Genomic DNA, 72,089 nt, shown 5'->3' with positions numbered 1-72,089 from the left:
CTGGAAATAAATGTTTTTATCCCAATATGCCTTAACACTACGTATTTACAATATACAGGTTGTGTATCTAAACTAAAATATTTACAGAGTATACATCTCAAGGTTGTTATTTAGAGAATAAACGTAAGTACTGTGAATTCATATGATTACAACTAGTTCCTAAAGACCTACACTTTCAGAACTGTACATAACATAGTAAAGTACATGTACTGGGTGTTCATATGGCTGCTACATTAAATTACACCTGTGGAAATGTATGTGAAATTATTGTGACATTATATAAGATGTTACATTATTATTACATTATTACATTATTACATTATTTTAGTAATACTAAAATTGTATTGCAAAGGTAAATATCTGAATTCAAAAATTGAATGTCTCATTTATTACTAAAGTGAAAGGAACGTGTGTTGTTTTTATGTTTTCGGAATTTTCATTTCCAAAACGAGCCATTTTTTAATTTAAAAAAAACGCGTGAAATGCGATTAAATTATGAGACGTTTAAGAAGAAAAAAAATATGTCGTGCACCACAAAACAATATCTACCTGTCAAGTCAACTTTATTTTGGCGAAATAAGTTTCAAAATGAAACATGTCAAATTTTTAAAATAAATTTTGGTTGTAAAATTTTCTTACCGAATCCCCCACGTCCTTGAATTAATATCCGGAAATTTTTCCTCAATCACGCATTTTTCTAGATAATTTTCAAAAAATGCTTTCCTTCGGAAAAATTTCCGGGAATAATTCAAGCTCTAGGGAGATTATTATTAAGGGAAAATACCGAGTCTAATTTTGTAAAGAATATCGGGAGCGACCGTACAAAGTGATCCTTACCTTCCTTTCAGACTAAGAGACAAAAGGGAAATTATATAATGGGATTAGGTAGAAAATAAGGTATTGAAACCATACGACAGTTTGTAAATGGGATTATTAGAGTCAATAGATCTTTCCTACTTTTTTGTGCATTATTAAAATGTGCGTAATGACGTTAGAAATCATTTCTAAAATTGTTTTAACAATTAATAAAACAAGCTGATATATGGGCATTACAAGGGGTAATAAAATATCATATTTTCATAAAGATGGCAACAAACATCGTTTGAAACTATTTATTTTTGTCACGGTTTTAGTTTCTTTGTTTGTTGGGTATTTTGCGGTCTGTAAAAATTTTTTTACACAAATTTTTACGCCAGAAAGTGTTATTTTTTCTCACAATGAGAAAGGCAGACAAAGAAAAATGAAAATGTATGCATACCTACTAAAAAAACTAAAAATCGGTGTAAGTGAACGCAACAAAGGTATATTTTCACTCGATATTGAGCATTTTTATAATTTTACTCATTTGTGATAATATTTTAACTAAAACTGAGAATTTTTACTTAAATAAATAAATAAATTCTCCAGATAAACTCGTGTCCTCATTATGACTGTGACCCCACCCCATTCTATGGTTGTCGTGCGTTGTCTTTGTCTATTTCCATCGTCCCCATTAGGTCATCTCGTGACGTGGTGTATGGCGTGTAGTGCTGTGTTTAAATGTAGTGGTTTGATTACAATAATTAAAAATAATAATATATTGAGTTTCGATTTATATTTGGTTAAATAAACGGATAGTTAGATTGTTACCTATATCTACTTACATATCTGTAACGTACAAAATAGGCAATCTATTCGTCCGATCAGTTAATCAATTCCATTAATAGAGACCTAAATTATTGTCACTAAAACAGATCTGTGTAGAAACCATTGTGGCAGCTTAGTACTTTAAGACTTTAATGCAATGATATTTAAATTAAAATTTACAGATAATATAATCCAAGTCCGAGTAAATAAATTACTCAATAATAGTTCAATTTAGTGGAAAATTTTACATACTCAGAATAGAGTCAAAAATCATTCACTTGATAGTTAGCGAAAACTCGGATTTGAGTAAAATTCATTCACATCTGTCGCAATAGTCTGTTGCATATATATGTGTATATACAAGATGTCCCAGAATATGTGGGCACTGTCTCAGATTTATAAAGGGACAAAATAACGTGACAAGTTCCTATAAAAATTCCCCTCCCCTCCCCCCTACAAAGTTACAGCCTCTAAAGGATGCCCCCTGAAAAATAAAAGTGGCATTATTTTTAGATAGGCACAGAAAAAATGTAAATTACATCTGTTTGTTTCCCTTTACGGATTTTTGTGCCTTTGTCGTAAAGGGTGTATAAAAAATTGATATTATTGTGTTACAGCTAGTCCGTTTCTGGCAAGCCAAATAAGCCAATTGTTTTCAAGGGTCAATTTTTAAGTAGTTTTATCTGCTGTCTATCGTATTAAAAAATAATTAAATTACACAAAGTATTTTAATAATTATTATTTAAAAAATATCGATTTTCAGGGGCGTCCTTTAAAGGATTGTATCTTCGTAGGGGGGGCTCTACGGAAAATTTTTATAGGAACTTGTCATGTTATTTTAACGTCCCCTGTATAAATCCATGTCCATATATTCTGGGACATTCTGTATAAGGTTATTTGGAAATATTAATAACAAAGAAATAGCTACAAAAGCAATTTTTTGGAATTTGAACATTATTATCTTTGAGAATATTGTTACCTATTCTCCTTATTTTTTCTGATAAGGTAAGGAATATATGGAATTTTTATTATGTACTTAATGTAATTTGACTTTGTTGAAAAACAGAATTTGTTTTACTTCCAACATTCCTCTAAAAAAGTCGTTAGCAGGATTCCCAGGTTGTTTATTATTCTAAAGTACATTTTTTAGAATCAAATAAAAAATAAACAAAAAAAATTATATTATAAAGTTTATAATTGGGCAAAAATAGTTTAATAAAAGCAACTCTTAACTGGTATTTTTAGCTTAAGGGTTCATTTTACCAATATTTAAATTTTTTCATCGGTGATAAACTTGCCAAAAAAATGGCAACTAATTTTACAAAATCATGTCCGTTTGTGGTCTAATTACAGACTTATCTTTGCATAAAACGTCTTTCCACCGAAATATATGGGTAAATAAATATAAAGTTAAATTAAACCATCTGCTACATTTAGAATAATACCAGCAAAGCTTCTGAATTGCGCATAGCTTAGGTTGAGAGTTTACCGAGATCTACATGGCTGTAATTGATTTTGCATAAAGTTTAAATAAAAATTAATCATTATTCCAAGTTCCTTTTGTTTTTTTACAAAACATATTTTCCTTTTGTTGAATACACACATCTGTAAACAAATTTAGATCACGTCTTGGTATCCCAATGAAACAAGAAACTTATGAAAATTCTGTGATGATTATACAGAAGCCAATTAAAATCTTTTCGAGTGCTGTACGTGTAATTATTATGAAGCTACGAAACGAGTCTTTCCTAATTGAAATTTAACCAGGCTACATCTTTCTTACAACTTTATTAGCATCCCACAATTTTTAATATCAATTAACTGCCAATACAGGTACCACATAACGAGATACTTGTTCTTTCAGACATTCCATAGCTAATTTGAATTACTGAATAACAACTGAAACACTGCTACTTATACCGTAAATGATGACGAATGTGTTTCGGATGTACAAATATACAAACAAATATATAGGGTATGTACAAATAAGTGTTACAAATGATATGTGCTTTTCGAATGAGTATCACGAATGCGCAACAATTGGTGCATGGCGAAACAGAAAAATATTCGAGTACATACGGTCTGCAGCCGCAATGTTTTGTCTACATTTACTGTACATCGATAGCATATTTTTGATATAAGTAATATGCATATATTTTTATTAACTTATTTTAAAGATCAACTTGTATTACTCCTGTAATTAATCTAACAGCAATAATTTTAATTAATCACAATTTTCTTTTGTGTTAATTTATCCTCTTTATTTACTTATTTGATTATAAATATTTTGATATTAGTGTTATTTATACTTTTTTCTTGTGTCATTAACTTGACTACTAATTTTATAATTTAATTACATTTAGGATATTTAATTATTAAAATATAAAACAAATATTTATTAAGGGACACAGGTTAGGTCCTTGGGGTACTTCTAAAGTTATAGAAGGCATATTTATTATTATTGTTTTGTAAAAAAGACGGATAAAATGTAATGCCTCAGATAAACACCGTTATAAAATAAAAACCATCATTTTATAGAGGATGAACTTTATTTTTATTTAGCGAAGGTATTTCCAGATCTGGATAGACTTCTTTTTTCGTCCAAGGTACGATAAATTTTATATTCTCCGCGAGGCTGGCTAAAAGTCGCAGAATACGTTTTCATTAAATTAGATTTAATAGAAGTAACTTAAAACTGTTGGTGCAGAAAAATCACAATGGAAACCTTTCACTGGCTCTCCCCGATTTTCTACGGAAAGCGGATTGGGAGCGATTTAGTCGTCCCTCGCCGGCGCCATGTGCGTATCTCGGGGAGACCTGGGGATGCCACAGCAATAATAACTTATAAAAAGGAACGAAGAAAGTTTTCATAAAATATATACCTACCCACTTACTTAGAGAAACTATAGGGAGGTGTATAGGAAATGGCGATTTAGTAAAGAATATTCATTAAAGATAATACACTCAACAAAAAAATTAAGGGAGCAGAAAATTTTTTTTCACTAATATTTGAAAGGCTGTCACTTCGTGAATAATGGTTGTAATGGAGAAAAAAATGAATAATGGTTGTAATGGAGAAAAAAATAAGCATCTGAAGCTTAAAGATTCTAGTTTTCAAATCTTGAGATGAAAAAAATGCAAGGCAAAAAGTTTATTAAAAATTTCTCGGGCCGTTTACGAATTGTAGGTTTATTTCACCAAATTATCTTAATTTTAGCCGTAGAATACATCATTGTATTTTCTGCCTGTACATAAAGAACGCACAGTATATAATCGATAATGATTTCAGAATAAAGGATTTCTTTTTTTATTTGAAACCTAATGCTACTGTCAAATTAAATTGTCCAATACATGGTTAAGTTAACTGAGCGAGGTTTTTTCAGCGGTATATGTAAATTGCCCCCTACGCCACTGTTAATTGAGTCTGTTATTACTGCCCAATCCTAATGGTGGAAGTCATTGTCAATGCTGAAAGTGCTTTTTAATTTGTCCCTGTAAAAATAATTTAATCTTCTCCCTGTTTGTAGCAATCAGCATTTATACAGACTAAAATGGTACACTGAGAGAAAACTCTTACTTGAACTAATAGAAAGCTTTAATTTCTTGAAATTATATAAGTATTCACTTTTTTCCAAAATTTTTAAATATTCCTAAAATTAAATATAGTCGACGGAACATGTAGAGGAGAACAGCATCAACCAGAACTGTGCATGCATTGTGTGAGGTATGAATGTTCATTATAATGAATGAAATGGATAACAAATTTGTAACATTCAATATTCAAAACTGTAGCAAATTTATTCAAAACCACAACAGTAACGCATCTTTTCATTAAATTACGTGTTATTAAAATGGGAAGTGCAAGCCTGTAATACGCGGTCTAGTATCTGGCTTAACTTCGGTGGATGCGAGGCGTATTTATCCAAATTAACAACACCTAAATAAAGATAAACGTTTACGCCAACATCTCTTTGTTGAGCAATGGGTTTATGCATTGCCAAGGTATTACGCTGGGTAAAAATCACTAGTTCCACAAAGCGTCCAATCATTGTAATCCGTTTCTGCTTGCGTTGCGCGAATTTGGAACAAAGTGTTCGCAGTTTAGTAGAATGGGATAATTTATTTAAATTAAGGTCGCAAAGCGTACATTTAACAAATCGTCATACACTACACCAAGCTTAAACTCTTTGAACAATAGTGTAACACATAATGAAAATTTAATTGTAAATAAAAACGCCAGTTCCAAATACGAATCAAATTAAAACCGAGCAATTTTGTGTCGGTCGATAGCCGCACGGTTTAAGGCGTCAGTACTTAAATCGTATGCAAATTCTGTCCGGGTTCGATTCCCGCGCCCGGTAGACCGTAGATTAGCTATACTTGTATGGAGGATTGGCACTCTCTGTGCAGGTATGGTAGGGTGGAAGAATGTTGGTTTAGGTCAATGTGAGAGATTGACACCGGTTGGCATTTGACCACCCCCCTAATTAATGAGGTTTTCCAGGTTTCCCTCATTCCTGCACTGAATGGTGGTTAGGGCCTACCAACATAAGTCGTTCCTGGGCGCAAATACGGCTTGCCTAATAATAATATGCCGCCTCCTCTCCCGCACAAGTCTCCGATTATGGGCTAATTCTCGTAGTTAGAATGAGGAGTAGAGGTATTATTATTATTATTAATTTCATGAGCTTCTGCTTAAAGTCTTTGCATACATTTTCTCATTATTGCGTTCCCCTCCGTCTTTTATGCACTCAAATGGCTTTAAAAAAACAGAAAAGATCCTTTATAGTAGAAAGGAGTCTTAGGAAAACAATAGTTATTTACACCATAAAGGAGGTACGTATTATTTATCAGTCGAGGACAATTTTGCGCCCGAGCGGAGCGAGGGCTGGCAATAGCGTGCGAGACTGGTAAATTATACTTAACTGCTGCGTGATGTATAACATTTTATCTGCTCATACAGTTCTTTATGGTTCATGAAATAAAGATTAGCTTTTATTTTTTGACATAATTGTCTGATTCAATTCATTTTGACATTATTCGAAATCGTGCAAAGTCGCCTTGGTTTTGTCGTCTCTAAAAGTGTTTATAAACAAAGCTACATAAGAGTTGAAATTTTGTTGGTTTTAAATTATTATTTCTAAATGAGTGATTTACAATTAGAAAGTACAGCAAATGCTGCCTGCGAATTTTTATTGACCGAGAAGTTGAAAGTTGAAAAATACTGGTGTTTCTGAAATGTCACTGCTAGCATATTTGATAGAGAAGTCAAAAACTGTAAAGTCACCGGCGAGCGAGTTTGTGGAGTGAATACTCAGTCAACTATTTTCATAGGAGAACATGGATATATCAAAATACCCCAAGCTGAGAGCATTTTTAAAACGTAAGAATGACGGCTATAGGTACATCTAAAAAGTCAAACGTTTTTACAACAGAACAAGTCAACGATTTTCTCGTTTAGACAATCGATAACACATATTTGCTAATGGACGTAGTGAGGGTCTTAGGCATTGCAGGAGCATGCCGTTCTGATGAGTTATGCAAACTTACTTTGGACAACGTCAATTTAAAAAATTTCGATGATATTCCAGATTCTAAAAATGGTATGTCACGTACGTTTACAATTACTTTTCGTCTGGGTTCTGTTTGTCACCTAGAAATTCTCAAGAAATATATCAAGATTATATTGGAAATTAAAACAGAAGTTTCACGTTTTTATGCACTATCAAGCAACTAGATGTTATAACCAACCAGTCGGCAAGAATACCCTTTCCAAGATTCCTAATACGATTGCACAGTTTTTGAAACTAGAACATCCTGAAACATATACAGGCCATTCATTCCGAAGAACATCGGCGACGTTACGGGCTAATGTGTTAGCAATCAATCAAGAGACATGGTGGGTGGAAATCAGCTACAATTGCAGAAAGTTATGTTGCTGACAGTTTAAGTAATCTTTTTAATCATTTAAAATATCGAAAAACTAACTCGGTGTCCCTCTAGATTTTCGTTCGAAGATTCCAGCAAACCAAACCTCACCCTTCTAGGAGGAGAAATAAAAATGTTACGGGCTGTTCGCCAATTTAAAAAAAAGCATCTAGCCTGTTTTATAGGTGAACGAAAAATCTATTTGATTATCGGAAAACATGATTCAGAAGATGAGCGAATTCATGATAACAGTTCTTACAAATATAAAAACATTAGCCTTGCTTCGAACGTATATTCTCCCAAACCACATGAAATTATATATTCATTTCTTTACTACAGTTAGCTCTTGTTGGTTTAATATTTTAACATTCTATTATATTGTAATTTTAAACTTTCCGCGGCCAATTGGGAATGGAGACGTTAATTGTAGAAGCCGCTCTACAATTTAATTAGTGGTGGCAGCATATGTGGACGATTAAAAGTTTTACTAAATCCGAAGGTATCTGGAGATGGGTTTTTAGAAAATTAGTTCTTGAGATTGTTACACGCTAATTCCTTCACCATTCCCTACGGTTCGGTAATTAGAATCTAGTGCAGTTCGCTCGGTCTAATTGGGCCGTGCTTACGCCCAATTTAACGCCTCTGATGTTGCTTTTAGAAGACGCAGTTGGAAACCGATAATAGTAATCATTTGTTGACGGAAAAATGAATCTGCTTATACAATTATAATTAGGAAAAATTATCTGCACAGAAAGTGTGCTTTTAACATGTCTAACATTCCGCCGTTCTTTTAAATCGTTACATTTCCTTAAATACATCATCGTTTTCTAAAAATAGGTATTTAAAACAGGATCACCGTTCGTGAAAATAACAAATACGTCAAGCCGTAAGCGATTCTAAATGTGTCGCAACACAGTAGTATTAATACTAGGTAAGTAGGAACACAAAAAATAAAAGTTATGACTACGTTGAAAACACATCACTATGTGCTTTTCTAAGATTTCTGGAGTAAACTTTGGAAGTCGATCGTTTTGTTCTAACTTGTGCTAGGAAAATTACCACTTAATTTTAAATAGACTCTAAAGACGACCAATTTTTGAAAATGTACTTATTATTTTTGCTTAGTTTCTTGTAACTTGCATCTTTGGATGGTGCAGAATAGCATATTATTAGATTCCCGAAAAATAATCACTAATAAAAATTGTGTAAGTTACAGGTTCCAAACATCCGCTTTTTTAAGCTTAAAATAATACTCAGGCTTTAGTTTTCTAATTATTATGTTAATGGCTTTGATTAGTTTCCATGTGGATAGCGATTCCCAAAATGTACATGTGATTGGACCGATTTAAAGAAGTAGGTACCTTCATAAATATGTATTTGTAATTTAGCGTTAAGAAATATTTACTTTGTAAATATTAAATTTATAAAATACTTACTTAAATAGGATAATAGTCCAGGAAACCAAGAATTTCCCCTTTAAATTCTTTCGGATAGAGACTTGAAACTTGGACTGTAAGTAGAAAATGGCTCAAGAAACAAAAGTTATATAGTGCCGATGAGCGCTTTTGCCCAGGGGGTAAAAAATAATATATTTCAAATAACCCCAGAAATCGACAAAGCAATCAATTTTAAGCAAAAACATCTTATCAACATTTTTCGATAAGTCAGTATTTTCTGAGTGATTGAAAATCTATATTTTTCATAAAAAAGAGACGTTCTTCAGTAGTTTTTCTCGAAGAACTCGGAAAATAGACATTCTGTGAAAAAAAAACATCACGAAGAAAATAAAGCTGATAGAAAAAGAAACAGATTGAGTATATTTTCTTTTTCATCTAAGTAGGTGCAAAAGGTGCTGAGATACGCCTGGTTGAAGATAATTTCATGTCCGCCAAAAACTAAATTCAAAGCTTTTAACAGAAAATAACTAAAAAGATATATATTTTTCAAGAAAAATGCACAGAATATTTTTAAAGTACTTTAAAAAATCTTTAAAATGATTTTGAGTTTAAGTCATTGGCATAAAAATTAAAAGAGTTGTGATCAAAATAAAACTGTTAATTCGCTTTTTCGGAAAAAAAAATCAGTACAAAAATTGATGAATTTTTCACGAGATTTATAATTAAAGGTAATCGTTCTACAATTTACATTTTTTATGTGCTAACAATATATTATACAAGTTTAAGCGGTTTAAAATGCATATTTTTGAAAATATTACCTATGTTTTGATAGAAATTTTTGTTTCTAATTAAAAAAACATTTTTGAAAATAACTTCAAGAGTACAAAAGTTTTTTTTACAGAATATTTTGTTTTTTTTATTTGTGTAGAAAAAAGTTAACAGAGATGTCACTCCTAGAAGTTTTCAGTTGAGGGCAAAGGTTATGTTTTTCAAACTCTTTAACTTCATAAATATCAAAAATAACGCTTTAAAAAATATTCAATATTACAGTACTTTTAGCTGTCGAAATTTTCCGTAAAACCGTTTTTGGATCGTCTTAATAGCTTTAAAATTAATCATTAAAAAACAACGGTAACTTCGCTTCAATTTTCGGAGTATATCAATACTTTGGTTATCCACAACTTTGGAGCATTCATACATAATAAAATAATATGTATACATTTGAAAATTTGAAATTCTGCATGAAAAAGATATTGAAAAATAATTATTTTGAATATTGTATAAAATAAAGTAAATCGCGAGAAAGGGAGTTATTACGAAAGAAAAAAAATATTTTGCATTTTTTATTGGATTATTGTATCATAAACAGGTAAAAGAATTTAATTTATCCTGTTTGTACTATCAAATCATTTCAAACTGTTAAAAACTATTTTTTTTAATATTTGGTTATTAGGGGTAGTTTTTTAAGGGTTGAAATATTGTAATAAATTATTTATAATACCATAAACTATTGAAATCTTTCTATCTATAATATATGCGCTATAAAAATATTTTAAGAGTCAAAGAAACTACTAACTTTATATTTTTATCATTAAGGGTCGTTTTTAAGGGTTGAAACTTTATAAAAATAACGTAAATTATAACCCACAATATAAAACAATATTTATTCTATATATTAAGATATGATTTTAGTCTATATGTATACCCCCTATTTTTATATTTATTCAGTTTTTTTGCATAAGGAGTGGTTTTCATCCCCTAAAAATAAGAAGCGCATATCAAGCATATATAACTCTTCATCTACAGGGAGAAATAAGCTTAATTCCAAATTTTCATAAAAATTGGATGTATTCGAAAGTATTCGGAGGTTTTACCCTATTTTTCTCTTCGTTCCCTGGACTATCAGTGCAATTAAACAGTGAGTTGAAAAACAGTGAGATGAAGAACAAAATCAATAATCAATAAAAAAACAAAAGAAGACAACAAGAACAGAAGAAAAATCAAGAAATATTTCTAATAACAGCTTCACATGTCATACTGGAAACTAGAAATGTTTACAGGGTGCCTGAAATTTCGGGGATCAGCTTGTTCGTTCTTGCATCCTACAGAGGTAGGGTTGAGATTTAAAATTTCAACAAAAATTTTCATCTAAGTGTCGTCACTGCAGAACAAATTAATAATTAAATAAAAAATTAAAATATCCGTTTGCGAGAGAATCAGCTTCGAAATTGGGGCTTATTCTTTAGCGGTTCTTTAATGTAGATTATTCGAAGATATCATATTAATCTTGTATTTTTACAAAAGTTTGTACACGAATTGAAAAGGGACAGTTTTGGCGCTGGCAAAATACATTCTTCACATAAAATTAATAATACACCATGAATTTTTTAATTTCATCACAAACCGGATTTTTTAACTGCGGCTTCCGCGCCTATCAATTTGCCGTTTAATTAGCCAGGAATTCCCATTTTTCGGCGTCCGTGAAATCAGCGGTCCCGGAAACTCAACATTTTCGCATTCTATCGCGGTAGGCCCTGGTAATTAAAAGGACATCGGCGGCGCGTTGGGAGGTAGCCATTTTCATTTACTGCCGGACACGGCCGCCTTCATTATACATTCGCCCTATCTAGACCCGGTTAGCCTTTACGGCCATCGGATATCTCAACGACAGTTTGATAAAACGGCAGTTCGATGTCGCGTAGGCGAAGTCGACGGAAATATGCCTACTACGTCGAACCGTTATTGTGGGGTATCCGCGATTTTTACGGCAAAAGGACGTGTTAACATGCGCTGCTTATAAAATTTTATGTTTATTATATAAGAGCGAATTAAATTGGAGCTGATATCGGACATAACCCTTTAACCTTTCATAAATTCGATAGAATGCAGTTTCTATCAAAAATTTGAAAGCTTAGAGGGTGGAAGGGGGGGTTGGGGTAAACAGCGGTTAAATTTCACACTGAAATGGCACTTAAAATGGTTCATTTACTCACATTTGTAAGTGTAAATAGTTATTCTGTTTATAGTTTTTTTTTGGGAGCACCAGCGATTAAAAACCCATTCTAAACTAAAAAGTGACTACGCAACTGTATATCAAACAATATTTTGTCAAAAACTGCCTCGAGATATTGTTAAAATTGTCTAGAAAGTGAGTCAAACTGTTGAGATTTACGATAAATTAATTTAACGTTTATACATAGTTGAAACGGTAAAGTATTTATAAATCAGATTTTATTATACGTAATATTTATTATCCACAATCATCATATAATCGGACTTTTATCTACTCATATGAACAGTATAAAATGCACTAATGGAATAAACTAACTTTATTTCACTATAGATTAATGTAAAAATAATAAACCTGTAATAAATCAAATTTAATTTATTTACTTAACATTTACATTATAGCAATAGACATTTCGATTTTTGTTTCATCATATTTAACTTCCTTTCTATTAATGACAAACTTGTAGCAGTGTTGCCATCATTTTCGGAACGAGTAACATCTGCCGAAGTTTGTGAAGAATTTGCACAAGTTACGGATGTTTCTTCTTGTAAGAAACAGCTATATTTTCCTTGGATTTTCCTTACAATATCAAGTTTTTTAGATATAGATTCCTCAACATAACTTTCTGCTAACAAAATCTACCACTCAAGAATATTAAATGCTCGAATTCTCACGTTTAAACATTCTTGCATGGATAAAATGTTACTTAAAACATTTATGTAATAAATAAGTATAACTACGTCTGAAAAAATGTAAGCAAGACTTTTTTATCACTTGAATTTGCTTAAACATAATTTATCACCGCAACAACGCTGAACATCTGTAATTTCCCTCTGATAGTTGTCTGGGCCGACCGCCAATCCCCAACACTAATCAGGAAAGATATGCGAGTGGCTGAAAAAAGTTTAATTAAGACTCCCCAGATAATTACAATAAAAAGCTTAACAATGCCGCCTTCAAACGGCCAAATTATTCCAAATGGATCTGGCGGCAGCGGAGCGTTATCCTAAGACGCTTAACTTTGCGGCTAAAGGACTCGCAGGACTGGCTCCTTGTCAGGATCTGCGGTACAGCTAATTATAATTTTAATAGCCCGGAGCGGAGCGATTATTTTTTGCTTTCCTGTTTAATTGAATTGTCGTCGTTATTACTGGAAATAGACGCCGAAAAAGGAGCAGATCAATTTAATATTCTGCGTGTTACAGACAAAGAGTTGCTGGTTGCCTATTTCCTATTAAAAGTAGCATAAAATAATGGAAAAACATTTTATATTTCACACATCATTGTACTATATTCAATTTCTTAAACGAGAAATTAATATTTTTCTGAAAGTTTATAATTTAAAACAATATTTTCTTTGGTGCAACACATATTTACGTTTACGGAATCCTTTGTGTGTTTTCTTTTCAAAGTCGAATTTCAATAGAGCATTTTATTTGTTCAGGAGCTAACCCCATAATCGGAAATAAGGGCTGGAAAAGATGATCTGGCTTTGGCCCGAGGTGTTTCGAACTCTAATAAAAAATCGCATAAAATGGACCGCGGCAAGGCCGGTTTACCATAACTTACAATAGAGGGAGCCCGGTAAGATCCTTAGACAAATATTTTCCGATTACTGACAAGTCATTGCACACTGTTTTGTGAACAAGTGACAATGGAAATCCTTTAATATATACCATATTTCAAGTCCTAATTTTTTTTGAATACTGAATTATAAAGAAATTGCAGTAATACTTACCATTGTTTACTTTTAAGTGTAGATATCACTTGCGATGTTTTTAATTATATGCAACTCAGATAACATAGCTTCGACTGTTGTTGTTAATATAAATGATATCCAATTGTAATACATTTTCTGTTGTTTCTCCGCAAAGTGATTGTTAGTTACCAGTTACCATAGTATTTGGTTATTTATATATCTTTTTTTCTTACATTACGTTTATTGTTTTTAGGTACCTATGCAAAATGAAACTCAAAGAGCACAACGTATTTATGGTAACTAGTATCCAGACGTTTGCTACAGACGATGTCATTAACGGCGATGTCTCTGCGTGTTTTAGATACTGTCAGTGTTATTCCTTGTCTTGAATGAGAACTACAGTGTTGATACAAGAGGAAATACTAAAAAGTCCAGCAGTACACGTTGCAATAAAGTTTTTATTGCTACCTATGTTCAAGGAGTACGGGAAGAGCATTAGTGTGTTTATTTTTCGGTTACATGTTGAACATATGGTACTTATTTATTCAAGGTGGTGACCAAAAATGAAATCTCGTATTCTTTGGTGAATTTTAAGGGGAATCTTTCCTATAAAGTTTTTATTTAGGACGCTTCGTTAAAAAGATACAGGGTGTTAAACTTCAAAAAATATTTTTTTAAATAATTTAAAAACTAGTAAGTGAAATAATTTGAAATTGGGCACATGTATTTATGTAAACATTGTCCAAAATGTGAGGGCTTTTCCTATAATTTGCATGCTCCAGTGGCGCAGATACAGGGAGTCGGTGGCATATTTTTCTAAATAAAATAGTACGCCACTCCTTTACGGTAACAACCATGACATTTTTGGATTCGTCTTTCAATTTTCTACAAATTATTACTCTCTTGTTGTTTTTTGAAAAAAATCCTGATTTTCGAGTAAAACTTAAAAAACTAACTGAAAATAATTCGAATAAAGAAATTAATAACCTTAGTTATCATTTCATTGATTTCATTTGGGCAAATGCTCAAAAATAACTGCATTTCCACGAACACAGGCCCGACATCTTTTTGGTAACGAAAATGTAATTTGTTCGAAAACTGTTGCTTGAATCTGATGAAAAGCATTATTTATTCTTTCTTCTAATTGCTCAGAATGTCAAAGTTGCTATTGCAGCCCACTATGAATTTTAAAAAGCATTATTTTCTTGGAAACTATAAAGAATTAAAAAAAAAAATTTACGATATTGACACCATTTTCCAATACACATCTATTCCCACCGTTTTTTTGGATAAATTGTGAATCTTTCTGTATATGATTACAATTTAGTGGAACAATTCTAAATAAGTAAAAAAACGTATCTTCATCCATCTGATAAAAGATATCACCTGCTTGTAAAGCCCTTATTTCACTGACTACTATTATTGTTTATTATTTATACTGCGACCACCATGTATTCCTTTGAATTTCTAATCTCCTGAACCCTTACTATCAGTGGATACCCAAAAGATCGGTAGTTTTAAATATAGATGTAGATAAAATTCTTTATACATCTTCCAGGCCTTTTAACCTGTTTAAAAATGTTTTGGGCGCCCAACCCGATAAAAAAGTACTTTCTTATGCACAGAAGCTCTGTCTGAGTAGGCAAGGATACGCGTTCCTGCCATACATCCCTATTATCGTCGTCCGATCCTTGAATATAGCGCATTTTAATGTTATCCTGCGAGGACAACTTGAAGCCGAACGCCACTAGCCCGTCCTTAGCTCTCATAAAAAATACATAGCGCGCGTAGGTAACATAGGGATTTCGATTGTTGCCGCTGCAAATTTAGGTTTAGGGGCCTTCCGTAATATACGGAATTTATTATTTGGGTGGTTTTATTAAAAATCATATATTTATAGGCGGCGTAGATCGGGTTTACGTCCTCTTCCTGAAAGGAGTTTTCAGCGGAGTTACGGTCCGTCCGTGGTTGATGAGGTCGCTTTAAATTTAACAGTTTGACAGTAAATTTCTTCCCAGTTTTATGATTAAAAAATATATAGTGTCTCTAATTTTTCTAGGATGTCCTTGCATATTATTTGAAGGTCAAACTTATTTTCCACAAAAAATAATGGATATAAAAGTAATATAATTTAATAATTCTACAAATTTTGCTTGTATGATTTTTGTCAAGTTGTCAAAGAGGAACGAGTTCGTCCTCCAAATGACCTAGAAGGACATACACGTAAAATTAAGCGTTCTACTGATTATTGGCTTAAAAATAGGGCATTTCCATTTAATGTTTTAAGGTTGACCTTGTTTTGACCTTGAAACTAGCATCAATGTCAAATTTACCCAACATATTGGTTTCTTGACAATTATTAGGTATCTTATTTTTTTTATAGAACATAATCCTGAAATGATATCGGGCGGTTTGGATATTTTTGGGACAACCGGTATATTCGGAGCAACCAGTTCGGATCACAGGACGCTCCATGATTTATTACTAGCTCACCCTATTTGGAAGTTGCTCCGAAAAAATAGAGTGAAAATGACTACTTCTGATTGGACATAAAATCCGCTACCCCACGAGCACTATTTTAGCTACATCCTGTACAAAAGAAAATTATTTTTTAAACAATTTAAATAGCCAGTAAACTTTTGCTAAACCGTTTGTACAGCTAATTGTTCTGTTTATGTCTATATTAACCATTAGCATAACGCTAACGGTATCCTTTGTCTTAGTAAAGTTATTATACGTCATATTATTACTAGGTAACATAATTTCCCTCATTATTTATTGTAATTGTATGCGCCTAATTTGAGCGAAACTTTGTAAAAGCACATAAAAGTCTGCAAAGAAAACACCCCAGTGAAATATATTACCATACAAATATGAATCCTTCCAAACACTGTTGCTCCACTGGAACAACAACCTTTTTTGTTTGTCGAGAGTATAAGGAAATAGCGGGTAATAAAGTTTTACTAAACTTTAAAACTTGGGCCATGAGAAGTAAAATCCTTCCCGAGAGCAATTACTCCTCAAGTTTTATGCTTTCTGAAACAAATCCCGCCTTCATTAGAGGGCCCGAGAAAAATTCTCGCAAGACAGTAGGCCAATAACGACGGCGATTTTTATACAGGGTGTTAATAAATAAGTGCTAAAAAATTTAGGGGGTGATTCCCTGTCGAAAAATAAGGTGGGTCTTTCATTTAAAAAAATCTCATTTCAACATTCCCTGAGAAGATATCTTAAACAGGATGCTAAAAAATTAGTTTTTAATTTTTTTCTGAAATACTGAAAAAGTTACAGAAATGAAAGTAAGTAGACGTTTTTGTACGTAATTTTTAATTTTATTACTACCCTATCATTTAAAAACTCAGTTCAGACGGTTTTTGAGCAAAAAATTATTTAAAATCAATTAATTACACGGCATTAGACATCTTAAAATGAAACTTTCCTGTTATTTGAATGACTTTCGTATCGCACTATGTTGTCGAAAAAAAAATAGAAATCATATTTATTCTTATTCTTTTTCTTGTAAACGATACATTTTATCGACAATAAACAAGTGTACCTTTTTTAGCTTAAGGTTGAAGCTATCCAGATTTATTATTTTAATGTCTTTATCATACAGGGTGTTAGAAATTTAGGCATTAACCCGCCCCTAGTAAACTAAAAAAGCTAAATATGTTTCAAGGACACTATTTTAAGATACCCTTACCTTACCTTTATGGTCCATCACATAAAATTTTTATTAAATTATATTAAGTAAAAGTTATTCAAGAAAAAACGATTTCCAGTGGCGTCCTTCAGGGAGATATATCTCCGTAAGGAGGGCCTGTAGGAAAAAAAAGTATAGGAATTTGTCATCTTATTTTTTCATGTTCTTATCTGGATCCGAGAGATTTCCCACATTTTCTCGGACACCTTGTACAGTTCGCCTGAATTAGGTCAATCTCAGAGGTCATTGAGACTGAGATTCACAAGCTAAACACAGTGCTTTAAAGAAAATAGTAAATTATTTTTATTAAAAATTATCATCGAAAAAGTGTGACGACTAAAATAGTATGTCACAATGTCATACAAACGCAATTTGTTTTCATAAAATTATTTTCCGTTGTAGTTTCGCTCTCTGTCATTGTGTTGGTTTCATTCAGTTGATTTAAAAAGATAGTTGTGGCCAAAAATATGTGATCGTCATAAGGAGTACATACGTTGTGTGCATCTATTTTTAATTGACTGGTAGGCGCTGGCTAATAACTTCTTTTTGAGGGGATGTATGGTTTAATTTTATAAAACAAAAGCAGAGTAAATACACCTAACTTTATTATTTTACGGTTTTATTACTTAACAGTCTTCAAATCAAACATGTGACAAATAGAAAGAACAACAAAAACATTGGGAGTGCCAGGCTCACCTAGAGCTCCTGCGGGGAAAGAGCATGGCGTAGAAACCCACGATCGTTGCTCTTACCACCCAAATATAAATACAAAACAACCGCTAACCAAAGGTATAAATTAAGATCCTTTGCTAATGATAAATAAGACCTGTATCATTTAATATGTCACTAAATGTCATCTGTTACCTCATATTAGTCATACACACTTCCAAGTAAAACTGAAGAGGTTTGGTGTTAGTTTAGCCGGCAGAGCCGGAAGGTACTGGAGTCCCATATGGGAGGCAATCCAGCTATAGTTGAGATTTCGGAAGATCCTTCTTAACACTGGAGTCCCATACGGGAGGCAATCGAGCTTAATCCAAATTCGTTCCGCGCGGGCGAAAATGTTAGTAAATTCAACAAGGCTCGTATAGACGTATGACATAAAGTGAGCACAAGAAATCAAAGAACAACGTAATCATGATAAAAACAAGTTAAATGTGAAACAAAGAAGTCGTTATTGCAATATCTGGGCAGTCACGACAAAATATACATATTTTAACATGTAATAAATAATGAGCAATCTTTAATAATAATTGTAACAATTTTATCTTAGAAAAATATACGCCCTTGAGCGTAAGACAATGAAAGCTAAACATACAAAGAATTATTATCATGAAACATCTATAACCATCACAATCATAAGATTATTTAGAACAATTAACAACAATGTACTTAAAGAATATTACCTGCTAACTAATACCGGTTAATCACTTAGTTTTCCACTATGTTGACACTCTGCCTGCCGATCGTCTTGCTACCTATCTGCACATTTTCTCACTTCAACTGCCTATCTTCGACTATCTAGGCTTCCTTCCAGAATTCCCTACCTAAGCGCTTATTTTTTTGTGCTTCCTTCTACCGACCGTTAATATTACTTTTTCATTATTATACAACACTCATGTGACAGGTGACGTCGAAGTTGATAAGATATGTACGGTTTTGCACAATGTGATTCTTTAATTCTCATGAGAATTCGTCATTTCATTCCCTTCGAACTCCAGCAGTTCTCTCTAAGTTCGCATTCTTTCAGTAAGCACAGCCAGTCAAAGCCAATTTATCGCATTCTTAAAATTAACCGGAAATAAAAGCACCAAGCAAATTTGTCCGAGCTAACGATATCTACACAACAAAGAGACTGAAGTACAATTCGCACAGAGTAGGTATCGCTCTCCGTTTGCTGTTTTATTTTCCAGGGTAAATGAGAAGCCGGGAAGTGTAGGAGTCAATCTTCTGTTTACGCGCCCCGCTCTGATTCGATTTGGTGGGACATTTAAACAGGGAGAAGTGAAATACACCCCCGGGGCGTCCGATGAGGCCTTGTGCTGGGATGCATGGTTGCACTCTCATTTCAGCCGGACAAAAGCAATATTTCGGGAAAGAGGTTTATACGCCAGTTTTCAGAAGTTGGCGCGGTGTTTCGAAGGACTCGTTACTTTTTTTAAGCTAAATGGAGAGAACGGGATCTCGATCATTGGTGGAAGATAAACAAAACTGTAAATTAGGGTGAAAGTTGTTGAACCAAAAGAACAGTTTCTTTGTTGTCAATAAATTTCGTTTATAGTAAAGAAACACTGTTTTTTCTTCTAACTAAAATAAATTATATAATCAATCACGCAAGAGGAGATATTAGATTGAAGTTAACATACATATTTGATGAAGTGAAGAACGGTTGTTTGTGTCGAACAAACTATTTATTTAAATTAAATCAGTAATTTACCTGTATTATTACAGACAAATCTTTATACATTTCTTCTAGGATAAACATACAGGATGTTCCAAAAGGACCCGAACACCTATAGCTTCTCAGGATTAAGTTTAAAAATATTCCCGATAAATATTACTGATTCTTCGATTTGACCTGGACCAAGGGCAACTTCAAAATACCATATGGAACACCTTTATTGATGCCAACAATCAAAAAGCGTATAATTTTACGTCTGAGTAAATTTATTAGAATCAAATAAACTATTTATTAGTATTTACGAAATTAAAAATTTCTTTGCAGTTAATAATGCATTTATTTGATTGAAAGTACAAAATATTTAATTCTAAAAAGTAATTAAAGGGAATTTATTATTGGAAAGACTACCTTAATTGTCACCATTAAATGAATGTTTTATATAATTTTTTAAAATAATGATTTATTTATTGTAAAAAAAAATCTTGTAAGGAAAAATATACGTAATACATTTTCTAATAATAATATTCGTTTATTTAAAATAAATATATTTTAGTTAAATACTGACAAGCATATTATTACATTCTTTAATGTTTCCTAAACAAGGAGCACGATAGTAAAGAAATTCTTGATTTTCTTCAAAATTTTCTTTATTAGAATAGAAGTTATTGTAATTCCTTCGATTTGTAATATTTGAAATTTTAAAATATGTAGGTAAATACTTTTAAATCAGCGCTTTAATGATAACGGTCAGTAATGCAATTTTTTGATAATACATTTAAGTATTGTTTTGATTTTATTATATTTTATGAAATGTTGGTTAACTGGCAACACGCAATAGATTTAAATAGATTTAGTTATACAGCTTATCTAAATACAGGGTGTTAGAATTTTGACTGCCATTACTTCGGCATGAGATAGAGTAAATCATAAATGAACAAAAAAGTTGTATATTACAGGGGGGTAAGATTAACAGTTTTCAAAATACAGCGAGTATTAATATTGGGGAGTTTCATCACAACATGACAACACCGCTTAACTTAACGCTACGCAGCTGATGCATACCACGTGTGCACGCGGCAGACTTGTCAAACAAATGTAAACAACTATTATTGTGAAACATTTAGTAAATTTGAAGAAATTTGTTTTCCAGTTTTTAAATAAATAAAATAAAATCTATCGATTTTGTAGTACGAAGATAGTGTTGTGCTTAAATTTTAGCTCGAATTTTAGTAATTATGAATCTCTTAAAACAGGAACTTAACTTTTAATCAAATTATGAACTTGAAAAATATGTAATTAAAGTACCCAAATATTCACGTCATAATTATACGCATTAAAAATAATTTAGGTACTTACCAAAAAGCAAAATTCAAGAATTTTTAGTACAAAAACTCAAAATGTCCGTCACCATTTTCGATGTACGCACGACACCTTCGAATCCAATTTTCGCGCACTCGCTGGAAAACCCTAATGAAAAGGAAATAGTGGTACGCAAAAAACACTCAGACACGGTCCAGTTCCAGATACCAACTGAACTGCGTAATGCTGGACCTCGTGTTATCCGCTGCGCCGTTGTCACATTGCTCGATTTGAATTTTATCGAATTTTAAATAGTTAAAAAGTTCAAAAAAGTGATTAACATTGTATTTTACGGTATTCTATGCACGCAGTTATATCAGTATTTTTTAATTAATCGAACTTTTGTACATCAAGTTGGAGATTTTGATAATTTTTTTTTCGGAAATGGTTAAGTTTGGGACCCATGTCATATAAGTTTTTTTTGTTTATTTTAATGTATTCTATCGTCTATTAAAATTAAGGCAGTCAAACTTCTAACACCCTGTATAAATTAATGCACAAACAACAGGCTTGCGCTTATTGCACCAATTGCAGAATTATGCTTTTAAATTAATTTATTAATATGGATCGTAGTAAACAGCTCCAAGTCAACAATAGTTTTGAAAACATTGTAATTATAAATTAAACAGAACTGTTCGACTAACTAAATACATTTTTGTTACATTGCGCCAATATTGTGAATTCAGGCTGGGTTTAATTTTCATGATACTTTCCAAACCTCATTCGAATAATAAACTATCCATTTAATTCATAATAATGCACATTCACATCTCACACTGTGTGCACAATAATGGCTCACGCTGTTCTACCATTCGTGCACTGACTCACCATCACCACCACCGCCGTCGCCACCGCCACCGCCACCTCCACCGCCACCACCACCTTGTTATAATATGTTACAGGATTCTGCGCCCAATATTAAAGTTGTCGAATTAGTGGAAATGTTGTGTTAGAAATTGATATCGCTCTTCAGTTTAGTAATATTACAAAGTACATAGAATTTTGTTTTTCATTAATTTTTTTCAGGTTTTTGTTATTTGACATCACAGAATGCTGAATGCAATGTTTTCTTTGTTCCTTTCTTTTCCAACTTAATAATAATAATAATTTCTTTACCAATAATTTGAAAATGATCAAACTCATATTTTGGTATTTCCTTCAATGTCCTTCAAGTCAAACCGGCTGGTCCTTCGAAAGTCCTTGTAATAAGTTATTTTCGTAGCAATGTCAGATTTTGAAGAGAAGGAGCTAGATCAGGCGAATAGTGTGGACGATCAAATAGAAATCGAAACATTGAAATATCTGAAATTATTTTTTGTTGATAATAACTTCAAACTGGAAATAATTATCGTTGACATTTAAAGCATAATACGCGGAAAGTAGGTAAGCCATAAAATGCAGCGCTCAAATTATCATCATCACGCATCATAAATTAACACTCCGTAATTTATCCGTGCATTAGTTCAACAGCGTCATTAATAATTGGCATTTGATTACATTTGTACTAATTAATTGCGGTCACTGTTTACTAGATCTACTCGTATAGTTCTATGACATAATTTTCACACCAGTTTAATTTTTACGTTACCACTTAGTATTAATATTAGACATATTTTGAGTGTCCTCTCTACGATCATAGTTTCTCGAGAGAACACAACCTGGTTTGTGACGATTTGTTATTATCACGGACGGTGTTTTCCTTTTAAGTATCTTATTTAATCAACAATTTTAGTAAACTATGAAGTATTCAAGAGAATACAGCGGTTTAGAGTAATAGTGGAATGACAGATACATTAATAGCGTGTTTTCTGTGCAATCGTATCGTCAAGATGATTATTTATTTTAATATTGTCATCCTGTTCCTGCTAGAGTTTAAGAATTTTGTGTAACACTGGCAACACTGCGTGACTAATATAAGTTATGCGTAAATGTTATAGTCAAGTTTAACTGCTCTCAACTATAAGATGGTGCATATTTATTTTAATTTAATTTATTTATTTACATTTTTGTATCGCTGTGTGTAATATTATTATATTATAATATTGCAAACACAATTTGCAAAACAATTTTTTGCAATTCTATGACAGATTATAGTTACAAATTTATATCTATATAGATCGTGGCAACATTTTAAAACTGAATACGATTTTTAAATACTTAATATTCTCTCGTGTTATTCTATCCCTTTTTTGGACCCAAACGATTTTTACTGCCACGAAATGGTAACTCCACCTGTAGTCCCCACTTCCCCCTAAGCCTGACCCCGATTATAACAAAATTCCCCCTCCCGCAATAAATTACGTGGAAGATAAATTAACATGAATTTATTTAAAAGTTTAACTCTCGTTTTAATTAATACCCGAACTTTCGGGAACTAAATATCCAGATAACATCGCCCCTTTGTGACGCTCCCGTACAGATAAGGACACCGACCCACGCATGATAGAGCCATTTTCTCTGTTTAACAGGTTGATCCCGGCTGTAAATAGCCACCTACAATGTAACAATGCAACAGTAATTGAGTGTGATACAGATCCTGTCGAACGGATGTGTCAGTCGGCTGAGCCTGCAACAGCGGGGTGCCGATCGCATGCACGGGGGCATCTGCGGGGGCGAGATAAGAAAGCGCAGCTTAGTGTGCCATGCCTGGCAATACCACGGCCGACTGCGGATCGTCTAGTCGAGAGGACCGGACCTGCCCACTTGGATATGGGATTGAATTAGTTAATGTCATAAGTACGAGTATTCAAGTTTCAATTCGCGAAACAAGCCATCCAGCCAAGAGCACATAACCATATACAAGGACCCATATGACCCATTATAAGCAGCATTTGAGGCTGAGCAAAATTTTGAAAATTTTTAAAAAAATTATTTCGCGAAAACTATAGAACCAATTTTAATGAAATTTGGTGTGTTGTTTTATATTACTATAAATTTTTTTTTACTAAAATTAGAATGCCCTCGGAGCAATTAAAAAATCTTAAAAAATTATCCAAAAAAACTTGAGTTTTTTGCCTTTTTTTCGTCAATTATTGCTATTTTGCAACATCGGTAAAAAATTTAAACATTTTTAACATACAGTATATTGGGCGAAATTCAATTCTTTTTTCCTTTTCAATGTTCTTCCAAAACGCATAATTTCCAAGATTTTTTAAAATTCTTTAAACATTTTTGCAATTTTGAAAATGTTCCGGACCTCACCCAGATCTAGGGTGTACACTTTTATTATGTGAGTTGTACTGAAGGTAATCCAGAAAAAAATTGCTTGCCCCGTCTCACATCCACCTCAAAACAGATCCGCCCTGATCTATTATTTATTACTTAAAACGCGTGTCATGAAATCTTGAACTTTTTCGAGTAAGTTTTTCACTTTCACGCATTATCGTAATTTTTATATTTAGCATTAAAATATTTAAAAAAATTTGTATTATCGTCGTCCTGTTACGAGCCACATATCCCCAACTCTAGTTATTCCTACTAGAATATTTATACATATCTATCACTTATTCTATAATTTTGTTGTATCATAACCGCAAATTTATCACCGCGATTGGCGCCCGCATCGAGCCAGTCCGGCCCTGTTTGATTTATGCTATCAACTCGTCCGATTGACTATTGTCGATGTACTCCGCCAACCGAATTGACGGAACAAGGACTATTCCGAAAGTCATCGCCAACTTATAATTAAATCTTTATTAAACTCGGCGAGACTGCCAACTCGGTGGAATATCATTTAATTAATTTGAAATTGTGAAAGACTGCCGCTAATACGTTCTAGGCAACGCCGGAACTGGATCCGAACGGAATGGGATAGAGGGACTAGATTTAATATTGCATTATTACGCCTTCAACTACTGAGTTGTGTCTAATAAAAAAATATAAGAGGGAAGTTATGGTACAGAGTGGCCCCACTTGTAGCCCTCATAAAAATGAAATTTCCATATTTTATAAATTGTAATCATTACTTTTTGATATATTATGACCTTTTTAGACAGTATAAGTAAGTATTATATACTTTGAACTTTATTATTTATTTCTTCTTAATGTTTACGACTGTACTGAAAAATTTCTGTGCGAATTACAATCCAGACCATTTATAACTTCACTAAAGCTTTCCCCTCGCGATGCAGTTCGAATAAACGGCGTTGTAAATGACCTGTCCTCGAGATGAAGCAGTAGTTTCCCGGACCATCCTTAAAGTACATCCCGGATTCCATCAGGGGAGTAAATTTCATCCGGGGAATAATATTTCATTTGGAGCTAATCCGGGGCTTTAATCAATCAGCAAAAATACGTATATTAACAGCGCAACAGCGGAACATTCATCACTCAGTCAGCAATGTTTGGAAAACGTTATTTTTTTATATCTCGATTCTTAATCAGGCTTTGGCCTCACTCGAAACGCGATATCTCCGAAATTACTCCCGTTACGGCGAGCAGCCAACTCTGATTTATCACGTAAGACAACTGAAAACACAATAAAATATGGTCGGGATTGCTTTGAGCGCACTCGATCCGGAACTAAGGCAATACAAGATGTAGTTGGTGTAAAACAAGCAGAACAAATTTCCTCTTCCTCTGCGTATTTGTTTCTAGTGGTACGGACAAGACTCATCGCAACGGCAATATAATTACAAAAGTTTTAAATATAAAGACTGTGTTTAATAAAAATAAATAAAAAACTACTGCATCAAATTGAAAAATACCTAAATAAACATTGGAGGGATATTTTAAACAGTAGATCAGTTGCAAACTTAAAGCAATTTGGTATTGGTTATCCCAGAATTTTATTCGAATCAATCCCTTGGAGTTTAGTTAAAATCATTTGGAATTTTACTGAAATCAGTTAATTAGAATCTTATTCGAATCTGGTTTAATTAAAATTTATTTTAGATCCAACTGACTCTTATTAGAACTTAACTGAAATATCCCAGAATCAGTCCAATTGGATTTTGGTTATGAAGGTAAGATCAACGGAAATTTTAATATCGAATTTATTTGGAATTGTTTGAATTGGAATGTATTTAGAACCCAATTGGAATTAATACAACTGGAATTTTAGGACCTAACTGAAATATGCTGGCATTAGTTTGGTTGAAATTTGGTTACAAATATTCAACAGAAATTTTACTAAAATCAGTTGCGTCATGGAAAAGATATTAACGCATCCAGAAACAAACTGTTTTCAATTTTTTTTATTTTTTTTTGTTATTTAACATTTTTTATGAAAAAAGAATGAATATTTGCGAAAAAAACCGTTTCTTTTGACTTATCAATTTTTTAGGTTAACTTTTATGCCTCACAGGAAAGAAAACTAGAATTTTTTTCCATATCACCATATTTTTTGTTTCCAAGTGGTATTTTTTGTAAATTTAACATTAGGGCGTGACAGATTGATTGGACTATTTGAATGACAATAATTCAGCGACAAATCATCGTATTAAGCTCTTGAACAAATAAAAATGAACTAATTATATTAAAAGAACTGACTTACATTAAAAAATATTAAAATTCGTGTACCTCTTGAAAAAGAAGCAAAAATTTTTAATTGTTTTTTCTTAAACGTAGTCAAAGACACAAATTTTCCACTTTCAGATCCTGAAAATGGAATCTTCAAGCTTCAATTTGCCTCTTTCATTACTCAATGAGTTTTTCGCCAGCCTTTTAAAAATTACATAAAATAAAGTAGGATTTTTTTTATCCATTAATTTTTGTATATGCGAAAGCCAAATCTCTCGCAACCCATTTTCCAATCTCCGCGATTAGCCGCCGCGTCCTAGTCTCATTTTTGCCTCTGCCTCGGCGGTAACGGGATACGCGGGTCGGAGATCGCAATGATTTACCTCAAGTTTCGGCTTTCATCATTAATGACGCGTACCTGGGGCGGAAAAGCAATAATTCAGGGCGTGCGTATGTGCCCCGAGCGCCAAGTTCTCGCAGTTAATTAAAACCTGGATAATTAATTCTTTCGATGGGAAACTCTATCGGCGAAAAAATAATTGAAGCCCTCGTTATAACTTTTTACGATTAGGTGGGGTTGGGGTGGCGTTCCGCAGTTTTTTTTGGTATAATTAATGTATAGGGTGACCTTCAAAAAATAAGTATAAAGAATTATTCTCGTGAATAATCTCCTGTACTTTTCCTAAAATAGTTTTTTTTTTGTATTCCTAAATATATTTTTTCTCTGTCTCTTTCTTACAATTCTTAAAGTTGATGTTTTAGATGTAAAAAAATATTCTTGCATCAAATGTACAACATTTGTTCCAACAAAAAACTAAAATGACCTTCAAATGACCTTCAAATGCTCTTGAAGGTTATGGTCAAGGTCATAGCCGGATGTAAAATTTTCTGCTCTTTTCATTTCAGGTGTCAAAAATATGTTTTCATTTGAAAAATCAACTTGACCTTGAAATGACCTTGAAGGTCATGGTCAAGGTCTCCATTAGATGTTCACCTCAAAACCCTACAACTTTTATTTGAAAACATTTTTTCATTAAGCCCTTAACTTAAGAGATATTCACGTGTATTTTTTTAAAATGGGACACCCGGTATATATGCAAGATAATATTTTCGTCCTTCAAGAAAATTATTTATTTATTTAAATACTTTCTCAGTATTACTCCCTAGCTTAAATAATTTGTAATAGAATCTATAGAAAATCCTAATAGATTGACAGAAAACTGTAATAGGATTTGTTCGTTGACTGAAAGGTACTGTTTTCACATCTGTAAACTTCAGTTTACTCTGTGATTTAACTTATATCGTATATCATTTTATTTTTTCACAAAAGTTTATTTTTATTGAGTAAAATTTCGTTTTGTTATAATTATATTTTATTTTAGTGTTATTATTTCTTCTAGGGAACTATAATATGTATTTTTGCTTTCTTTGGTTGAAATAAATTTATAAAGATTCTGTGGTTTTTCATCTCCAGAATTTCCTCACTGTCGAGCTAAAAATTCAATAGGCTTTTTTTGCGAGTGAAGTCCATATGACAACTAAGATCAAAAGAGATAGAAATAGTAACTACAAGTCAGATATTCACCAATATTCAGTTGCGAAAAAAGGCCTAATAGTGTAATAGATTTTGACAACTTAGTAATAGGGTAATAGGATTTTCTCAAATGTAATAAATCTAGTACAATTGTAAAAGCTGGAATAACACTGTACTTTCTACCCAGGAATATAATTTCTTACATAGGCAGCATTTAAAAATAAATATTTGATACTTACGGTTAAACGAATTCTATTTTTAATTTTATGATCTACATAGATTTTATAGAAACATGTTTCGCATTGTTGTTTAATATAAAATTGAATAGTTTTGGTCAAATGATTTTATATACTTATTTTAAGAATAAATTTGGATATAAATATTTCTCAGTAATAAAAAATGTTTTGTTTCAAACTAACAAAACACCTAGTACAATAACTAGGATCGTTTGTAAGTTTAACCAACCAGACATAGGTCGGTTTGGGACTTATTGATAGTCCTCATCAATATGTCTTTAGATCGATCCAGCTGCTTTATTGTCGTTACTCACAAAGATATAATGTATGTATACACATACCGTAAGTGGCTCCATCTATCGTGCTATTTCCCACCTACGCCATTCTGTGACCTGCTACAATTTTCTATCAAGAAAACACAAGTTTGATTATAATATACTACATTTGTCTTGAATAATTCCTACATTAATACTAAATTTTGAAACACGTATGTTTTAAGAGATATTGTAGTTAAGTCCGAGATAATAAATTTCAAAACTGTAGTTTGACGAAAGTATATACATTCGAATAGAATAAAATAACATTTACGGAAAATAATTCCATATAAAACTATCTGCTCATTTGATCCAAATACTAATTTTTTCAGTGTGTAACAATGATTTAATGAATAAGAAATTGACATTGAACGAATTTTGTTTTTTATTTTCATAGTAGAATGGTTTTTAGAACTTTAATCACATGGTACATAGAATTTGAATCGATTTATCAAAGAAGTTTTAAAACTGGATTTAAATAAAACATTTAGCAACAGCCAATCAACCATCTCATACATTAGCAACCAAACCAGATTTAATTACATCCTAATTAAAATTAATTTGTTAAATAGGCCGCCAATTGAATTATTGATGGAGTCAGTGGTTCCAAAAATGTTACTTCGTATTATTGTGGGAAGTCGGTACGCATTATAAAAACAATATCCTATTTGCATAAAAAATTCTGCCAATTGAGTTTTCGTATCTCAATTATTTCCATTTCAACTGTTGTCTTCAAGTTTGCGAAGGCTCTTTTGAGATACCCTGTACACAGTCGAGCGTTGTCCCTCGTCAATTAAATGCCTAATCCTTGCAAAAAGGCACCTGCACCGTCGGGCCGTATATTTATTAATCTGTGCTTATGTGACGGAAATACAAATTCGAAGATAAATGCGGAATCATACATTCGAATAAAAACCCTTTGTCTGCCTTAACAGCCCGACCCTTTCCCGGACGTATAAGTAAATTTTACATAAAGGGCAATAATTTACCATAAATGGCCATTAAAAGCGTTTACTCGGAACCGTAAAATAAATTTATAATTTAATAACAATCCAATACTAAACGTTTATTGCTTTATAGATTAGCCGTATATAATGCAAGATTTGCAGTGCACAAATGGTCGACAAATAGCCGTTTGGTTAATCCGTAGTGAAATAGGGCACTGACGGATCGCCCATAAATTGTTTAATAATTTCTGGCGCTAATCGTGTCGAATTAATCGTTGGCAGTATTCTTCTTTCCCGACAAACGTAAAATTAATATAATAGCCGCAATAGGATAGAAAATAATTATAAAAAATCAGAAATACTAAAAAATTAAAAACTTCTAAAATGCAAAGTCTGAAAAAATGAAAAAAAAAAAATAAATTATCATAGCATTAGAAAGATTGTAGAAATAAAAAACACGAAAAACTAAAAATATGCAACTTACAAAACGGTGAAAGACAATGTTTTCAAAGATTTTAAAAATATAGAAGGAAAAATAATTAAAAAATGTACAAGGTGCCCACAAAGTTTACGACATGCGTAAATAAAAATGTTTATACAGGGTATAACTTTAAGTGAGGGGATCAGCTGCAGTATAATTTTTACGCTAGTGGGCGAGGTAAACCGGACCACTCGGAATTATCGTGGTAAGTTGTATCAGAGCAATATCAGCGCTGCCAGTCGTCATCTTTATAAACTCTTAGAAAACGATGATGGAAATAATTTAGTAAAACAAATTGTTTTTGTATGGCTTAGCGACGTGTTATTTTAAAGTCACCATATTCTGTTGACATATTAAATTAATCCAAAATAAAAAAACAACCATGAACAAATTAAGTTTAATCAAAATCCTAACTTGTTCAGAACGCCTACGATGGTCGATGTAAAATAATGTATTGCTCTCAAAACGTTGCTATTGTTAATTGGTTTCACACCTGGTATGATACGAAGGGATGGTAAAACGTGTCTTGTGGACAGTATCTAACTATAAAATATTATTTTTGAGTAAAATATTACCTTTGAGTATACGATAACGGTTATTCACTTTTTATGATTAGGACTTTAACCATCGATAGATCTCGTCAAAATAATGTTATTTTGAAGTATACACTTTTTCTTTCAAAGGCTTCCTTTTAGAATTTTTTTTTTGGTTTTTATTTATTTTTTCTTAAACTATGAAAGCCATTTGTTTTATATTTAGTATGAAGTTTACGAAATTTTATAAATTATTGTGAAAATAGATCAATCATAGGCGTCCGTAAGGGGCTCCTTACCCCTATTTTTTATATAATTTCTACACCACTGGAAATTTTTCAAAATGAATGTATTTTTTTTACATTGCGGTTTATTCTACAACAAAAAGGTCTCTTACTATTTTTAAATGAAATGTTTGGTTTTTGAGAAAAATGGCTTTTTATGGATTCATTACATGTGAAACTGTTTTTCAAACAAAGTGATATAGAATAAAATTTTTAATATTCAGAAACAAACAGAAATAGCAATTTAATAATGCAATGTAAAATCAATGACTGAGGAGATATGTCAAAATACGTATAAACAATTGTTATTCTAAGAATCACCCTCAAGGAGCATGAAATTTTTTTTCAAAAAATCTGTGTCACCTATAACAGTTTCTTTAAGTAATAAAATAAAAAAAGATAGTTTTAGATGTCACTTTAAAATATTAACACATAACTGATATATTCTCGACCCCTTCTTAATCATAAATTTAAATAGTGCCGTACATACTTCAATCATTGCCCTGTTTACCTAATTGTAATGAATCCATAAGAAGACATTTTTCTCAAAAACCAAAAATAATAGAAGACCTTTTTGCTGTAGAATGCAATGTAAAAAAGTACATTCATTTTGAAAAATTTCCAGTGGCGTAAAAATTATATTAAAAGTAGGGGTTATCAGAGCCCCTTACCGACGCCTATGATTGATCTATTTTCACAATAATTAATAAAATCGATAGAGCTTTTCATTCGTGCACTTTATATTAAATATAAAACAAATGTCTTTCATAGCTTAAAAAAAATTAAATAAAAACCACAAAAAAAATGTTTTTTCATGTTTTTTATATCTCTAAAAGGAAGCTTTTGGAAGAAAAACTGTATACTTCAAAATGACATTATTTTGATGAGATCTATCGATGGATAAAGTCCTAATTATAAAAAGTGAATCGCCTTGTATAAACAATAATACTACCATTGATACATGGAGACAACAATGACGATATTTATTTGGCGGAGATATTGAAAAAAATATAATGACTTACAATGGGACCAGGAGATTGGATTAGAGTTGTATGTTGAATTGATTGAGATAGAGAAAATATTTGATTTACTACTGTTCACGCGAGATATTCTCACTTCAAATAATTTTAATTACGTTTATCAAGAAATTAACATGAAACGACCGTCACTCAGATATAATGTGCAACGTTTCAAATTAATTTATTTCAGATGCAATCAGCCTATGTTTGGAGTCATTTAATAACACTAACCGATAAAGTTTTGCGTACATAAAAATAGGTACATAAGTAAATAATAAATACAGCTCAATGATGTAATATCTGCGGCAGTTTAGGTAGACTTACGGAGATTTGTGGAGGTTTCCTGGAGTCCAGAGAGAGCCAAGTGGTAAATACATATAAATTGGAGAAAATTTCTTACTCTGGGATAACTTCAGGGAAAGAAAAAACAAACAAAATACATCAAACCAGTCTCAGGACATATCAACAAGTGTCAAGGCAGTTTCAAAGTTCGTTGAGTCAGCTTCAGAATCCTTTAGAAGCATCATAACAGCTTGAAAATATATCAAAGTACATTGAAACGGAATGAAGTCTGTAAAAATTTTTATAGAATATAAGTCTCTTGAGAATATGTACATAAAAATTGCAACGAAAACCGTTAAAAACGAAATTCACTAAATATGTGGAAATAGGTACTTCAAAAACTATGAAATGTTTTTATATCGAAATGCGTCAAAATTCTTCGAAAAACCTCTAATTACACTCAAATATCTCGGAAACATCGAAATACCTCTGCCATTGAACTTTGACACCGCGACTAATGACCTTTTATATGAAGTGACTTTGGTCCTTAAGCCCAGAGTCATTTTTGGTCCAGATATGTACGTTTGTAGCTTAAGTAGTTCTAGATATTTCGAGATATTTAAACACATAGACTGAGGCTGGAATGACAATTTTTTTCGTAGTTTAAAGTAGTTGTTCTGATTCATTCTTCCCACTGCATATTTATATTAAAATGTACATAATAATATTCGTTTGCCTTAAAAATATATTTTATTAGGACATAATCTTATCAGAAACTTATATGTTATTATATTATCGGCAACAGGTATTATTAAGAAGCCAGTAACTTCTATACTTCTAAAATATATTTTCTTCTACAATCGACTGGAATCACAATATCACAGCATTCTTTACAAATAGACGGATAACTTTTGTACTTATATCACGACCTTACCATTGCATTTATTACTTATTTCAGACTTTGTATATTTTTACAGTATACAGTTTTGCATGCCAACATTTGTAATATTTTATGCAGTCGGTTTATAATAACCAAATAACATACATTTTAAACTAGGATCACATCTCACATCTGTCTTGTACCAAACATAACTAATATTTTTTCCTGTAAATACATATTAAATGTACGGTTTGCATTCAATTTTTTATGTTAAGAAAATATAAATTGGTATTAATAACTTCAAGGGTTTGGATTAGTTTCCACTCCATTCTTTTCATTTGTTTTCTTGGAACCTTTTAAAGATTGCTGGATTTGTTCGAGAGTTTTTCCTTTAGTTTCCGGTATCAAATAAATTGCTAAAATTGTTGACAGAAGACAATTTACAGAAAATAGTAGGAAAGGCGAATACAGACCAAAATTGGTAGTGAGTACGTGGAATAATTTGGTAATTGTAGAAACAAGAATCCCAAATATCACAATTAAAACACTTAAGCCCTTGGCTTTAACACTTGTAGAAAACAATTCACCGAGCATCAATGTGGGAACAATTCCTAAACCAATAGAGTAGAATAGTACAAAAACCATCATTCCCGTTATTGGGATCCAGTTTAGGAACTTTATATCTATCTGGGTTTCAAATTGTTCTATATAGAAATAAATGGATTCTATAAGTAATATTATACCAGAACATACCAAAGAAACTATATACGACAGTCTTCTTCCAAACAAGTCCAAAGTGTAGGCACCTAAAAGGTTCAAGACACAAGTCGTACCAATAAATATCATAGATGAGACTTGTGGATCTAAGTTTCCTCCAGATTTTTCAAAAATGTATTGTGTATACACAGCAAATGTGGCTATACCGCCGAGCTGTTGCGAAGCTCTTAGAAAAATTCCAGCAAACAAAGCTTTCCTGTTGCTCTTAATGGTAAGTAAATCCTTCCAAGTGCCAGATTCCGACATTTGCCTCTCTACGTCGGCTTTTAATAAAAGAAAGTCTTGCTCTACGTCATCTTTCTTTCTCAGCCACCTCAGTGATTCTCTGGCTTCTTGAAATCTCCCCTTCATGATGTAAAAATAAGGCGATTCGGGCATAAAATAGAAGAGGACGAAATGAATCAACGGGAAGCAGATGCATATATACGAAGTCTGTTTCACGTCGCAGTAACTACCTGTCACGGTGATTATGAATTGGCCCAGGTAAATGGCAAAGGTTAAGGCATTCCCCCATACCCCTCTGACTTTAGGCGTGGATATTTCTCCGATGTACATCGGCACAGATGCGAACATCAGTCCGTCTCCTATTCCCGCGAAGAATCTGGACGCGTAGAACATCCAAACATTTGTTGCCGTAGCGGTGAGAATCCAGCCCATAATATGCGGTACACTATTTATGAGGATTGTGGGTTTCCTTCCAATTTTGTCATTTAAATTTGAAAAGAAGATGCTTGTTAGGATCATAGAAATGGGCGGTATAACTGTGAAATATGAACCGTCTTCTTCGGATATGTCGTAAGTGCTTTTGTCATCTGTGATTTTTAATAGGAATGGCGAGGACCAAGTGAAGAATAACCCAACCGTAAATGGAACCAAACACACTGAAAAAATAGAAACATGATTGGTAAAGGGCATATTCAGGTCAGTTATAAGAAAACTTATACAGTATGCGCCTAAAGTATGAAATAAATTCAGTAAAAACAAAACAAATTTTTTTTTGGGAAAAATCCTTGAACAGGTCGATTTTTAATTTAAAAAATACATATTTTAGCATAAAAGGCGATTTTCAACCGTCATTTGTTTTCGAGTAATGACGTCATCAACATTTTTTTTAAATAGCAACGCCCTATTTTTTTTATTGATTCTGAAAGATCGTTTCATTGTCGATCCGATAGTATTAAAATGTTGCCATCTTACATAGGAAAGTTTTCGAGTAAATGACGATTGAATGTAAATGTAACGTAAATTTTATTCATTAAAAAAATAACAATTCCTATGTCAAACAAATACAATTCATTAAGTTTTCTACCTAAACTAAGTGTTCGAATTGCCACCCACCGACTTCTTGACAATACGTAAGTCTGTGTAGAAATTCTTCTTGCACATTATGAATTATTTCTGGGGTAACTCTTGTGTATTTCATCTATAATACAATTTTGAAGTTCTTCTAAATTATGTGGTCTATTAACGTACACTTTGGACTTTAAGTAGCCCCATAAGAAATAGTCCAGGGGTGTAAGATCCGGGGATCTCGAGGGCCATTCCATCGGTCCTCGTCTGCCGATCCACCTCCTAGGAAAACAATTGTCCAGAAAATCTCGAACAGGGCGCGTATAGTGCGGAGGTGCACCGTCTTGCTGAAACCATATGGTGTCATCAGGAATATCAAGGTCATTATCGTTAGGAAAAATTACTGCAAGCGCTGGAACGAGGTCATTTTGTAAAAACTCTAAATATCTTTCTCCTGTAAGGGTTCCTTCAAAGAAGAGAGGCCCTACTATTCTGTTGTCAACTATTCCAGCCCACACATTTAATTTCTGTGGGTATTGGGTATGTGTTTCTGCCATCCAATGAAGATTTTCCCGACTCCAATACCTGCAAGTTTGACGGTTCACTGTACCATCGAGACAAAATGTGGCCTCGTCTGAAAAAAGTATTTGCCGGTGTAAATCTCTATTTACTTGACATAAATCCATCATAATTTCACAAAAGTGTAAGCGGCGCCGGCGGTCGGGATCGTCTTCATTGAGTTCCTGCACAAGTTGAATTTTGTAAGGATGATATTTTTCCTTCCTCAGGATACGTAGCACTGTGGTGTGACTAATTTCATTGTTTAATGCAACCAATCGTGAAGTATTATGAGAATTATCTACCATACTTATAAAAATGTTCTGTTTGTGATCTTCACTAACGCTTGGACGTCCAGGTTTTGGAATATCTACAACATTGCCAGTTTCTCTAAATTTAGATTCTATCTTATTGACTGTTGATTGGCTGATACGTCGATCTGGATGTTTTTCATTAAATAAATCGCAAACTTCCTGCTGCGTTCTAGTCTTATTCCAGCATCCGATAAGAAACTTTACTTTTACTTTAAATTCAACAATAATCTTTATATCGCTTACAATACTTAGAAAGTCGGTACGACAGTGACACTTTGTAAAAATTTACACCTACGTGATCCATAAAAAACTTCAGGCATTTCGAAAAACTAAATTTGATAACGTTTTTGCTTTATTTTAATTGATTTGGGTTTTCTAACATTCAATCATCATTTACTCGAAAACTTTCCTATGAAAAATGACAACATTTTAATACTGTCGCATCGACAATGAAACGATCTTTCAGAATAAAGAAAAAAAATAGGGGGTTGCTATTTAAAAAAAAATCGAAGACGTTATTACTCGAAAAGAAATGACGGTTGAAAATCGCCTTTTATGCTAAAATATGTATTTCTTAAATTAAAAATCGACCTGTTCGAGGATTTTTCCCAAAAAAATTTGTTTAATTTTTACTGAATTTATTCCATACTTTAGGCGCGTACTGTAATAATAGTTTATTTTTTAAATAATTATGGAGAATGATTTGAAAATTATGAAACTTTTAGCGGTAGGATATGCAACCACAAATACGCAATTAAGATTTTCTTTTGTTTAGAGGAGTTTAATTAAGTTTTGAATAGGTTTACAATGTTTTAATATTTATATATTAACCCAATATAGAGTTCTTAATACATTTGAAAATAAAATAATGCTATCCATCAAAATAATTCGATTTCCTCTACTTCTGTTAGTCGTTATTGGTTACCCTCAGTGGTTGTAGCGCAGCCTTCCTATTTTATTTAACATTTTAATCACATTGCTTTTTAAGTGTGAATCAGGAGAATTACTGCAATTTTCTTCGACATTAACGTTTTAAGTGCCCCTAATATAAAATTGATTTATTTTTTGTTAATTTCCAAAAAAGAAATTGTTTTTCATAGTTCAATTATTATCCTAATATAGCTGTTATTCCTTACATTTTCAATTACCTAATAATACTTTTAATCACAACTACGTTGGTACATTTAAAAATTTCTCTTAGAAACAAGTATAAATAATGAAATCTGCTAAATTTAAATAGTCCTGGAATCCTATGATTATGGGAATGTGTATAGAAATAATTATTACATATTTGATTTACCGAGATACTGATTTTATGGTTTAATATATGTTTATTCTACCTAATCCACTTATACACAATACTAAAAAAAATTTTAAGCTCATAACTCTACAGTTATATTTTCGGTACTGAATATTATTTTATACTTTAGTACCTACTCTCTAAGCAATTGTTGTAGACGTTCGATCTAGTGGTAAAATTTACTATGTGGAACTTGTTTGTTCAAAAAATAGCATAAAACTTATAATCACCACCAGATGTATAATAACTCTTTAATAACAGCTATATCTATGATTTCATACCGAGTAAAAACAAAGTTGTATACTAAATTATACAATAATTTAATAAAAATATCATTTATAGCCACTATACGTCTGTGTTAGCAATACACATTTTATAGCCAATATTCGCCTGTTTATCTGTCACACACAATGTTCAACACAAAATATATAACTTAAGTATAGATTATTCCATGGACTAACCTAACCTAAAATCATGCAAAGAATCGGCACTTACAAAATTTGTCAACGTATTTATTTAAGCATCAAATGTAGATTCTGATTTTATGATACAGTTATCAATGTCATCAATACTAATAAATGTTTATATGTTTTTGGTAAGAGTGTTGAAAAGTAAATTTAGCCGCTTATAGACACTAAAACGGTTTCCTCTACGAAAGTTATAAAATCACACTTTTAAACAAGAAAGTGCAAAAACATGAATATAGTGGTGCACATGGTGGTCTATGTTTGCATATAATTCAGATTAAGAAAAAAATTGCACTTCCTTACCTACTACGATCGCTAACACTTGTGGCCAGATTTGTCCATCACTCTTTATGTCTTCGACGTTTTTCTTTTCTGCAACCGTGGTCTTCATCGTTCATGTATCACCGCAGCAACTACAAACATTTTTGATATAACATCTACCTGCACCCGCTGGGAATTTAATATGCTATTCGCGTATGTTTACTAAGATTTACGGTGGTCTTTGTTTCACGATCAAGATTAGACACATAATAAACTATAGGCTATAATGATATTGAAAAAACAAATATTCGTTGTAATTAACATTGTAAAGGTAAGTAATAGGGGCCTTTAAATAGTTCTCACTATGATATAAAGAAGGTAAGTTGCGGACAAGATATTTCATTGGCCATTTTACTATCATCGTTTTGCTCTTTGTATTTCTTCTCGCCTTCCTCTTCGTTTTTAGCTTTATTTTCAGTAGTTGAAATTAATTTTCATAGTATGAACTGCATTGCATTTTGAAGAGCTCATTGCTTTCATGATTGATTTGTTATTGATTTCATATCCCTTAGCCTTCAATGTTCATTATACGAAACAGATTCAGAGAAAAATATTCGCATATAAATAATTTTTTGAGGATGGATGTTATAAACCTAACGCACATTGAAACAAGAGTGCCATATTTTGAGGATAGTCTTACATAGGATCAAATACGAACAACATCAATGGCTTTACATTTGACCTTGAACAGAATTTAAACCAGATCTGATCGAGTCAAACGAACACGGGATTCGGATTCGGCGACTCCAAAAACGTATAGACACGCAAGTTTAGTTTGTTGACAATTGATTTTCTGCATTTGACTTTGAACTGACCTTAAACCAGCGCTAATCGCGTCAAACGGCCACCGGATTCGGATTCAGCGACCCCAAAACCATATGGATAATAATAATTTTTCTCTTGAAAGAATATTCCAATACAAATTTCTGAACATTACAATGTATTTTATTCATATTTCTTATAAAATAAATACAATTTTTAATGACGGTTAAATTAGATTCAAATGGATAGAGAAAAAAATGAAAAATTTGCTTAAGGGTGCGGGTGTAATTTTCCATTTCTATACAGAATATACGTGCAAATAAAAGTAGCATTTTTTTTAGATATGCACAGAAAGAATGCAAATTTCATCGATTTATTTCTCTTTACGGATGTAGTAAAAATTATATTAAACAAAAATAATTATTTTGAAGACAGTTTATTTTATCGATATTAATCAAGAGTGCCTTTTTTAGTTTAAAGTTTAAACTATCTAAAAATATTTTTTTTGGTACCTGTGTCGTAAAGGGTGTAAAAAATGACATTGTGCTACAGCTAGTCCATCCCAGGCATACTAAATAAGCTAAATTGTTTTCATAGGTAAATTTTTAAGAGGTCTTATCTGTTGTCCATCGTATTAAAAAATAATTAAATTACAGAAAACATTTTAAAAGTTATTTTAAAAAAAATCGATTTTCAGCTAAAAAAGAGACTTTAAAAAGTCTGTATCTCCGTAGGGGGGTCTCTCTAGAAAAAATTTGTACCGAGAATTGTCACGTTATTATAACGTCCCTTGTATAAATCCAAGAGATTGCCCATATATTCTGGGACATCCTATGTATGCAATTATTTCTGCTAACATTTATAGTAACATCTGTTCACAAGTATTAGCATATAAAATATCATTTAAGTCAACCAGTGTTTTTTTTACCAAATTTCATACTTTCTACAGGCTGAACGAAAAGTCTGAAACACTTTTTTGATTTAACAAATGGATACACACAAAATATATGTGCCCGAAAAATTGATGTGAGGAATAAAATCTTGGATACCCAATATTAATTATTGACCTTGATTATTAATTATGTAAATAAGTTTATGCAGATTATTTTATGAGTTATTATAAATTGTATCGTTATATATTTAACTGACATTGGGATGTACTTTGTCAATTAAAAATACGAAGTTTTAAATGAAAGTCATCTATAAATTACAGTAGACTAGTCTCATCAGTTATTATAAAGTGGAAAGTCAAATATTGTCTGTTCAAATTAACAAGCAAATATTAAAAGGGGTTAAAAACAATCGTTATTTGGTGATAATTTGCAGACAGTAGTACTCACTGCAAACACATGTACTTACATAAATGAAGCAAACACGACGTACTTTCTATGTTGACTGAACTAAAATTAGCAAATACACCGAATAATAGAATGACATTATAATAGCGTGAGAGTCACCAGGTCTGCCAATGGTATCTCCCTCAAGTTAAAGCTCAAAGTCAGTTTTACCAAAATTTTATATACTTACCTATGTATTACGGCAGCCCAAAAAAAAATAATACTTTTTTTTCGTGTCTCTTGTGAAAATATGTTAGATTATCATGTTTTAAGAGCCCCCTCAAACAATCAGCTCAAAAAAAATTTTTTAGAGGCCTGTCAAGATTTTTAAAAATTTCCAAAATCGTCAAAAATTGAATTTTGAAAAAAAATTTTTTTCTCGTTATTTTATCATTTTCTAGGTTGAAAAATATCTCGATTCTGAAAATTTCAAATCGATATTTTAATTTCTAAAGGTCACTCATAATTATTTTAACTTTCAAAGTAGTGTACCTATGCTTTCGAGCGACCTCTAAAAATAAATATCAACGAACTAATAATTTTTTTTATTGAATTTGATGAACAAAAGAATAGAAATAAATCACGATACACTTAAAAAATTTCTCGAGGCAAAATTTATCTACTACCGCACTGTGAGTATCAAATATTTATAATTTTTTAATTTTTTAATTAAGACATTACCTGATAACCACAGCAATCAAGGCAAAGTGTATCAAAACAACGTCAAAAAGCATTAAAATGAATCAAAACAATGCATACAAAATTCTTCAAATTGTAACGAACCAACTGTTGGTTCCATTTTCAACCAACAATGGTGTAGGTAATTCTTTAATCTTCAATTGTATATCCATTAGATTCAACCGCACTCTTTGATTCTCTTTGTTAAAATGGTTGCCTAATTTGATTAACATCATTACAACAACAATAGAAAAAACGAAAAGGAAAAACTAGTAGAAAAGTATTCAGTTTTAGACTACGTGTGAGAGTAGGAAGTGCATTTTTTTATAGAACATTCTGGAATCTAGTCACGCTCTCTAACTTTTTTCATTGTGATCTGGCCAACGAGACAAGACTACGAGGAAGACTCACGCTGAGAATTGTCATCGTGTAAGTTCGCTGACTTCCTCCAGTGTCAACACAACAAGCACCATTGCTGGTCCCATTGCAGTTCCATCAGCAGAAAGAGCTGTCCGTTACCACTGACAGTTGGGGTTCCAGTGACATCCTACCAATGCCACTGTCTACTCTCCAGAACGCACTAGGAATGACGGACCACTGTATATACCCAGTAGGAATTTTTGGTGAGGTGACTCTTGTGGGTCAGGAAAATTATTTTATTAACCAGATCACGTGTTCCATCTTATTGTTATCCTCACTAGTAAATTTGATTAAGTAATAAATATATCATTAATAATTATTATACTCTTCTGCTAATCCAAAATTTTACGTTAAGCTTATGTTCAAATTTATTTTTAGTGTTCTTTTTTGTATAAAAACTGCAATTGTAGCAGTAAGTATTAATTCTTTAAAGATGTATTAAATTTTAACTATCTATTTTTTTATCATACGTTTTAAATTTAACTGGACGACTTGATTTATCTTATCTACATGAAAGCACCTGGCGACTAACAAGTGATAGAAAAAATTAAGGTCTATTCTGACTGAGAAAAGTCCACCCTTGAACCCCTGAAACTTTCCACATTATGAACTGTCAATTGTTTAAAAGGTAGGAACTTGGAGACTAAGTTTGGTTGCAAAATGCAATAACATCGATCGAATCACATTCAAGATACCTAAGTATAATTACAAATACGTCGCAAACGTCTAAAAACTTCAAAATATCTCAAAAACTACTAAACTTTCTGAGATATTTTGAAGTTTGCGCAAAGTAGTTTGATCGAAAAGATGTGTAGCTAATTATATTCGTTTGCCCTAAAAATATATTTTATCACGACATAATATTATTACAAACTTATTTAGCGGGAGAGGAATTATTAAGAAACCATCGACTTCAAAAATATATTTGCTTCTATAATTGATGGAATAATCACAATATCGCAGCATTCTTTACAAATAGACAGTTTACGTTTATAGTTATAATTATTTGTTGTAACTTAAACGTCGTTACTATTATAGTGTCTACTTTCTTCAGACTTTATACCGAGCGATCCAGAATGATTGAAGCTGACGTCACATGGAAATATTACCAAAGATATTAAAATTTACTTCCATTTCAACAAAATTACGTTCCGTGTTCTTTAAATTTCCGACCGACAAGTCTGTCAATTCAGAGATCCTCGTGCCTCCCGTGTGTACTTGCTGTTGTATTTATTTTTGTTCGCAGATTGTGTTTTTATTCGAAGTTACCGTTAATATTCTAAATAATCAGCGTTTTTCAACGCTAATCATATGTCCACTGTTAGTTTTGTGGTTAGGAAGCAAATATTGACAGTTTCTTCGATATAAAGTACTCCAACTGTTTTAGGTTAAAAAATCGTCTGTTCGTTAGACGACGATAAATTTATTGCAGAGGCCTACTTTTGGAGTGGTCAACGAAATGAAAATGTATGGAATTATTCAATCCATTAACGTTTTTTCTAATTCCAGGAAGAGTTTCTAAATCATGAAGCCGCAGATTATAACATTTTTGCTCAGCATACTTAACCCACCACTGAACGAAGTAAATCACTGTGTTGGCAACTATGAAGAGTGAAAATAATAGGAAAGCGGCACACAAACTATTTGTAAATAGCAGCACCATCAATCATTCTGGTTCTCTCTGTATATTTTTACGGTACACAATTCTGAATGCCAACAACTTTATTGTTATAAGCAATCAGTCTTATAGTCGTTATAAAAACCTAAGTACGTCTAGTATACTAAAATAAGTTCATGTACAAAAAAAAATTAAAAAAACAAGCTTTTAGTGACGTCATTTTATTTTCGTATTCTTTTCAGCAAGCGCTTTCACTTGATATCATGGGAGTCCATAAAAAATAACTGACCCGACATCTTTGGGAGTTCGTCATATTGGATTTAGAATGACGTCACTTAGCTAACCATGCATTGTCATCCAAACTAAACGTGTTGGGGATAACTGTTTTAAAATTCAGTTCCAAGATCTGACCCATACTAGTAAGGCAAGTTAAATAAAAGCTTGTAAAAAGATCACTTTTATCTTGTAATAGTCATTCAAAATAAGCAGTATTTTTTTTCTTGTAAACCTTAAGTATACAGGGTCGGAAGTACCGATGGTTCATCTGCCGTTATGTGAGAGCGATAAAGTAAGTCATAGAAATCCGTGCGATAGAGAAAGATGGCTATAATGAAGGCGTCTAATAGTCACCGTCCATTTCGCCCTTAAGAAATAAGGAGTGGATCTTATTTGTGGAAGGGCGAAACGGGCGGTGACTATGAGACGCCTTCATTATAGCCATCCTTCTCTATCGCATGGATTTCTATGTCTTACTTTATCGCTCTCACGTAACGGCAGATGGAACCTGTATAGTTTGCATTTAATGTTTGATTTCAAGAAACTATAAATTGGTATTAACTTTAAGGGTTTGGATTAGTTTCCACTCTAATCTTTTCATTTGTTTTCTTGGAACCTTTTAGAGATTGTTGAATTTGTTCGAGAGTTTTTCCTTTAGTTTCCGGTATCAAATATATTGCTAAAATTGTTGACAGAAAACAATTTATAGAAAATAGTAGGAACGGCGAAAACAGACCAAAATTGGTAGTGAGTAAGTGAAATAGTTTGGTAATTGTGGAAACAAAAATCCCAAATACCACAATCAAAACACTTAAGCCTTTGGCTTTAATACTTGCAGAAAACAATTCACCAAGCATCAATGTGGGAACAATTCCTAAACCGATAGAAAAAAATAGTACAAAAGCCATCATTCCAGTTATTGGGATCCAGTTCAGGAACTTTATATCTATCTGAGTTTCAAATTGATCTATATAGAAATAAATAGATTCAATAAGTAATACTACACCACAAGATACCAAAGAAACTATATACGACAGTCTTCTGCCAAACAAGTCCAAAGTGTAGGCACCTACAAGGTTCAAGAGACAAGTCGCACCAACAAATATCATAGATGAGACTTGTGGATCTAAGTTTCCTCCAGATTTTTCAAAAATGTATTGTGTATACACAGCAAATGTGGATATACCACCGAGCTGTTGTGATGCTCTTAGAAAAATTCCAGCAAACAAAGCTTTCCTGTTGCTATCGATGGTAAATAAATCCTTCCAAGTACCAGATTCCGACATTTGCCTCTGCACGTCGGCTTTCAATAAAAGAAAGTCTTCCTCGACGTCATGTTTCTTTCTCAATCGTGTCAATGTTTCCCTGGCTTCTTGAAATCTCCCCTTCATGATGTAAAAATAAGGCGATTCCGGCATAAAATAGAAGAGGATGAAATGAATCAATGGAAAGCAGATGCATATATAAGATGTCCGTTTCACGTCGCAGTAACTACCAGTCACGGTGATTATGAACTGGCCCAGGTAAATGGCAAAGGTTAAGGCGTTCCCCCACACTCCCCTGACCTTAGGCGTGGATATTTCTCCGATGTACATCGGCACAGAAGCGAACATCAGTCCGTCTGCTATTCCCGCGAAGAATCTGGACGCGTAGAACATCCAAACATTTGTTGCTGTAGCGGTGAGAATCCAGGCAATAACGTGTGGTACACTAATTAAGAGTATTGTGGGTTTCCTTCCAATTTTGTCATTTAAATTTGAACAAAAGATGCTTGCCAGGATCATCGAAATGGGCGGTATAACTGTGAAATATGAGCCTTCTTCTTCGGATATGTCGTAAGTGTTTTTGTCATTTGTGATTTTTAATAGGAATGGCGAGGACCAACTGAATAATAAGCCACACGTAAATGGAACGAAACATACTGAAAAACAAAAACAGAATTTGTAAATGACAACATTAAAATTTAGATAATAGTATAATAATTATGAATAATTAATTGCTAATGATTTTGACTTCAGATATTATACAGGCTGTCCCACGGTGACGAGACATTAGACATATTTCAGATACTACTTCGATTTCGACATAACTAAAACTTTAAGCTTCCCTGCCATAATTTCAAAATGACTTAATTTCATACAGGGTAGAAATTAATGCCAAATTTAGTCAACTTTAAACCATCTTAAATTATTTTCTTAAATGGAACTCCCTGTATATTTTTGTGCAACCTGTTAAACAATTTTGTTCTCTTTCGAATGGTGTTGGCTTTGACAAAATTCTATGTGCAGAAATTCGACCATTTCTTAAAATTCTTCGAAAGATGTGGTAAATTAATGTATCTCTCATTAGATACTCTGCAAGTTGTATTTATTATCTTGTGACACTATCTATGTATAAATAATAAATTTAGGATGTCAGCATTTGAATAAATGTTTTCCATTCTTTAACAGTAAATAATACTCAAATAAACATTCACTGTATGTGTTAAATTGACAACAATAAACTGGTGACAGATTAGGTTCTTGTTTTGACGTTTCACTAAAAAAATCACAGACATCCTCACAAGAAATTATGCGATGTCCGTTGACTATACGAAAAACAGTAAATATTTTAAAAACCAGAAGAGATAGGTATAGTATAGATAGGTCCAAAGAGAAAAAAATTGTTTATCAGCTTGCGTAAAAATATACATGGTGTTCCATTTAAAAAGAATAAGTTAAGATGGTTTAAAGTTGACTAAATTCGGCATTAAATTTATACCACCCTGTATGAAATTAAGTCATTTTGAGATTATGGTAGCGAAGCTTAGAGTTTTAGTTATGTCCCCTATAAATTTTATCGCTCAAACTTTATTATTGTAAAATACAAATTTTTTTTTAATTAGACAGTGCTTTTTTTTTGAAAAAAATTAAATATATCAAAAATGGTTAACTTTAAGAATAGGAAACCTTTATGAAAGTTCACTTAAAAATTGACATAGAATCCAAAATTGCAATAATATACAGTGTGTTTAATATAAAATAACGAAGATGACGTCAACTTTCTGTATAACCGGAAGCGTTAGCTGGACGTCATTATTTTAGTTGAGAAAGGCAGGCCCGAAAACACTATTGCCCAAATTTTCAAAATTAAAATCGAAGTAGTCTCTGAAATATACCTAATGTCTCGTCACCGTGGGACATCCTGTATTGCATTTCTAATAAAAAAAATTATATATTTTTAGTGACGAATAGTTTTTCAGTTATTTTTTATTTATCCAACTTTTTAATAGCATTATTTTGAAGTTTAAAAATTAGCTCGTTTTTCAGATAAAAAAGATGGGAATATATTCAGATTCAGTGGCACTGAAAGTCTAGGTTTTTAGTGACGGTATTTTCCAGTATCTCCGCCACTGGTTGGCCGATTTGTAAAGCAACTTAACAAATTTTTGCACATAATTACTTAAATCACTATCCCAAGTTTCGTAAAGGAACTTAAGGGATATTTAAATAAATGTGATATATTTATTTAAATTTCAACTTTGTGTACACGTGTATATGAACTATTTTTAATGATTTATGACGTAGAATTACCATTATTGTTTGGCTTCAACAGGCATTTGTCTAGTTTTTTTCCTTGTTTATCTTGTGTTAATTTTGAAGAAAGAAATCGTTTTGTATAGTTTAAGTACCATAATATCCCTGTTATATTCTACATTTTCAAGTAAAAAATCTTTTAATTATAAATATATTGGTACATTTAAATATTTCTCTTAGAAGCAGATATAGCAGATAGTTGTAACTACGAATATTAACCTGCTAAATTTAAATAGTTCTGGAATCCTCTGATTATCGGAATGTGTATAGAAATAACACAGCCACATAAAAAAAAGAAAAGTTGTCTGTACTTTTCATGCGACATATGTTATCTGTAGTATTTTTGCCTCCTGATCACGAATCCGATGTCAGAATTGAGCCATCACATCACAGGAATTTCCTAACCTCAAAAAACTGGTAAAAATAGAAAAATTCATGAAAAAGTGCTACGAAAAATACAATTTTTTTTTTCTATATTCAAATGTTCATTTATATAGTTAAGTCCCCGCCCAACGTGAATCCGTGGTCAGAATTAATGGTTCTTTTTCTAACCTCAAAAAAACGGGTCAATTAAGGTCAGATATCACGAATTTTAAAAAAATAACAAATTCGCGCCAAATTTAGTATCCGGGGGTTTTTTTGAGATTAGAAAAAGAACCATCGATTCTGACCGCTAATTCACGTTTGGCGGGGTCTTAACTATATAAGTAAACATTTGAATATAGAAAAAAAAAATTGTATTTTTCCTATCACTTTCATGAATTTTTGCTATTTTTTACCTGTTTTTTGAGGTTAGGAAATTCCTGTGATGTGATAGCTCAATTCTGACACCGGATTCGTGATCAGGAGGGAAAAATACCACAGATAACATATGTCGCTTGAAAAGTACAGACAAATTTTCTTTTTTTGTGTGACTGTGTAATTAAATATTATGCTTTGATTTACCGAGATACTGACTTTATGGTTTAGTTATCAGAATCTGTTTATTCTACCTAATCCACTTGTACACAATACTAAAAGATTATTGAGCTTATACTCTACAGTCCCGTTTTTGGTACTGAATTTTATACTTCTATTATTCTCTGTGCGACTCAGGGTTATTAGTCGATTGTAGGTCTTCGATCGAGTTGTCAAAATTTATCATGTAGAAGTGGAACTCGTTTTTTTTTTAAATGCCACTAAAGTACGTACCACTTTTTTAAAATTAAAGGGCGGGGAATGAAAAACTACAGGGTGTTGTAGAAAGGTTGGGATATCGGCTCACCACCCACTCCTTGGATCAAATTAAGATGAAGAAGTTGTAATTATAGTTCTATTTAATCAAATTTAATTGCCGGAAATCTAGGAAAGTACTGCTCCGAAAAATTTAAAATTTAAGAATTTGGCAATATAGTGGGGTGAACACAACTAAAATTTCTAGAACTCTCCAGCGCTTTTAAATGGGACACCCTATATATTATTACATTTTTGTATTCTACGTGAAATTTGAGGAATTAAATATTCCCTATACTTAGGAGTTATAGATATTGAAATATTAATTTTTAAAGAAAAAAACAGATGCAAGGGTTCGCGGAGATGCTAGTAACTCTTTTCAGGAGCGTGATATCAAGTGGATTTTTGGAACCTGTAAAGGGCATAGGTAACACTACATTTTGGTATACTAACAAATTAAAACATTTAATACTAGGTGTTTTATTGTTGCTGTTACATTTTGATAACTTCAAACAGCTATTACTTTGTTAACTTAAATGGAACACCCTATATTATTTTACTCTGTCGTATTCAGATTGAAGTTTCCTTTCAAGCCATATAAGCATTGTTAGGGTTGCCTCTACTACTTTTAGAGATATTTGCAATTTTCTATTTTTTGGACAGTTTTTCTCCTATCAGACCTGTTATCAAATTGGCCATGGATAAATAAATTGACATTTGTCAAGTTAGTTGTCATTATTGTTGTGTCTGTAACAGTTTTTGCTGAAAATTTAAATAAAAATGCCTGGGGATCGTTTAAATTATACTTATGAGAATTATTTTAATTTGTTTGTTATTTATGGAAAAAAGCAGCAGATTCTCTATCATGTTCTTGAAATTACTTTGTCACATTTTCCACAAATAACAAGTGTAAAAACATGAACATAACCTAGGTTTTACATATTTCCTACAATTTAGATAAAGAAAAACATTGCAGTTCCTTACCTACTACGATCGCTAACACTTGTGGCCAGATTTGTCCATCATTCTGTAAGTCTTCGACGTTTTTCTTGTCTACAACCGTGGTCTTCATTATGTATATATCATCTCAGCAAAAGCATCCACTACAAACATTTTTTATTTAACATTTACTTGTACCTATAGGGAACCTAAAATATTATCAGCGTATGTTTACCAAGTCTTATGGGGGTCTTTGTTTCACGACTACGATTAGATAGGCTTCCTTGCTTTGACTGTGTTTTCGACTGTACATTAAAAATAATATTATTTGAAAGACAAACATTCATTGTGTATTTAAAGTGTAATGAACATCGTAAAGGTATTTAATTGGGGTCTTTAAATAGTTCGCATTTGTGATATAGAGATTTTGGAATAATATACTCGTAGATAAATTGTGACATGATGCAACTTTCAATAATGTGTTAATATTTGTGAAAACAGATAAATAAGTTTTTAATTTTATACAGTGTGTCCCAGAAGTAACGCAAAAAATTCGTATTTTATTTTGTGTTCCGTTTTCACAAAAACGCTAAAACACGTCAATTAGTAAATAGGAACTGTCATTTTGTCACGTTGCTTAATCCTTTTTTGCGCTTTGTTTCATAAACCTATGACGTCATCGACATTTTTTTTTAAATAGCACTACCAAATTTTTTAAGCATAAATGGATAACCCTTTTGAAGGGAAATACGTCGATATAGGGTTTGTCCTACTTTACTTTGACAGGAGCGAAAAAAAAGCCAATGACTGGAATGGACATGGTTTAAAATAACAACAAAAGTAGGTATCACAAACTGATGCGAGAACAGTGCCACAGTAAAAAAATGGAAATTGGGGATGTTTTGTGTTTTGGTTGATTGTAGGTACGTTTTTATGTATTGATATGTTGGCGTTTTCGGCGATACGACGAATGGCAATGTGTGGATTTTCAGTGACAGCTAAACATAACATTTTGCCTATCATTTTCTATCACTGTCGTTGTCCTTCCAGATCTAGACATATCTCTAACATGGCCAGCGTCTTCAAATTTGCGTACTAATCTGCATACTGTAGACGCAGGTATTGGTTGTTCTGGATACTTGGCATTGAATAATTGACATACTTCATCATACCTACGTACCCTATCTCCGTATCCAACCATAATTAGGATTTCAGTTTTTTGTTTCTCATTTAAACACAACATCATGGTAATGTAAAGTTATGGTATTTGTAACTGTCACAATGATATGAGGCACTATTGCACTGTATAAATAAATATGCAGGCACATTGGTCTGTTCTTTTGATCAGACTTTATTATCCGCAAATACGCTTAACGATTCTAACGATGCAACGTGGAAGAAGCTGATCCGTATACTAGATTTGATAACCCTATCTGGATACGAATCTCATTTGATACTAGCACCAGAACATACCTGATTGAGGAAATAATCCCCATTCAGATAAAACTTACACTAAAAATTTAGTGAATATTACATAAAAACCACAAAAAACTACAGGGTTTCTACAAAAAAAAAAACGATTTGCTCGCTGGATACGCCCCTGAAAATCTGGATCTATAGTCCAATTAACTAAGCCTTTAAATCGAAATTGTGTCAACTTGGCTGAATTTTTGATATGAGTTAGTTTAAGGTATATTATAACAATAAGTGAGAGTAATTTTTTGTTCAACCCCCGGCCAAGGGTGGAAAAAGATAAAACAAAGGGCTTTTTTAAACTCTTTTTTTTTTCATTCAAATCGGCTAAAGCGTCTTTTTAACTCATTTTTTTTAAATTAACACCCTACAGATCAGAAACTAGCACTTGCGGGCCCCTCCCCTAGGCTTTTGTCACTTCAACTCTGAAACACCCGGTATATAACAGTTTTTGAGGAATTGAGACACTTTTTTCGAAAACGTTCCACACCAAATTAACCTCAAATTCGTGTTCAGCGTGTCCAAAAATATGGCAACAATAACATACATGAACACAATAACAGGGTGCGATGTAAAGAGCAGAGTTCTTTGTTTTTGTGTGCCTGTGATATGAATTAAGAGGAATTAGGTACAGCAGAATCATTGCTTAAACTTTAGCCAGCGACAACAATTAAAGCAATTAAATAGTTATTTATCGTGCCATTTACGTCACAATTTAAATTTTTCTATTGACAACATTCAATTACAAACCTCTGAATACTACAACGTATTGTATTCATTTTTCTTATAAAATAAGTACAATTTTTGATGACAGTTAAATTAGATTTAAATGGAAAATGCGTTGATGATTGTTGAATGTCATGATTAATCAAATAATTAATTATTATCCACACAAAAAATATTACAAATACTAAGGGAAAATACAGGGTGTCCCAGAATAACTTGCACAATGGAAGACCACAGATTCGTGGACTCAAAATGGACAGATTTAGGCTAATTCACCTATATCCTAATAACTAATAAATAACTCGAATACGTATTAATCGATTTTGATTATTTTGTGTGGACTTTTGCTTTCAATCTACACATTTTAGTGTTATACACAGTGTTTTTTAAAACTCACTACAAAATTGACGTGTGGTGATAATATCCGTTCATAATTTTTTCCTCTTTCGAACAATAATGACAATTATTTTTTATATGATAGGAGATACCATTTGGATCTTTTTGGGTCTCTTACAGAATTTTGATTAAATGAGCGGTTTGGGTAAAAAAAAATATTTGTTAAATGTCTACATTATCTCGCCACCCATATACAATACTTAACAAAGTGCTAGTAGTCGCTGATTTTGTAGGTTGACTGTATGTAATTTCACAGTTTGATTTGCCAATTCTTAATGAGTGTTTACTACGATGAGATATACCACATGTTCATTTTTCGAAATGGATACACACATACGACGAATTAGTTATTTACAACGTGCCTAATTTTATTGAAATAATTCGTAAAAACAATCAAATACAATAAAAAATGCTGGAGATAAAAGTAACAAAGTTTAGGTTATTAAATTTAGTACAACTTGGTTATAAAAATGTTAACCGTTGTTTCTACAACAAAGGTTAATTCGGCGAAGAAAGTTAAAGGACACCCTTTGCAGTTCTTAAGGGCTATTTCTTAAAACATTTATGGCATTTTGGATATGCCTCCACAACTCAGTTCATAGTGTTTCAGAGTGTCCCAAAGATAATAGTCGCAAGGTGTTAAAGGTAAAGGTTATGAAGCTTACTAGCAATTAGGCCATGCTTGGCCCATTTTGCCTGCTAACTTACATACTACCCTCCACCTTAACAATCACAAACATCCATGGGTACGACAGAAAAATTCCTTCGAATTTTCCTGCCGCGTGCGGGATTCGAACCCACTACGGTTTTGCCGCACAGCCCTGGTTCGCCTCAGTAGGCAAGCCTTGGCCGCTTCGGCTACCGCCACGCCGTCGCAAGGTGTTAAGTCTGGTAAACGTACAGACGAGTTAACAGGAGCATTATCCCCTCTACCGATCCATCGACGAGGGAATCTTTGATTCATATACTGCTGCACAGTTGTAGTGAAAAATGGTGGAGCGCTATCATATATAAACCACATAGCTGTGAGTAATAAGGGTTGTGATTAATAAGGGCACATTACTCGGGTTTTGCAAAAATTCTAAATAAAATTCCCTCTTCAGTCTGTTGGGTAGAATAACAGAGCCAATAATAATGCTATCCCAAATAAGATTAAACAGCAATTATAGTCAACCTACAAAATCAGAGCCTACTAGCACTTTGTTAATTATTGAAATATGGGTGGCAAGATAATATATACATTTAAAAAATATTTTTTTGTACCCAAACCGCTCATTTAATCAAAATTCTACAAGAGGCCCAAAAACTTGCAAATGATATCACCTATCAAACGAAAAATATTTGTCATTATTGCTCAAAAGAGGAAAAAGCTATGGACGAATATTATTACCTTACATCAATTTTGTAGGAGTTGCAGGTTTAAAAAAAAAAAAAAAACACACGTTATTCTGGGACACCCTGGGTAAGAGAATAAAATGTAAAAATTTGCGTAAGGGTGTGGGTATATTTTTTCATTATAGTCTGTTTGGAAATGAAAGAGAGTAATAAAACCCGCAGGTAAGAACCGGCCATGGGCGTGGTAATATTACGTTTCAGGTAATTATCGGGTAACACTAATGCTGACAAAAGTGACAGGGATTGGAAAATCGACTATCTACAGACTTTTAAAGGAAACAAAAAACGAACAAGATACTGTAAATCCCCCAAAATCATCTACAGGGAGATCAAAAGTCGTTATAGATGATTTCTTCAAAAATGTCATTCGCAGAAAAGTACACTCATTTTATTTTAAAAAAGAAATACCAACGCTAAACAAAATTTTAAGTGAACTTTCAGAGGACAACGATTTGCCAAAAATCAGTAGAAGCAAATTATGGGCCGTCTTACGAGAGTTGAATTTTTGCTGGGAAAAGCAGAACAGGAAGTCAGTTCTTATCGATAAAGATGAAATTATTTGTTGGCGAAGATCCTACTTAAGATCAATTAGAAAATTCCGTGACGAAGGGAGGAATATTTATTATCTAGACGAAACTTGGGTCAACGAGGGATATACTGTAACAAAAGTATGGCAAGATAAAAATGTAAAAAGTTTTCGACAAGCATTTTTGGATGGACTTTCAACAGGGTTCAAGGCACCTTCAGGTAAAGGGCGAAGATTAATAGTGACACATATAGGTAGTGCCAGTGGTTTTGTAGATGGCGGTTTACTTTTATTTGAATCTAAAAATACAGGTGACTATCACGAAGACATGAACGCAGATGTTTTCGAAGAGTATTTTACACAGATGTTGGATCTTATTCCTCCGGGGTCTGTAATTGTCATGGATAATGCCAGTTACCATTCACGGCAGACCGAGCGGACGCCTACGACTGCTTGGAGGAAAGCCGATATAATTCAATGGTTATCCGGAAAAAACATTTCTTTTGAAACAAATATGGTGAAAAAGGAACTTTTGACACTTGTCAATCTTAATAAAGATCAGAAAAAATATGTTATCGATGAAATGGCAACAAATCGCCAAATAACGGTACTACGGTTACCACCTTATCACTGTGAACTTAACCCAATCGAATTAGTCTGGGCGCAGGTAAAAGGAGATGTAGCGCGAAATAATACGACGTTTAAATTAAGTGACGTGAAAATTTTGTTAAAAAATTCCTTGGAACGAGTAACTGCAGATAACTGGCAAAGATGTATACATCATGTACAAAAAGAAGAGGAGAAAATGTGGGAACTCGATAATTTAATTGACGTTACTGTGGAACCTATCGTTATCAATCTAGGAGACGAAGATAATTCATCAGAATATTCAGAGGATGAATTTTAATATACCTACTTTTTTATTTTCTTTATTGTACATTTATACAACACTACATTTACTCACCATAATTTGAATTTTCAAAATACATATATTTTTGTGTGGAATAAAAGTCTATTCATTAAATTTAAATAAATATTTTGATAATAATATTGAATAATTTTATTTGAATTACTAAAAACCCTCTTAACCCGGTTATGATGCTTAAAGTAGCCTCATGTTTTGAAATGCTGTTTTTATATTGTTTACTTATAAGAGAAATGGACCGAGAAATTGAAGCGGCATAGACAAAGACGGATTGTCGGGGATTAAATTTTAGCTACCTGCTACAATTTAGTACAGTCCGATAGCACAAAGTTTTTTTAAAAGTACACCTCATCCTATACCGATAATACATAATATAAAAATATTGAATATAAGCACCAGTACTACATTTATTTACGATTTGCAAACATAATAAGCTTTTATTACTCTCTTTCATTTCTAAACAGACTATATGCGATTATTTTTGTTATCATAAAGTGACATCTGTGCAGAAGTACTAGCATATATTTTTTTGTCAAACTTAACACTTTTTGATTTAACAGAAGGATAGAAAAATTGACAAATGGGGAACAAAAACTTAAATACTATACCTATTATTCATTATTGACATTAATTATTGTTAATGATGGAAATAAGTTTATGCAGATTATTTTAAGAGTTATTAGAAATTTCGTCATTATATACATTTGACTGACATTGGAACGTTAATTAAAAATAAGAAGTAATCTATTAATTACGATAGATATTACTAGTATATCAATTGTAAAGTGGAAAGTCAAATATTGTCTATTTAAATTAACAAGCAAATATTAAAATGGTTTAAAAACAATCGCTACTCAGTGACAATTTGTAGTTAGTAGTACTCACTGCAAAAACATTTACTCACATAAGGGAAGCAGACGCACGGTACTTTCTGCGTTGACTGAGCTGAAATTAGCAAATACGCGAAATAATCGAGTGACATTAATAATGGCGTAAGCTTTAGAGTCACTAGGTCTGCCATTTCGTCAGATTGGTATCTCCCGTCAAGTTAAAGGTCAGTTTTACGAAAATTTTATCAATAATTCTTGACGAGTCACTCTTAATTTATAAATTAAACAATTAAGTAAAAGCTAATCGTTTTAGCGTAAGATGTTTATATGAAATTATAAACACACCTCTAAACAAAACAAATTACAAATACCAGGCAACTACTATCATCAATTTTTCTTTTTTTTGACAGTAGCTGGTACAAAATCGCAAAAAAAAATATAAATAAGTTAGAGGAAAATGAGGAAAAATACATTCCAGAATAAAAATACATCAAAACACCTTTCTAAAGTGACAATAATTTCAAAACGTATCACTTATACAGTGTGTTTGAAGAGGTGAAAGTAGAACCAAAAATACTAAAAAAGGTTCCTATGAAAGGCATAATGTTGGTCCTCTGATTACGCAACTTTGCCCCCATTTAAGCTACTTCGTACCTCTTACCGTTTCCGAGAGCCTTGTAGTGAGAAGCGAATTTGTAACAACCTGTATATTAGATCTTCAAATTTCAAAATTTTTCATCGTAATTTCGCGAATCAGCTTAGAGTCATTAAAAAATACCAGAACTTCTATAAGTCATGGCAAAGTATATCAAAACAACGTCAGGAAACATTAAAATCAATCAAAATGAAGAAAACAATAGGTACAAACGCTAAATCTGCATATAAAATTCTTCAGATCAGTTGTGAAATATAGCAACATACAATACCTATATCAAAATATCATTATAAATACGTCGCAAGCTTCTAAAACCTTCAAAGTACCTCAAAAACTACGAAACATTTTGAGATATTTTGAAGTTTGCGACGTATTTATATTATCATGTCATATTATACGTATGTTGAATAAAATTTGATATAATTTTACTGCATTTCAAAGCGGATTTGAAGACTTTTTATGCAGAATGAGGCTGCTAAGACATTTATTTTCATATTTTAAGTATTTTGAGTCATATTAACGCTCCCTTCTTTCTCCTGAACAATCAGTAATCCAGGGAAACGCTATATATTTATGTTAAAAAGTACGTAGTTATATTCGTTCGCCTTAAAAATATACAGGGTGTTTCACATAAGAACAAACACAAAGCAGCGGCATGCAGGGGAACATAAAATATAGTGATCTAACGTAACTTACCCCTGTATTTTATCGTTGCTGGTTGATTTAGCGGGTGCAAGATTTAATAAGAAACTAGTGAGTCCCAAAATATATTTGTTTCAACAATTGACTGGTATAACCATAGTTACACAGCATTCTTTACAAATAGACAGTATCCTTTTGTACCTACTTATAATTATTTGTTGTAACTTAATTCACGACATTACCATTATAGTGTCTATTTATTCTAGACTTTGTACATCTTTGCACAATGATCACATTTATCTTGTACCAAACATTATATAATCGTATAAAATAAATAATATTTTTTTCTCGTAAATACTGAGAATAACTTTAAGGGTTTGGATTAGTTTCCATATCTTTCTTTTTATTTGTTTTCTTGGGACCTTTTAAAGATTGCTGAATTTCTTCGAGAGTTTTTCCTTTAGTTTCCGGTATCAAATAAACAGATAAAATTATTGACACGAAACAATTTACAGAAAATAGTAAGAACGGAGAAAACAGGCCAAAATTAGTGGTTAGTACGTGAAATAATTTAGTAGTTGTAGAAATAAGAATGGCAAATATTACAATTATAAAATTTAAGCCCTTAGCTTTAATACTTGCAGAAAACAGTTCACCAAGCATTAATGAAGGGACAATTCCTAAACCGATAGAATAAAATAGTACAAACGCCATCATTCCAGTTATTGGGATCCAGTTCAGGAATTTTATATCTATCTGAGTTTCAAATTCTTCTACATAGAAATAAATGGATTCTATGAGTAACGCTATACCACATAATGCCAAAGAGACTATATATGACAACCTCCTCCCATACATATCCAAAGTGTAGGCGAATACAAGGTTTAAGATGCAAATCGTACCCATAAATATCATTGATGAGGTTTCTGGGCTCAAGTTTCCCCCAGATTTATCAAAAATATATTGTGCATATACAATAAATGCAGATATACCACCAAGTTGTTGTGAAGTTCTTAGAAAAATGCATGCAAGCAAAGCTTTTCTGTTCTCTTAATGGTAAATAAATCCTTCCAAGTGCGGATTCAGACATTTGTCTCTCCACATCGGCTTTTAATAAAATAAAGTCTTCCTCTACGTCTTCTTTCTTTCGCAATTGACGCAATGATTCTCTGGCTTCTTGAAATCTCCCCTTCATGATGTAAAAATAAGGCGATTCGGGCATAAAATAGAAGAGGATGATATGAATCACCGGGAAACAGACGCATATATAAGAACTCTGTTTCACGTCGCAGTAACTGCCTGTCATATTAATTATGAATTCTCCGAAGTAAATGGCAAATGAGAAGGCGTTCCCCCACATTCCCCTGACCTTAGGCGTGGATATTTCTCCGATGTACATCGGCACAGATGTGAACATCAGTCCGTCTCCTATTCCTGCGAAGAACCTGGACGCGTAGAACATCCAAACATTTGTTGCTGTAGCAGCAAGAATCCAACCAATGATTTGTGGTCCGCTAATTAAAAGTATTGTAGCTTTCCTTCCAATTTTGTCATTTAAATTCGAAAAGAAGATGCTTGACAGCATCATAGAGATGGGCGGTATAACTGCGAAATATGAGGCTTCTTCTTCGGATATGTCATAAGTACTTTTGTCATTTGCGATTTTTAATATGTATGGCGAGGACCAACCGAGAAATAAGCCAACCGTAAATGCAACCAAGGACACTGAAAAACAAAAACGGATTTAGTAAACGGCATTTTTATCTCAGTTGTGAGTTGTGATATTAAAATTCCGATAGTAGTATAATTTTTAGTTATGGGGAATGTGGCTTGAAAAATAGAAAAGTACTGGTGCTAAAGTCTATTTACGATAAGTTTGCAATGACGTGACATTTAGTAATAATTGATAGCGTGTAAAAACTTCTTTAAAAGTAATAAATTAACGGTATGTAATGCAAAGCGTTAACATACCGAAACCTTCATCGAGTCGTGTTCAAGAGATGATTCTAATAGACTATTTTGGATATAAACGTGAATATGGGGGGTCACTTCTTCCATTTACCGCTGTAACAGACGCGAGTTGTAATTGTTACATCAATTAAAGACTGTATCTTAAATATTATTAACAGTACATCGTCTTCAATGGAGGAAGAACGACGCTCTCAGAGCCATCAACTCCTGCCGGCCCTTTTGGGTATAGTGAAGGAGGAGGTGTACGAGCCAACTGAAAACCCCCTTATCGGTAAGCGGGCGACTAACCTCCTAGCGCCGTTGGCAAAGGAGGAGCCAGATCAGATCATTCTATCCGACAACATGCTACAAGCTGAAAGTTTACCGCCAGTGCCACAAAGGGTCACGAGGTGTGCCGCGGCTCAGCCCCATGCGCCATCGCTCGAAGACGGAGCGGCAAGTCCATCCGATCAGGTAGCCAATCAAGTAGTTCCACGACATTTGTTTTCTGAGCGAAAATCGACAGTTCGCTACCAGGACTAGAAGAGCTCCAAAACCACTCCGAAGACCTAAGATCGCCATCCGAACCCGAGGAGGTAGCCGCCCGGAGCAGCGATCCGGAAAAGTAAGCAAATTGTATTTTCCTAGTTCTACTTATCCTGTATTGGTGTAAGTCCTGCCGAGTTTGAACTCTAAGTGCTGGACGGTGCGGTGACGGCGTTGTCAGGCGGCGACGAATGTAGTTAGGGCACATTAACTGAAACCGCTGGTTGACTGTGAATAACACCGCTAGTGGAAGACGTTAGGTGCTGGCCGTACCGTGACTGATAGACCCAGGAAGTTGGCTGTGCAAAACACCGCTTTCAGGAGAAAACTGTCGTATACAATACGTGGTGGGGCGACGGCATTTTAACGAACGTTGTTGGGCACATTGACTGAAACTGCTGGTTGGCTATGAGTAACATTGACAGTGGAAGACGTTAAGTGCTAGCCATGCCGACGGACAGATCCAGGAAGTTGGCTGTGCATAACATCGCTTCCAGGAGAAATCCGTCACCGACCGCGCGACCGAACGTGTACTTCGAATGGATTTTGCCTCCTATCAACCAAACTATTCCTTTTCCTGATTACCGTTTGCCTATTTATGCCATTTGTGTATTGCATTGCTTCGCTTTCTCCTTGGCCAGTATTAACTCCGCTTAATTTCTGTTGCTTTGTTAGATCCGAATTGTTATAAACATTTTTGTTTCTAGCAGCGACCGAAATTAAAACCGATTTTGTATATTGCTTACCGATTTTTGATCAATAGATTGTTTATTAGTAACAAACCTATTTTCTAATACTGTGTTTACTTTCAGGACCGATTTTGTGTATTGCTTACCGATATTTGATTATGTCCTAATTTTGTATTTATTTGCACTACCGACTAAACCGAATAAGGTATATTTTCTTTTTGAAAATTATAAATAAGGGGAATAAATAATTGCTCTAACTCGTTTATTTAGCCTATAAACCGTAGATTATTTGTTTATAACAATTGTAATTAGAAGTTATTTTACTTTTGATTGTTTCAATTTTTGTAGGCCTTAGTAATATAAAATAAATCTAGTAAATATATTTCCAGATGTACTCATCATAAAATTCCCATCAGTAAAAAGTCTTGCTATCTCTGCGATATACACTGATAATTCAGTTCATTTGAGAAAGACATTTGCACTACACCAAGAAAACTACTTTCGTGTATTGTTACAATAAAGGAAATATAACAGACCCCTGAAATTAAACTTTCTTCACTGTAGCTACCCAAGTACTTACTCTAAACCGAGGGTAAGGTTCACGTGGATTTTCCTCCACGTAAAAAATAGGGAAGCTGGCGCCCAAGACTAACCGAATAAAAATAATATAATCCGGAGTACGATCCTGTAACGGCACTCACCGTGGATGCCGAACACCGCCACCGACAATTTTCTAGTAGTCAAGGGTCGTCACAAAATTAGGCGCCCTAACAATGTCAGTGACGCCTATAAATATTGTAAATTATAATTCAAATTGCAAATTAACATTCCGTTTAGAGTTCGTAGACCACCTGGGCGTCTGCAAGTTCGTCACACGCTATCCTCGATGTTTGTAGCGCGTCCAGAAACACAAGCGTTCATATCGATATAGTTATTATTTTGATCACATTGCAATTTTATGACTGGTCGTATTGTTTGGAAACGGTGCTAACGACACAAAATTTCGGCCACACTGCCGGATTTGAATACATCTGACTACAATTTCAACACGTGACCAATTACACATGTTATTGTACAGTCCACGGATGGAGCTGAAAAGAAGAAAAACTTTTTTATCTCTATTTCTTTATGAAATTAAAACTACTTTACATTGCGAAAGTTTGTAACGAGGTTGATGAATCACATCGATCCTCTAAAATTAAATGATTAGAAATATAGTAAGTGATTCTATCTTTATAGCTCAATAGTATGCTATATCAGTTAAGAAACACAAAAAGCCAATCCGTTTTTAACGTTGTCGATATATCTTCTTAGCCGCAGGTGTGAAGGCCAAAAAAATTAAGCTGAAGTTTTCTAATTTTGAAAGAATAATTATACTCTTGAAATATAACTCGATTATTCGTGTCCCAAATAAAAATAAGAAAATTTTGTTGGAAATACAATTTTAAAAACTGTAATTATGAAAAGTCCAAAAAATCGTTGGTATAGGATTTTTTATTTTTCAAAGAATACTAATCTTAAAAAATTTAAAACTGATACGCCGATTCAATCAGATTTTCATCATTTTATAAATACACTCACAGTTATCAATATCATTGAATTGTACCAATAAATATTTATTAGAAGGTTGAAAAGCCCTAATATACACCAAAACATGAATGCAGTAATACACATACATAATCTATGTTTGTAATTTCCTACAATTTAGACTATGAAAAAAAAAACACAAGTTATTACCTATAACAATCGCCAACACTTGTGGCCAGATTTGTCCCTCATTATTATTTATGTCTTCGACGTTTTTCTCTTCTGCAACCGTGGTCTTCATCGCGAATATATCACCGCAGCAACAGTACCCACTACAAGCATTTTTTATTTAACATTTACCTGCACATGCTAGGAACGTAAAATACTATTTAGGTTTGTTTACCAAGTTTTACGGTGGTCTTTGTTTTACGATTAAACTTAGATGCCTAATAAACTAAAAGCCTTTTCCTTTCATCATGTTTTCTACTATAAGTAAAAATATTATTTAACAGACAAACATTCGTTGTGTATTTAGCTGTAATGAATGTTACGAACGTGAAATTTATGACGACGGATTTTTTTAATTATAATTCAAATACATACACAAGTACACAAAAAAATTGGTTATTCTTTTGATTAGTCCCTGTTATTGTCGCGCTGGCACCCACTACTTTGTGGAGAAGCTCCTCCTAAATCCCCAAAAATGAGTTATTTGCGAATATGTAGGATTGTAACGTTGTAGGAGAAGCTGATGCATATACTAGATTTTATAAACCTGCCCTCATATTAGCAAACCCACTGAATACAAATCTGATATCAATTTGACACCAGAACCAGCATATATCAGGAAGGTATGCGATTTAAGGTAAAAATGTCCAGTAGTTTTTTTCTTTAAAAATATGTTACTTTCACTTGCAGCGAACTCTTTTGCTTTCAAAAGACCTTGGGCCCATTTTTATCTTCAACCTTGCAATATTTTTTCAACATCGAACAGTAGTCCACCATCATATTCGCGTCCTACTTTGATTTTTTTTTTCCATTTCCTTTAAATCATGGTGAAGTCGTTCACCAAGTTATTGAGGAAGTAATCCACATGAGAGTCCATAAAATGCAGTTGCAAGTTCATTAAATATCCAAGTTCTCTGACATTCCCTACTACAATTTCCTCGATTAGAGTTTTATTATTATGATCTGTGATTATCCAAAAAGTTTTTTTGTTACATTCGTTAAATTTTTCCATGGAGGTCTCTCAACATTTTACGAATATACTCCGTCGAAAATACTCCTTCAGTTTAGCATTGTTGATTTCGGGAAATGTATCTTCCAAGTACCATAATATTCACCTTTCTTATCCAAAGCCTCAATAATCTGTTTCATTAGGAGAGGTTGCTCATAGTGGTTCTTCTACCTTTACTCTCCCATAAATACAGATAGAAGATTTTTCATTTTTTTTGTCAAAATTCAGTTCCGTGTTTTAGCAAACGTGTAAGTTGCGAACAAGATATTTCACTGTCCATTTCACTGTCATCGCTTCGATCTTCGTATTTCTTCTTGTCTTCCTCTGTATCTTTCTCTTCATTGTCAGCTTCATTTTTAGTAACTCGCAAGGTGTCATTAACTTATTATGTTATGCAGTGTGCCGAAGAACTAATTTCCATAGTTGAGATGTTTATTTATTTAATTACAAAAGTACAATTTCCACTGAAAATAAATTATGGATACAATAAATTCTATGATAAAAATGGAAGAGGTTAATTTCACATAAACACGCAAAAAAAATTTGCTTCAAATATACAACATTTGATATTAAAGTATCTCGCGTTTATATAAACGCAAGAAATTATTTTCTTCTTTCAGGAAAATTATTTATTTATTTAAATACTATAAATTTCTACCCAGAAATATAATTTCTTACTTTAAGAATAGGCAGCATTTAAAATAAATATTTGATACTTACGGTTAATCGAATTCTATTCTTAATTTTATGATCTATATAAATTTTATAGAAACATGTTTTGTATTGCATATTAATGCATCATTTGTTTAATACAAAAGTGAATAGTTTTGGTCAAATGATTGTATATACTTATTTTAAGAATATATTTGGATATAAGAGCTGGGTCTCTCATGAACGACTCGCACGAATGTGCCGGCACATAATCTTGTGCCGTGAACGAACGACTCGCACCGAAGGAGCTAATCGTCCATACCAGCATTGAGCGAGCACTGAACATTGAACGAGCCGAGAGACGAGCGCGCAATACTCGATTGTTCCACTCCAGCTCAAGAGTCAGAGGTAAATACCAAAAATAAATGTTTATTATTAGAACACTGTAGAATATTTTAATAGGACATATAACTGTTTAAAGCTGCAATAAATTATTATCAAGATATTAAAAATAGAATAAAGTTTATCTCTCGTAGGTATAAAAAAACGGAAAAATTATTAAATTAACAAAATCATCTCAAATGCAGTTATAGGCAATAGTTAAAAAAATTTTGCAAATTATGTAGATGCCTATTACAAATTATAATTTAAAAATATAATTTGGGAGGCTTTTTCACCTTGTAAACTACTTCGTTTAGCAGTAACAATTTGCCCTGCTTTGGAAAAAATTCTTTTCCCCGTACCAGATGATGCTACGACATGTAGTAAATAAGAGTTGTTAAATTATATAGAAAATAATAATAGAGACAGAAATTGTTGTTTTTTTTAGGTGGTTTTCCCAGTTCTAAAAAAAAAAACATAAAATCGATTAGCCATCTTTATATATGAAGGCAAAGGAAGGCGTAAAGAATAGTGTCATTTGTAATAAACACGATTGTGTGTGTTACTTGTTAAAACATTTTCTGAATAAGTGCCACCTCCCGCCATGCCAGTTGTGCACATTAGGCACAGCTACAACTCGAAAGAGTAGGAGTGACGAGTGTTTACTTGAGCAATTGTCGGCATAGTCAACATTCAACATCTTGCACGTGTCGTTCAAATGAACGACTCGCGTTGAACGGCATACTTAAATGAGTTGTGCCGCACGTGCCAACACACCCAAAATGAACGAGCGACCCAGCACCCAGCTCTAATATTAATGTATCGTTTGTTTAATACAAAAGTGAATAGTTTTGGTCAAATGATTGTATTTACTTATTTTCTATACTTATATTTGGATATAAACATTTCTCAGTAATAAAAAATATTTTGTTTCACTCACAACACAACACCTAGTATAACAGCTAGGTAGGATCGTACGTAAGTTTAACCAACCAGACATAGGTCGGTTTGTGACTTATTGATGGTCCTCATCACTATGTCTTTAGAAAGATTTAGATACTTCAGTGTCGTTACCTCAAGGAAATGTGTACAGGGTGTTTCTAAAATAGGGTTCCAAACTGCTGCGTTTATAACTCATTAAAATAAGCCAAAATGTTCCTATTAACATGTGCCCTAAAACGCACCCTTAGGAAGTTATATGCCCTTAAAAGGGCTCAAACAAAACTGTCTTTTTTCTGTTATTGACAAAACGGTCGCCGTTTTTCGACATGCAAATCTTATGCGTCCCATTTGGGTTGGTGAAGGGGGGTCTTCGGCCCGTAATTTTTTTTATTTCAATTTTTTTACAATTTTCTCTACAGATTTATAAAATCTTAATAATTTTACGTAAAAAATATTATTTTTGTCCAAATCGCTATTTCCAATGGTTTTCGAGTAAATTGAGTTTGAAAATTACTCTGCTCTTTAAGTGATTAGGCCAAAAATTACAAAAATCTGTTTACCATGGCAAATAAAAGACTGACGTTGCCACAAAGCTTAACAATTTAAGTTATTGATAAACTGTCAATTGAGCTTTGCATTTTGCAAAGCATTTTATGAGTTGCAATAATATTGTATACTTAAATTTTCCACTCACCACTTTTACTAATTAAATACTGCAAAGCAAAAGTTTGGAACCCTATTTTAGAAACACCCTGTATAATCCAGGGTGTCAATTTTTTCAATTTCTTTTTGATCTTTTTTACATAAGTTGATACATAAATGTATACTACTACTACTACGTCTACGTGTCTCATGATTTATTTCTATTATTTTATTCATCAAATTCAATAAAAAAAATTATTAGTTCGTTGATATTTATTTTTAGAAGTCGCTCGAAAACATTTTAGGTACACTGTTTTTAAAGTTAAAATAATTATTAGTGACCTTTAGAAATTAAAATATCGATTTGAAATTTTCAGAATCGAGTTTTTTTCAACATAGAGAATGATAAAATAACGAGACCAAAAAAATTAAAGAAAAAAATTCAATTTTTGACGATTTTGAAAATTTTTTTAAATCTTGAGCGACCTCTAAAAAATTTTTTTTAGAGCTGATTTTTTGAGGGGATGATAAACTAACATATTCCAAAAAAAATTTTCGTTTTTTTTTTGGGCCCTAACAGTAGGAAATAATCAAATAAATTATAATTTAATTTTGCAAATCATAAAACATGTATTGTATTAAATTCATTGGTTTGTCAGAGCGTCCTAGATATAATGTCAATCTCTAGACGTAAATTTTATCAATAATACAGAGAAGAGTTTGTAAAAATTACAAAATCCTTTTTTTAATGGTAGATATATTGGATATCTCACCGTAGTTTTCTATTAGGATCAACTTTTCTTAATAGCGATTGTCGGTATTGCAGAAAATAAAGGTACTTTACTCTTGAGCAAAATTTACATTTTTCGACAAACCTCGTATACGACTGCAAAAAACTTAAATCTGATACTTCATTTTGGGTTTTAGGCCATGCAGAACTTTTTATCAAGAATAATTTTTTTTCATAAAACCAATAATAAAAAAAATTCAATATGGCGCCGACTTAATTGGACACATTGTATATAAACCAAATTAAAAGTAATAGGTAGTAATCATAATGCACGAATGCACTTTGTCACTTAGTTTAATCTTAGTTTCATATTGTCTTGATTTATTTTGATTTGATTTTTCTAATGGTGGTACTGTTGTAGAAACTGATTCTTGTCGCTGACTTCGATCAAACGATCTAGATGGTGTAGGAGGGGCACTATTTCTTTTGGTTACACTCAAGTCGCGCTCCCAGCATCCTTGAGTTGATGTGGATTGTATATTTCTTCATTTACATATAGTCTATTTTTCTTAATGTAACACTTTTTGTTTCCGTCTTGTTTAGCTTCTATAGAATTTTTAATTCCTTGTCTACTTTTCAAAACGTTCTTATACATATAATCCTTCTAATGTGACATGTTGTTCATTTGTCATTTGTCATGCAGCTAATACTTTAACTTTAAGCGTGAATCTTTTTATATTTAGAATCTGCTGATAAAATTCTATTGTACCTATTTATAAATCTTGGATACTCAATATTAATTATTATTATTAATTATGTAAATAAGTTTATGCAGATTATTTTATGAATTATTATGAATTGTGTTATTATTGTGTTAACGAAATAAGTACTCAGAATTGGAGTATGTAAAACATGTCAAAATATGATGAAAACCTTAGTAGGGGTATCTCAGAAAACAGTTTATAATTTCGGTTCAGGAAGTAGAAAAAGAAATTGTAAACTTTTCCCCATGGTTCCGCATTTTATTACTTCCCTGTAGCAAATTTTGATTTGTATATTATGCCGATTATTAAGCATATAAATAGTAATACAACCCCAAAATTTCGCGATTTAATATTTAACCGTTTTGAAGTTATGCAATAAAAACTGTTTCCTGAGTTACCCCTTCAAGGGACTGTATCTCCCTTAGGGGCCGCCACTGACAAAAACTCTACTAAGCTTTTCATCATATTTCGACATGTTTTATATACTCTCCAATTTTAAGTACTTATTTCATTAACACCTTGTATATTTATCTGACATTGAGATGTACTTTGTTAATTAAAAATATGAAGTTTTAAATAAAAGTCATCTATTAATTACCGTAGACTAGTCTCATCAATTATAAAGTGGAAAGTCAAATATTGTCTATTCAAATTAAAAAGCAAATATTAAAAGGGGTTAAAAACAATCGTTATTTTGTGATAATTTGCAGACAGTAGTACTCACTGCAAACACATGTAGTTATATAAGTGAAGCAAACATGGCGTACTTTCTATGTTGACTGAAGTAATATTAGCAAATACGCCGAATAATAGAACGGCATTATATAGACCAGGAGAACTAGATGTTTGTGGGTATAATGCTCATAAGTGCCTGATTTTTTGTGAGAAGGTAGAAAAAGTGGTATACAACAACATATCTTTAGCCGTAAAAAATAAAAAAATACTATTTTTGTTTATAAGCCATAGAAACTGTGATTTTAGTGAAATTTCACTAAATTTCACGAATTTCACATTTCACTTATAACTTTTGTCCGGACGATTTTACTGCAAAAAACTAAAATTCTTTTTTGTTTGTCTTTTCAAGACGAACAAAACGTACCCACGTACGAAAAAAAATATTGATCCAGTCAAAAATTATTAATAAAAAACATTAATTTTTTTGCAATTTAAATAAATATTAATAAAAAGCTTATTAATAACAATGATGTGTATTGCTTATCTCCAACTATTCATTTTTACTGACGAATAATCTGTGCGAAAGCTGGAAACCGTAAGTTGAATATTTTGCGAGTTATGGCCTAATAAACAAATTAACTAATAATCAATCCCCACATGTTTGGGGGTCACCCGTATTCGCGCTAAATGTTTTATTGGTATATTTCACTATAAGCAAAAAAATATATTCAAAAAAATTCAATTTTGCGACCTAGGGAATTTATTTTGTAAATCTGCTTAGTTGCAAAATGAAATATTTACTATAGTTTAATACTTATGCGCGATTTGATTACATACATCGATAGAGCAAAATATGTCTATATTTGTATAAAATTATAATTTATGTAAAGTCTCATTGTAAATACTGTATATATATTTTTAATAAAATAAGATTTATCTTACATCACGTTAATTAATAATAATTGTTATAATTGTTATATATGTATTCAACATTATTTATCCTTTAAACATTACTTTCTCGATTCCATTGTAACTTATATTGCAACTAGAATCTCAAAAACTAGATAGCGCGTGATTAAACATACTTTTTGATTTTCATTTTTTCTAATTACATAGACTGTTAGTCACTTAAATATTCGCGGATATTGTTAATTTCAATGTCGAAAATACAACAAATAATCTTTTTAAGCAATGGTTTTCGTATAATATATAGTGTTTATACATGATATATATATATATATTTTTTTAAGTTTTTATAACAATTAATAATTGCAATTGTTCATTAAAAATAACTGTTGATATCAACAGGTAATTGCATTATCATTTTCATCAAATTCTTAATATAAATACTCATAATAAGTAGCAAAGAAATATGCATATTTTATTAATGCGCTTTTGACGGTTGTATTTATCAAAATTTGTTATTTTAAGCGGCATAAATAGATTCCTCTCGCCGCGTAGTACTAAATTAAAAAAAAATGAGTCATTTATCATAAATAGTTATCGAGAAAAGCGATGTCACAGTTGCGCTGTTGATTTTGAAGACGCGCGAACAGTTTTTTTCGGTAGTGAAGATGCGTCTCGATCGCTTCCCCCACTCCGCCACCGCGCTCGAGCTATTGGAATTTCGATTGCTTGGCCGATTTTAAACAATTATTTAAAGTTACTTAGCATGCCCCGTAAACTTGATATTTTATTGAAAGACAGTGCTGCGTCTTCCGCTCACGGCCATACATATTTTTTTTCGATACTCATCTAAATGTTTAAACAATAGACCGTCAACTTTGACTGCCCGTAGCTCCTTTGTTTATTAACGAATCTTGACGATTTTTTTTTTAAATAATGGTCTTTGAGAGCTCTATCGATGTATGTAATCAAATCGCGCATAAGTATTAAAATATAGTAAATATTTCATTTTGCAACTAAGCAAATTTACAAAATAAATTTCCTAGGTCGCAAAATTGAATTTTTTTGAAAAATAACAATGGGATCCGATAGCTTATAGTGAAATACACCAATAAAAAATTTAGCGCGATTACGGGTGACCCTCAAACATGTGGGGATTGATTATTAGTTAATTTGTTTATTAGGCCATAACTCGCAAAATATTCAACTTACGGTTTCCAGCTTTCGCACAGATTATTCGTCAGTAAAAATGAATAGTTGGAGATAAGCAATACACATCATTGTTATTAATAAGCTTGTTATTAATGTTTATTTAAATTGCAAAAATTAATGTTTTTTATTAATAATTTTTGACTGGATCAATATTTTTTTTCGTACGTGGGTTCGTTTTGTTCGTCTTGAAAAGACAAACAAAAAAGAATTTAACTTTTTTTGCAGTAAAATCGTCCGGACAAAAGTTATAAGTGAAATGTGAAATTCGTGAAATTTAGTTAAAATTTCACTAAAATCACAGTTTCTATGGCTTATAAACAAAAATAGTATTTTTTGATTTTTTACGGGTAAAGATATGTTGTTATATACCACTTTTTCTATCTTCTCACAAAAAATCAGGCACTTATGAGCATTATGCCCGAAATGGTCATTTTCAGGCTAAATTTCCTGGTCTATATAATGGAGTTACCAGGTCTGCCATTTAGGCAGAATGATATCTCCTGTCAAGTTAAAAGTCAAAGCCAGTTTTTCCAAAATTTTATCTATAGGGTGTTTCAGGTGGAGTGAATCAAACTTTAACCACAAATAGAACTGAATAAATAATTAAGAATTGCCTTATAAAGCATGGGTATATGTCTCCCTGTTCACTGCACCGTATTGGTCGATTGTTAAAATCATATTTTTTCGAAATCTTTGGTATGCTTATAACAAATTGATTCTTTGGTGTGGTGTTAACATTTGCACATGTGCATAATTTACTGTAAAAATTTACAAATTTTTGTAGGTCCGTGGCGTAGGAATGGGTAGTAAAGCAGGATTTTTTTACCCCAAAGTCAAGCACAAAGATCACAATTAATGAGATGAAGAAACGTAAGAATCTAAATGATAGTACGCGAAAGTGACAATTATTAGTATAATTAAATTAAAATTAAAATTAACGAAACTGTCGCCATGAAAGATGCCTACTATGTGAAAATGTTAAAAAAAAGTTACTATTCTGAGCCATTATTTAAAAAAATTCTGACTACGCAGAAATCGAAAAAAAGTAGACAGTCTTTCTTCAAAAAAGTCTAATTCATTAAAAAATAATATTATTTGCTTGATAATTCAAAGGAATAAAAAAATTCGAAAAATTCATGTTCAGGGTAGTTAAACTATCCTTATTTATAACCTATTTTGATTAAATTTATGACAGTTAAAGACCCTTATGGTATGATTATTATCTACAATTTTCATTTCATTATCTTAATCAGAAAAAATTATTCTAAAAAATATCCGAAGGATAAGTCCCCTTTGGAGGGCCATATCGCAGTAACGGTGCTCCGGAGGAACAATGTTTATAGGACTATTTTTGTCTCTAATTTTGTGTGAACTTTTCCAAACACCCTGTATATTAGACGATCTTCAAACTTCAACATTTGTCATAAAAATTTCTCGAATCGACTTTAGAGTCACACAAAAACACAAGAGCTCCTATAAAGTATGGCAAAGTGTATCAAAACAACGTCAAAAAGCATTAAAATTAATCAAAACAATGCATAAAAAATTCTTCAAATTGTAACGATCCAACAGTTGGTTCCATTTTCAACCATCAATGGTGTAAGTGATTCTTCTTCAATTTTATACCATTAGATTCAGCCACACTCTTTGATCTTCTGTGTTAAAATGGTTGCCTAATTTTATTAATTAACATCATTACAACAACAATAGCGATGTCTGTGGCGAAACAGAAAAAACTTGTAGAAAAGGATTCGGTTTTAGATTACGTGTGAGAGTGGTTGTAAAATATGGAAAGGGTTTGGTGGACGTAATAATACCTATTTGTTGTAATATCGGCAATCAAGTTAAATATTGAAGATTTTTGTGTTGATTGAATTAAATAATGGTATTTTTACAGTTTTGTGTGTATTTGAGCGGTACTGTGTTTAGCTAACCTTGGGCACAGTATATAAAACAGTAAATTCACTGCCTAATCTAACCTATACAGGGGGTTTCTTAACAACGTGCTAATATTTAAGGAGGTTATTCTTGGGTCCATTTAAAGAAAAAAACTCCATATGAACATATGTCCTAAACGTCTTAACTTTAGAACTACAGGGTGCTAAAGTTTTATGGAAAAAAAATATTTTTTTATGATAACTGGTATTACCCTAGATATTTTTTCAAATTTGGTACACGCCTTCTATTCATGGAGATGCATTTTCTGATGAACAAACAATTTTATTATTTTTGCCAGTGGCGTCTGTACAGGTTTTGTATTGAATATTTTTGAAGAAAAATATGTTACGCCACTGCTTTTTCTTAAGATAAACCGCATAAAAACATTTAACGCATAAACTTGGAATCCATAGGCGTCCAGAAAAATGTTGTCCTGTCTCGTCTAGAAATATATTCCGAGCTATATTCCTATTTAGTTGACGATATTCTCGAGTTTTTTGTAAATAATCTTCCCGAAGTGCGACTATACGTCGTGATTCCATAATTACCACACAATTGTCAAGTTTATATGTTTAAAACCGCATTTTAATAAAACATGTAAAGTATCTAAAGATTTATAATTCAATCGCTTAATTTATCTCGAATTATGTTTAAAGTAGAAACTTTATTTTCTTTATAGATATTATAAATTGTGTACCGTATTACATCTCTGGTAAAATATTCTTTAATTTTATATTTTTCCGTTTCTTCTTTGTACCGTGATTAATAACGTCTCCTTCTTTAATTACGCAATA

At 32.4% G+C, this 72,089-nt stretch overlaps 3 protein-coding genes across 5 annotated transcripts; all 3 read right to left on the bottom strand.

Annotated features, from left to right (window-relative positions):
* Positions 1-32,974: 32,974 nt before the first annotated feature.
* LOC108903642 (facilitated trehalose transporter Tret1-like) lies at positions 32,975-40,293 on the bottom strand. The gene is made up of 3 exons (XM_018705886.1): positions 40,242-40,293; positions 38,103-38,212; positions 32,975-34,751 (listed from the first exon to the last, which is right to left on the bottom strand). Exons 2-3 carry the CDS (start codon positions 38,188-38,190, stop codon positions 33,394-33,396), a joined length of 1,446 nt encoding a protein of 481 aa, XP_018561402.1. The 5' UTR covers positions 38,191-38,212; positions 40,242-40,293; the 3' UTR covers positions 32,975-33,393.
* Positions 40,294-42,224: 1,931 nt separating this feature from the next.
* LOC108904018 (facilitated trehalose transporter Tret1-2 homolog) lies at positions 42,225-56,865 on the bottom strand. 3 transcript variants are annotated; one of them, XM_018706390.1, is made up of 3 exons: positions 56,560-56,865; positions 48,983-49,101; positions 42,225-45,132 (listed from the first exon to the last, which is right to left on the bottom strand). In XM_018706390.1, the coding sequence occupies exons 2-3, from the start codon at positions 49,068-49,070 to the stop codon at positions 43,775-43,777; spliced, it is 1,446 nt and encodes a 481-aa protein (XP_018561906.1). In that variant the 5' UTR covers positions 49,071-49,101; positions 56,560-56,865; the 3' UTR covers positions 42,225-43,774. The 3 variants fall into 3 exon arrangements, with proteins under 3 accessions (XP_018561906.1, XP_018561922.1, XP_018561914.1); XM_018706406.1 differs by lacking the exon at positions 56,560-56,865 and adding an exon at positions 55,283-55,320; XM_018706398.1 differs by lacking the exon at positions 56,560-56,865 and having other exon boundaries at positions 48,983-49,140.
* LOC108903520 (facilitated trehalose transporter Tret1-like) lies at positions 56,618-61,518 on the bottom strand. The gene is given in 4 exon segments (XM_023454666.1): positions 56,618-57,557; positions 57,560-57,583; positions 57,586-58,230; positions 61,428-61,518. Coding segments are annotated over 4 exon segments (1,443 nt in total). The 3' UTR covers positions 56,618-56,874.
* Positions 61,519-72,089: the final 10,571 nt, after the last annotated feature.

This window comes from Anoplophora glabripennis, unplaced genomic scaffold (assembly GCF_000390285.2).
Source record: "Anoplophora glabripennis isolate ALB-LARVAE unplaced genomic scaffold, Agla_2.0 scaffold10, whole genome shotgun sequence".
Classification (NCBI taxonomy): Eukaryota; Metazoa; Arthropoda; class Insecta; order Coleoptera; family Cerambycidae; genus Anoplophora; species Anoplophora glabripennis.
The sequence above is the reverse complement of the archived record's forward strand: the minus strand, read 5'-3'. Positions and strand labels throughout refer to the sequence as shown.

Coding starts and splice junctions, on each gene's coding strand:
- LOC108903642 (XM_018705886.1), bottom strand. CDS start 38,190: ATGAAGACCACGGTTGCAGAAAAGAAAAACGTCGAAGACATAAAGAGT. Junction 34,752..38,102: donor AGTGTTAGCGATCGTAGTAG/GTAAGGAAGTGC, acceptor CTATTTTTTCAG/TGTGTTTGGTTCCATTTACG.
- LOC108904018 (XM_018706390.1), bottom strand. CDS start 49,070: ATGAAGACCACGGTTGTAGACAAGAAAAACGTCGAAGACTTACAGAAT. Junction 45,133..48,982: donor AGTGTTAGCGATCGTAGTAG/GTAAGGAACTGC, acceptor TTTGTTTTTCAG/TATGTTTCGTTCCATTTACG.